Here is a 58922-nt window from a genome sequence, read left to right as displayed (position 1 = left end):
CCCTGTCCCCCTTGCTCTTTGCGTTGGCAATTGAGCCCCTGGCCATGGCATGGAGGGAGTCAGGGAACTCGAGGGGTCTGGTGCGGAGTGGGGAGGAGCATAGAGTGTCGCTTTATGCGGATGACCTGTTGCTGTATGTGGCGGACCTGGTGGGGGGGATGCCGGAGGTGATGAGGATTCTTAGTGAATTCGGGGGCTTCTCTGGGTATAAGCTGAACCTGGGCAAGAGCAAGTTGTTCGTGGTGCACCCGGGGGATCAGGAGGAGAGATTGGTAGGCTCCCACTGAAGCAGGCAGGGAAGAGCTTCAGGTACCTAGGAGTCCAGGTTGCTGGGAGCTGGGGGGCCCTGCACAAGCTCAACCTCACAAGGTTGGTGGAGCAGATGGAGGAGGAGTTTAAGAGGTGGGATATGTTACCGCTGTCACTGGCGGCGAGGGTGCAGTCCGTTAAGATGACGGTGCTCCCGAGGTTTTTGTTCCTGTTCCAGTGCCTCCCCATCCTTATCCCAAAGGCCTTTTTTAGGAGGGTCAACAGGAGTATTACGGGATTTGTGTGGGTGCATGGGACTCCGAGGGTGAGAAGAGTGTTCCTGGAACGGGGCAGGGATTGGTGGGGGGCTGGCGTTGCCCAACCTCTGTGGGTACTATTGGGCTGCCAACGCAGCGATGGTGCGTAAGTGGGTAATGGACAGGGAGGGGGCAGCATGGAAGAGGATGGAGGTGGTGTCCTGTGTGGGCATGAGCCTGGAGGCGCTGGTAACGGCGCCGTTGCCGCTCCCTCCAACGAGGTATACCATGAGCCCGGTGGTGGCGGCTACCCTCAAAATTTGGGGGCAATAGAGATGGCATAGGGGAGAAGGGGGGGGGGGCTTGATGGAGGCCCCGATACGGGGGAACCATCGGTTTGTCCCAGGGAGCATTGATGGCGGATTTCTGGGCTGGCACAGGGTAGGGGTTAGGAGGTTGAGGGACCTGTTTGTGGAGGGGAGGTTCGCGTGCTTGGGGGAGTTAGAGGGGAGGTTTGGGCTCCCCCGGGGAACATGTTTAGGTACATGCAGGTTAGGGGCGTTTGCCAGGTGGCAGGTGGAGAAGTTCCCCTTGCTGCCCCCACGTGGTGGTACGGGACAGGGTGCTCTCGGGGGTGTGGGTTGGAGGAGGGAGGATTTTGGACACATACCGGGTAATGCAGGAGGTAGACGAGGCCTCGGTGGAGGAACTGAAGGGGAAATGGGAAGATGAGCTGGGTGAGGAGATTGAGGAGGGGACATGGGCGGATGCCCTGGAGAGAGTGAATTCCTCCTCTTCCTGTGCGAGGCTTAGCCTTATACAGTTCAAGGTGCTGCATAGGGCCCACATGACTGGGACGAGGATCAGTAGGTTTTTCGGGGGCAAAGACAGGTGTGCTAGGTGCTCGGGGATCCCAGCGAATCACGCCCATATGTTTTGGGCGTGCCCAACCCTGGGGGAGTTTTGGATGGGGGTAGCAAGGACGGTGTCGAGGGTGGTGGGATCCAGGGTCAAGCCAGGCTGGGGACTCGCAATTTGTGGGGTTGCAGTGGAGCCGGGAGTGCAGGAGGCGAAAGAGGCTGGTGTTCTGGCCTTTGCGTCCCTAGTAGCCCGGCGGAGGATTCTTCTTCAGTGGAAGGATGCGAGGCCCCCAAGTGTGGAGGCCTGGATCAATGATATGGCGGGGTTCATTAAATTGGAGAAGGTGAAATTTGCCCCGAGGGGATCAGTACAAGGGTTCTTTAGGCGGTGGCAGCCTTTCCTGGACTTCCTGGCGGAACTGTAGGGAAATAGGCCGGCAGCAGCAGCAACCCGGGGGGGGCGGGGTTTGGTTCGGTGGGAGGGAGAACTGTGTACATGGGTCTGTGGGATGTGGCGGGTGTTATCTCTTTCCCTTTTGTTGTTTGGGTGTTTTGTTTTTTGTTTGCAGTTGCTTTTGAAGTTGGGTGGTTGTTCTTGGGTTTTTACCATGGTTGTTTTGTTAATATTGTTTAGTTGTTTATATTTTGTGAAAATTTTAATAAAAATTATTTAAACAAAAAAAAAGTACTGTGGCACCGTGTCGCCCCCAACCCACCTGTTAAAGTTTATTAGATATAAACCAGTCATTCTGATTCCTTCCCTGATTTTCTTTTTGGGGGATTGGGTGTTGCACAGAGTAATGAATATTCCGCATAGTTGACAGAAATGGATCAAACTCAAGTCTGCTGGTAGCAATGTTTCTGTGCACGGTGTTCAACCCTGCAAAATAGGAGGCCCCTGAATAGGATGGGTTGCACTGTGCAACAGTTATTGCAAAAGAGGAACTAAGAATAAATTGGTGTCTGTAATTGTCTGCCTTGAATTACACGTTTTCCTCTAGAACTTTTCTGACATGATATGCAGACACGCAACCAATGGGTCATCAGAACAGGACACAACCAATGGATAATCAGGACACCCAGAGGTGGCATTACCACAAGGCGGCACTACACGACCACTATAAAAAGGACAAGGCACACAGGCTCTGCCTCTTCCACCGGCAGAAACCTAGAGAGGAAGACAGGGTTGATTAACAGCAACATCACACCCTAGCACGTGGTCTAGAGCAACCTTGTATAGTTAGAGTAGACTGAGTTACTATAGTCAGATTAGCAGAGTGTTGAACTCATTTAGGAACATTGTTAATCACTCAAATACGTTGAACCTATCTCTGGAACATCCTTCAGCAAAGCCTACATCAAGTAGCAGCTTACGTTACTCGAAGTAACATAACACAACACTTTCCAAACAGGGGACCAGTGTATAGGTTGAAACAAAATGAATCAAGAGAAATCATAGAACATTACAGCGCAGAACGGGCCCTTCGGCCCTCGATGTTGCGCCGACTTGTGAAACCATCTGAAGCCTATCTGACCTACACTATTCCATTTTCATCCATATGTCTATCCAGTGACCACTTAAATGCCCTTAAAGTTGGCGAGTCTACTACTATTGCAGGCAGGGTGTTCCACACCCCTACTACTCTCTGAGTAAAGAAACTGCCTCTGACATCTGTCCTATATCTACCACCCCTCAATTTAAAGCTATGTCCCCTCGTGTTGGTCATCACCATCCGAGGAAAAAGACTCTCACTGTCCACCCTATCTAACCCTCTGACTATCTTATATGTCTCTATTAAGTCACCTCTCAGCCTTCTCCTCTCTAATGAAAACAACCTCAAGTCCCTGAGCCTTTCCTCGTAAGACCTTCCCTCCATACCAGGCAACATCCTAGTAAATCTCCTCTGAACCCTTTCCAAAGCTTCCACATCCTTCCTATAATTTGGTGACCAGAACTGCACGCAGTACTCCAGGAGCGGCCGCACCAGAGTTATGTACAGCTGCAGCATGACCTGTGGCTCCGAAACTCGATCCCCTACTGATAAAGGCTAGCACACCATATGCCTTCTTAACAGCCCTATTAACCTGGGTGGCAACTTTCAGGGATTTATGTACCTGGATGCCGAGATCTCTCTGTTCATCTACACTACCAAGAATCTTGCCATTAGCCCAGTACTCTGCATTCCTGTTACTCCTTCCAAAGTGAACCACCTCACACTTTTCCGCATTAAACTCCATCTGCCACCTCTCAGCCCAGCTCTGCAGCTTATCTATGTCCCTCTGTAACCTATAACATCCTTCAGCACTATCCGCAACTGCACCGACCTTCGTGTCATCTGCAAATTTACTAACCCATCCTTCTACACCCTCTTCCAGGTCATTATAAAAAATGACAAACAGCAGTGGCCCCAAAACAGATCCTTGCGGTACACCACTAGTAACTGAACTCCAGGATGAACATTTGCCATCAACCACCACCTTCTGTCTTCTTTCAGCTAGCCAATTACTGATCCAAACAGCTAAATCACCTTCAATCCCATACTTCCTTATTTTCTGCAATAGCCTACCGTGGGGAACCTTATCAAACGCCTTACTGAAATCCATATACACCACATCAACCGCTTTACCCTCATCCACCTGTTTGGTCACCTTCTCAAAAAACTCAATAAGGTTTGTGAGGCATGACCTACCCTTCACAAAACCGTGTTGACTATCGCTAATCAACTTGTTCTTTTCAAGATGATTATAAACCCTATCTCTTATAACCTTTTCCAACATTTACCCACAACCGAAGTAAGGCTCACAGGTCTATAATTACCAGGGTTGTCTCTACCCCCCTTCTTGAACAAGGGGACAACATTTGCTATCCTCCAGTCTTCCGGCACTATTCCTGTCGACAAAGATGACATAAAGATCAAGGACAAAGGCTCTGCAATCTCCTCCCTGGCTTCCCAGAGAATTCTAGGATAAATCCCATCTGGCCCAGGGGACTTATCTATTTTTACACTTTCCAAAATTGCTAACAAAATTCCTCCTTGTGAACCTCAATTCCATCTAGCCTGGTCGACTGAACCGGAGTATTCTCCTCGACAACATTGTCTTTCTCCAGTGTAAACACTGACGAAAAATATCCATTTAACGCTTCCCCTATCTCCTCTGATTCCACACACAACTTTCCACTACTATTCTTGATTGGCCCTAATCTTACTCTAGTCATTCTTTTGTTCCTGATATACCTATAGAAAGCCTTAGGGTTTTCCTTGATCCTATCCGCGCAACGGCTTTTCGTGTCCTCTCCTCGCTCTTCTTAACTCTCCCTTTAGGTCCTTCCTGGCTAACTTGTAACTCTCAAGTGCCCTAACTGAGCCTTCATGTCTCATCCTAACATAAGCCTTCTTCTTTCCTCTTGACAAGTGCTTCAACTTCCTTAGTAAACCACGGTTCCCTTGCTCGACAACTTCCTCCCTGCCTGACAGGTACATTACTTATCAAGGACACGCAGTAGCTGTTCCTTGAAAAAGCTCCACATTTCCATTGTACCCATCCCCTGCAGTTTCCCTTCCCCATCCTATACATCCTAAATCTTGGCTGAATAGCAGCATAATTGCCTTTCCCCCAGCTATATCCTTGCCTTGCGGTATATACCTATCCCTGCCCATTGCTAAAGTAAACATAACCGAATTTTGATCACTATCACCAAAGTGCTCACCTACATCTAAATCTAACACCTGGCCGGGTTCATTACCCAGTACCAAATCCAATGTGGCATCGCCCCTTGTTGGCCTGTCCTACATACTGTGTCAGAAACCCTCCTGCACACACTGCACAAAAACTGACCCATCTACAGTACTCAAACTATAGTATTTCAGTCAAATATTGGAAAGTTAAACGTCCCCCATAACACTACCCTGTTACTCTCGCCTCCTGTCGAGAATCATCTTTGCAATCCTTGCCTCTACATCTCTGGAACTATCGGAGGTCTATAGACAACTCCCACAGGGTGACCTCATCCTCTCCTGTTTCCAAACCTCAGCCCATACTAACCTCAGTAGAACGAGTCCTCAACGTCCTTGTCGACCACCATATACTTTCCTTGATTAACCAATGCCACATCCCCCCCCCCCCCCCCCCCCCACTCCCCCCCCCCCCCCCCTCTTTTAACCATCTTCTCTGTTCTTACAGAAACATCCAAATCCTGGAACCTGCAACAACCATTCCTGTCCCTGCTCTACCCATGTTCTCCGAAATCGCCACAACATCGAGATCCAGGTACCAACCCATGCTGCAAGCTCACCCACCTTATTCCGGATGCTCCTGGCGTTGAAGTAGACACACTTCAACCAGCGTCTTGCTTCAGGTGCCCTCTTTCGAACTTTTAACACCCTATCCCTGACCTCCACTACTCTCAACATCCTGTACACTGGGGACTACAATTTAGGTTTCCCATCCCCCTGCTGAATTAGTTTAAACCCCCCCGTAGAGCACTAGCAAATCTCCCCCCCCCCCCCCCCCCCCCCCCCCCCCCCCCCCCCCCAGCGATATTGGTACCCCCCCCCAGGACAGGTACCTCTGGTTCAGGTGAAGACCATCCTGTTTGTAGAGGTCCCACCTACCCCGGAATGAGCCCCAATTATCCTGGAAACCAAAACCCTCCCTCCTGCACCATCCCTGTAGCCACGTGTTCAACTCCTCTCTCTCCTTATTTCTCACTTCGCTAGCACGTGGCACGGGTACCAACCCAGAGATAACAACTCTGTTTGTTCTAGCTCTCAGCTTCCACCCTAGCTCCCTGAATTTCTGTCTCAAATCCCCATCTCTCTTCCTACCTATGTCATTGGTACCTATGTGGACCACGACTTGGGGCTGCTCCCCTCCCCCTTAAGGATCCCAAAAACACGATCAGAGACAGTCACGAACCCTGGCACCTGGGAGGCAACACACCAACCGTGAGTCTCTTTCGTTCCCACAGAACCTCCTGTCTGTTCACTCTAACTATGGAGGCCCCAATGACAAGTGCTCTGTTCCTCTTCTCCCTTCCCTTCTGAGCAACAGGGACAGACTCTGTGCCAGAGACCTGTGCCCCATTACTTACCCCTAGTAAGTCGTCCCCCGCAACAGTATCCAAAACAGTATACTTGTTATTGAGGGGAACGACCACAGGGGATCCCTGCACTGTCTGCCGGTTTCCCTCTCCCTCCCCTGACGGTAACCCATCTACCTTCTTCTTTACCTGAGGTGTGACTACCTCCCTATAACTCCTCTCAATACCCCCCTCCGCCTCCCGAATGATCCGAAGTTCATCCAGCTCCAGCTCCCTAACGCGGTTCTCGAGGAGCTGGAGTTGGGTGCACTTCCCGCAGATGTAGTCAGAAGGGACACTCGAGGTGACCCTTTCCTCCCACATTCTGCAGGAGGAACATTCAACTGCCCTAGCCTCCATTCCCAATGAACTAACTTCCAACTACTGAAAACTAAAAAAACTAAAACTTGTTAGTTTAGCAATCCGACGGACAGACCTTTTTTTTTGGTGAGAGGAGGAGGATGGGTGGGAGACACTACGTAAGTAATGTGAAAAAAATCCTTTTTTCAATAGTCCCCAAAAAGAGAAAGAAGAAAAGGACCCGGTTCACAACAGTGACTTAAAAAAAAGAGGGAAGTTATGAATTCCCCGAACGCAAAACAGATTTGAGTGAATTGACAGTCCAATTAGACCAGAAGCGTGTGGCGAATGTGCAGACAAATGGTCTGGTTGAGGCATGATTTAATTGAATGCTGTAACTGGCTGGAGGAACTGAGTGACCTCCTCCTGTTATGGAAGAGGGAGCTGCTAGTGAAAGCAGGGTATGTGAGTGAGTGTAATATGGGATTCCTTGGGGCAGTACTGGCCCTTCCAGGTTTGGGTATCACAAAAAGGCCATTTGGGGCCAATGTAACATCTGCACAATTCGTCTCATTTATGTTATCACAGATTAAAAAACTCCAAGGAGCTTGCTGATGCAGACGAGTACCAGGAGTGATTTCAGAAAGCTAGCTAGACACCAGCAAGAGAAGAAAACTTAAACCGGACATTCGACCAAGGAAGGCTTCGCAGCATTCGGGACCCTTCGAGACCAATCATCAAGACGGACTCACTTCAAACTCCACGCCTGCTCAAAAACCACTGGGAATAGCATTCCAATTGGAAACTTTTCATACAACGGTTTAATTCCCATCTAGAGCTAAGGATCTGACCTCTGCCTCTGATTCTAGAAGATAGCCTTGCTTTTATCCATGGCAGGGTTTGCAGGCCATAGAAATATATAATTCCTTCATTTACTCGGAAGGGGAGGACAAGGGGCAAGCTGGAAATAATAATCAAAAGATTTGAAAACCCTGTCAATCTGAAGTAAAGATATTTGAAAGATTCAAGTTTTACCAGACGTCTGCAAAACCGGGAGAATCTTTCAGCAGTTTTGTAACGCAAAGACCTGACCCTAGAAATGGCCATGCAAAAATGCTCTACACATGAGAAAAGTAAAGAAGAGTATGAAGAATTTACTTACCGGGAACAAGGCCTTCACCACGTGGTCCAACCAGTCAAAATGGTGGCCCAGGCATCCAGAAGGCGCTTCTCCAGCGGCAATCTTGTGTGCGCGAACCAGGATGTGGGCCACGCGCATGCGCAGGTTCCCCGAAGATTTGAGATGGACGAAAAGCCTACTGCGCGTGATGACATGCCCATTTAAAAGGGCAATGACCGGTTTCAGGCAAACAGTGAAATGAATTGAAATGAAAAATCGCGTATTGTCACAAGTAGGCTTCAAATGAAGTTACTCTGAAAAGCCCCTAGTCGCTACATTCTGGCGCCTGTTCGGGGAGGCTGGTACGGGAATTGAACCGGCTGCTGGCCTGCCTGGTCTGCTTTTAAAGCCAGCTATTTAGCCCAGTGTGCTAAACCAGCCCAAACAGTGTTTGAAGTGGAAAACACAACCACTTTGCCTCACAATGTAGAGCTGCGCTGCAAATGAAGACCACAAGACAAAATAGAGGCCCTTCAACGTAAGGAACGTAGAATCAACGGACCACATTCAGCAGGCACTACAGTACAGATGTAACAGCCACAGCATCACTAGAGGGCAGCATCAGAGGTGGGTATAAGGGGTCCGACCCAAGGGAGGATCTACCTCTTTTAGAAGCACAGGGCTAGTGAGCAGCAGCACACAGAGACAGCTCAGCTTAGGCAGCTTACCTTAGCTTCTCTTGTTTTAACTCTTGACTGTATTATGTCTGATTGAGCTCTGGAGACAGAACGAACCCACTGAATAAAGTATTTGTGTTAACTATAGGTCTCATAGATTCATAGAATTTACAGTGCAGAAGGAGGCCATTCAGCCCATCGAGTCTGCACCGGCTCTTGGAAAGAGTACCCTACCCAACCGCACACCTCCACCCAACACTAAGGGCAATTTTGGACTCAAGGGCAATTTAGCATGGCCAATCCACCTAACCTGTACATCTCTGGACTGTGGGAGGAAACTGGGAGCACCCGGAGGAAACCCACACACACACACGGGGAATGTGCAGACTCTGCACAGGCAGTGATCCAAGCCGGGAATCAAACCTGGGACCCTGGAGTTGTGAAGCAATTGTGCTAATCATTATGCTACCGTGCTGCCCCATGGTCTACAATCTTCTTCAGATTTAGAGAACAACAACGCTTGTTACATTTGTGCCTGCCCAGTAAAGGATGGGGCCCTCTGGGAGAGTTTTGTAAGATCACCCAGATCTGTTCAAGAACGAGTTCTTTTTCAGTCAGGCAGAGTTAGTCAGGAGCAGTCGAAAAAAGGTGGTTAGTTCCATCCAGCTGGAGTGCTGTTATTAGCTCTGGGGCACTGAGGTGGCAGACTCCAGTTAGAGAGGACTCAAGAAAAACCCTAGAGAGCTGAAATTTCACCGGTAATTATAGGCTAGAATGCAGACTCAGAAACCAGGGCGGGAGACAATTTGAAACCCTTGGACTTAAGCAGCCGTTGAGGCAGTCCGAGTCGAACTAGCTTTGAAGGAGTTCAAGGGCTGGCTTCTTCAAAGTGCAGAAGTGTTATTCCTTGTGGAGGCAGAGTTGTAAGGAGGAGATTTGGTGACTCAGAGTCCCTGACATTGGCTGGGTTGCTGAAAAATCCGTGGGATTTGTCAACCGCATCGGCTATTTGACGTACATTGTGGGGTATTCAAAGACAGTCTGTTAACTTATATGTACCTCATGTAATTCTGAATGTTCAAGCATAAGCTGCATAAAAAATATATTTATATTTAGATATTTTAACTGTTCTAAACTTTGTATCGTACAGTTTATTTTGTTTGTTCAACACCTATGGAATCTCGTGGCTTTATTCTCTTAGCAAGTGTCTTGGATCTCCATCTTTGACTAAAGAGAAGTTACCGGTTTCGACGTGGATCGTACCAAACATTTGGGGGTCTGGATCAGGATCATAACAGAAGACATAAATAATCCTGAAGTTCTAAATTTATCGACCGACTAATCCAATAAGAGTAGAAAACCACTTAAAAAAACAAATGATTTATATTGCAGAAGCATTGCAAACAAAATGTGGAGAGTAGGGGGTTGGTACTGTGGAAGTTCTCAAATCCAAACCAAAGCATGATCGTAACAGGAGGAACCACCGTTAATTACACAATGAATACAGGAAATCCCCTCTCGAGGATACAGTCAGCATCTTGTGATGTGAAGTCTATTTTACTCATCATCCTCAAAGTTTAAAAGACTGCAAAGATGTACACAGTGAGATCTGATCTCTAATTAAAAGGAATTGGTCATCTCTAGATACACAATTGTGGCCTTAAAACCACTGATAGGTGTTTTTTTTATTAAAGTTAGGATGAAGAAAAGGTGACTCTGAGAAGTTGTTATGCTGTCCATGGCATTGCAATCTGATAGAAGCAGGATGAAGCAGCTCTAATTCTTAAAAGAGGAGGTAATAATAAAAAGGCAAATGCACAAATCCATGCTGAGGGAATAAGAGGAGCTCATTCAGCTTGAACACTTCTACTCCAAGTTCTGCATCGAGAGCATAAAGCTCTAGGGTTTGCCTTGCTGTCTGCCTGGGCTTGAACTCAGACTCTTCCTCAAAGGACGTCAGTAGCAGATTTAGAGGCCACGACTGGGAAACATGGCAGCGTTCTGGGGAGTTTATTCTTCTTACTGTGCACTTTGTAACCTCATTGTAGGTTGGCGGGCTGCATCGGCCATTGTCCCTGGCCCTGTTGGGTCTGAAGTAACCGATGGAGTTCTTAAACTGAAACACCACGTTATCCTTAAGGTCCGGGTTTGAAATCTGCAGGCGGATACTTGTACTGTCGAACGACAACTCCCCCGAAAACATCTCGAACATCATGCGAGCCACAACCGGAATCACCTGAACCACCCCAGGGGCAAGGAACAAAAAACTGAATGTTAAAAATACCACACTGCACAGTCGAGACGGAGTTCATAACCAAAAGATAGATTCTGCATCAGGACCTCCTTTGCTGTAGGAATGTAACCATTGGGATACCCTAAAGCAGCCAATTCACTAACACACCAATTCACCTTCACCAACACACACCTTTATAAAAAGTAAACTGTTTTATAATCAGGGGGCTGGATTTTCCCAAAATGGGGCTATGTCCCCACTGCGGATACGGGCCCCCACACTTCTGGTTCCGGGGCCGCGCATGTGCACCCCGGCCATGCTTGCGCACTCCCAGCGGCCTCGCCGAGTGCTATGGCAGACTCGGACAGCGGAGGAAGCTCTAATATAGGTCCCCTCCCCATCGGCTGTGCGCCCCTGCATCGGACCGGCCCGACCTGTGCCCCGGCCACCCATAAGGCCCCCCCCCGGTGCCCGGTCCCCCCCGCCCCGCAGCCACCACGTGAGAGTCCCGACCAGCCAGACCACATTAGTTCCACGCTGTGGAACTCGGCTGGTCAGGAGCAGAGGATCGCTGGGAGGGCCTCTGGCAATGGCCCCCCAGCTGCGCGGCATAATTCGCGGACGCGCGGATATTCGGGGCCCGGAGAATCGCCGGAGCAGCGCCAGGCCCAATTCCGCCGGGAAAGTTGATTCTTCGTCCCTCCGCCAAATGCGATTTTGGCGCAGGGCTATGGAGAATCCAGCCCGAGATCTTCTCTCAAATGAGTCTTTAAAACAGTGGACCCTCTCTTGGGAAGGGTAATCCAATCACAGGATCCCTTATGGACAGAGAGTCCAGATCTCATAATCCTCCCTCGGTAGGGTGTTCACACAGTAGGAGTTTCTCATGGTTGTCCACACAATGGGGTCCTCCTCAGGGAGGTGTCCATTCTAATATGACAACAGCCTCCCGATACCACACCCAAGGTGCCATTCTTTGTGTACTAACGTAGAGATTTCAGAAAACTGCAATAGGATCCCGGGTCCCCAGCTCAGAGATACTGACCACCCACCCTTCCACACCCTGTCTAGCTCTGTTACCTGCACCATGATCAACTTCTTTCCTTGGGTTTACCGTCTGGCCATTCCTCTCCAAAGCAGAGCTGGATCTCGTAGAGCGGGGCAACACTAGTCCTGTCCTTTCTGTACATTATCAATTCTGCGTCAGGAAGAAACAACATTGAAAGGAGAAAAATAGTTTTAAAAAGGTGTTTCTTCTTCGCTTTAGAATTCTCATCTTGGCTTTCAAATCCCATTGTGGTCTGCCCCTCCTCATCTCTGTAAACTGCACTACCCTACAGTCTTCAGAGGTCTTGTGCTCCTCCGATTTGGTCTCCTTGCACGTACCCAGTTTTAATTGTTCCAACATTGGTGGCCGTGCCTTCAGTTGTCTGAGCCTTAAGCACTGGAATCCTCTCCCTAAACTCTCTTCCCTTCTTATGGCACACTGTAAATCCTGCCTCTTTGAACACGCTTACCATCATTTGTCATTTGCACGAGATCCAGGAATGTGTCACTATTTGCTGGGGGAGAAAAAGATGAGGAAGAAAAGATAGCTTGTATTCATATAGCACCTTTAACATAGGCAGTGGTTAGCACTGCTGCCTCACAGCGCTGAGGATCCGGGTTCAATCCTGGGCCTGGGTCACTGTCCGTGTGGAGTTCGCACATTCTCCCCGTGTCTGCGTGGGTCTCACCCCCACAACCTAAGATATGCAGGTTAGGTGGATTGGTCACACTAAATTGCCCTCATTGAAAAAAAAATAATAACTGGGTACTCTAAATTTAAAAAAACATGGGAAAATGTCCCACGCACCTGTTGGAAAGGAAAATCTGTTACAGAGCCATTTGAGACAATATTAAGCAGATGCCAAGGTTTTCTCAAGAGATAGGTTTAAAGGATTGCCTTACAGGAGGAAAGAGAGGCAGACAGGTTTTAGGGAGGGAATCCCTGGAGCTAGGACCTAGAAAGCTGAAGACACAGTTGGAAATGGTACAGCAACTAAAACCAGGGGGGCGTGGTGATGAAGTAACCAGAATTAGATTAGAGGAGTGCAGGTATCTTGGAGCTTTGTGGAACTGGAGGGGCAAGGTCATGTCGGAATTTGAAAACAAGGATGAAAGTGTTAAGATCATAAGACACAGGAGCAGAACTAGGCCACTCGGCCCATTGAGTCTGATATCATGTCTGATATTTTCTCATCCCCATTCTCCTGCCTTCTCCCCATAACCCCTGATCCCCTTGTTGATCAAAAACCTATCTATCTCTGTCTTAAAGACACTCAGGTGATTTGGCCTCCACAGCCTTCAGCGGCAAAGAGTTCCACAGATTCACCACCCTCTGGCTAAAGAAATTCCTCCTCATCTCTGTTTTAAAGGATAGTCTCTTTAGTCTGAGATTGTGTCCTCTGCTTCTAGTTTTTCCTACAAGTGGAAACATCCTCCCAATGTTCACTCTATCCAGGCCACAAAGTATCCTGTAAGTTTCAATAAGATCCCCCCTCATCCTTCTAATCTCCCAACGAGTACAACCCAGAGTTCTCAACCGTTCCTCATACGACAAGCTCTTCATTCCAGGGATCATTCTTGTGAACCTCCTCTGGACCCTTTCCAAGGCCAGCACATCCTTCCTTAGATACGGGGCCCAAACTGCTCACAATACTCCAAATGAGTCTGACCAGAGCCTTATACAGCCTCAGAAAGTACATCCCTGGTCTTGTATTCTAGCCCTCTCGACATGAATGCTAACATTGCATTTGCCTGCCTAACTTCCGACTGAACCTGCACCTTAACCTTAAGAGAATCGTGAACAAGGACGCCCAAGTCCCTTTGTGCTTCTGATTTCCTAAGCATCTTCCGTTTAGAAAATAGTCTATGCCTCCATTTCTCCATCCAAAGTGTATAACCTCACTTTTCCACATTGTATTCCATCTGCCACTTCATTGCCCACTCTCCTAGCCTGTCCAAGTCCTTCTGCAGCCCGCCTGCTCCCTCAATACTAACCTGTCCCTCTACAGATCTTTGTATCATCTGCAAACTTAGCACAGTGGCCTTCAGTTTCTTCCTCCAGATCATTAATGTATTTTGTGAAAAGTGTGGTCCCTGCACCACCCCTGAGGTACACCATTAATCACCGGCTGATGTTTAATTGGTAGTCAGTTTAGGTCAACAACGACAGGGGTGATAGGTTAACAAGACCTGTTGCCAGGTAGAACACAGGCAGCCGGGTGTTGGATGACTTCAAGCTTATGGGAGGCTGGCTAGGATTGTGTAGGAAAGTCAACAAAGACTTGGATGGGGCTTCAACAGCAGATGAGCTGAGGCAGGGGTGAGGTCCGGGTGACATTACAGAGGATGTGGTTGGAAGCTCGGGGATCAAATACGCAAATGAATGAGTTCGGTCTCCGATAGTCAGTCGCCAGAGAGAGTTTATGGCTGGGGACCCAAGTTTGCAGTGAAACCAAAGGCAATGGGCTCAATGTTTTTAAGTCTTCCTAATATTCATAGTGCAGAAGAAGGCCATTCGGCCCATCGAGTCTGCACTGGCACTTGGAAGAACGGAGATGGGTTTGGAGGAGGATGGGATGATCAACCGGATTAGAGGCTGCAGCCAGCTTGAGACGAGCATAAGAACATAAGAACTAAGAGCAGGAGTAGGCCATCTGGCCCCTCGAGCCTGCTCCGTCATTCAATGAGATCATGGCTGATCTTTTGTGGACTCAGCTCCACTTTCCGGCCCGAACACCATAACCCTTTATTCTTCAAAAAACTATCTTTATCTTGAAAACATTCAATGAAGGAGCCTCAACTGCTTCACTGGGCAAGGAATTCCATAGATTCACAATCCTTTGGGTGAAGAAGTTCCTCCTGAGCTCAGTCCTAAATCTACGTCCCCTTATTTTGAGGCTATGCCCCCTAGTTCTGCTTTCACCCGCCAGTGGAAACAATCTCCTCGGCATCTATCCTATCTATTCCCTTCATAATTTTATATGTTTCTAATAAGATGCCCCCTCATCCTTCTAAATTCCAACGAAGTACAGTCCCAGACTACTCAATTCTCCTCGTAATCCAATCCCTTCAGCTCTGGGATAAACTAGTGAATCTCCTCTGCACACCCTCCAGCACCAGTACGTCCTTTCTCAGGTAAGGAGACCAAAACTGAACACAGTATTCCAGGTGTGGCCTCACTAACACTGTATACAGTTGCAGTAAAACCTCCTTAGTCTTAAACTCCATCCCTCTAGCAATGAGGACAAAATTCCATTTTGCCTTCTTAATCACCTGTGCACCTGTGAACCAACTTTTTGCAACTCATGCACTAGCACACCCAGGTCTCTCTGCACAGCAGCATGTTTTAATATTTATCATTTAAATAATAATCCCTTTTGCTGTTATTCCTACCAAAATGGAGAACCTCACATTTGCCAACATTGTATTCCATCTGCCAAGCCTAGCTCATTCACTTAACCTATCCAACTCCCTCTGCAGACTTTCAGTATCTTCTGCACTTTTTGCTTGGCCACTCATCTTAGTGTCGTGCTGCAAACTTGGGATACATTGCAGCTTGGTCCCCCACTCTCAATCATCTATGTAAATTGTGAACAATTGTGGGCCCAACACTGATCCCTGAGGGGACACCACTAGCTACTGATTGCCAACCAGAGAAAACACCCATTAATACCCGCCTCCTTTGCTCTCTTTAATTAACCAATCCGCCATCCATGCTACTACTTGTACCCTTAACGCCATGTACCTTTATCTTATGCAGCAAACCTTTGGTGGTGGTACGTTGTCAAAGGCTTTCTGGAAATCCAGATATACCACATCCATTGGCTCCCCGTTATCTACCGCAACTGATAATGTCCTCAAAAAAGTTCCACTTAGTTAGCAGGCACGACCTGCCCTTTATGAACCCAGCTGCGTCTGGGACATTTCCATCCTGATGCCTTGCTATTTCTTCCTTGATGATAGGTTCCAGCATCTTCTCTACAACCGAAGTTAAGATAACTGGCCTATAATTACCCACTTTCTGCCTATCTCCTTTTTTAAACAGTGGTGTCACGTTTGCTAATTTCCAATCGACCGGGACCACCCCAGAGTCCAGTGAATTTTGGTAAATTATTACGAGTGCATTTCCAATTTCCCTTGCCGTCTCTTTTATTACTCTGGGTTGCATCCATCAGGGTCAGGAGACTTGTCTACCTTTAGCTGCATAGCTTGCCCATCACTACCTCTCAAGGTCCTCACCGTCATAGCCTTATTTCCATCAGCCACTGGCATGTTATTTGTGTCTTCCACTGCGAAGATCGACCCAAAAACCTGTTCAATCCTCAGCGATTTCCTCATCTCCCATTATTAAATCTCCCTTCTCATCCTCTAAAGCAGTGCTTCTCAAACTATCTGATGTTGCGTACCGGCAGTTTTTTTTTTCAATGTGCCAGGGACCGGTGAGCGAAACAAGCCAATCCAGCTGGGGGTTCGGGGGGTGGGGATGTGAACCCCCAGAAATGTTTTTGAGATATATCTTATTGCAGGGGCAATTATATTACATTATTGCAAATATAATGGATATATTTGCAATAATATAATGTAATATAATTGCCCCCCCCCCAAGCACGGCCCGAGGACGCAACCCCCCCCCCCCCCCCGCCACCCTCCCCGCTCAGCACGAGGACGGAACCTTGGAACGCCCCAGCCCCAGCTCAGCACTCACCTTTGCGCAAGTGTGAAAGTGTACTTTTCTAGGAGTACTCCACGTACCGGCAGACGACGGCTCGCGTACCGGCACCGGTACGCGTACCGGCACCGGTACGCGTACCACACTTTGAGAAGCACTGCTCTAAAGGACCAATATTTACCTTAGCCACTTTTTTTTGTTTTATATATTTGTAGAAACCTTTACTATCTGTTTTTGCTCCCAGTCTACCGTAGCCAGTTCTTCTCTCATTCCACTGTAATCTCTTTTGTTTAAGCACAAAACACTAGTGTTTGATTTTGCCTTCTCACCCTCCATCTGTATTTTTAATTCAACCATATTGTAATCGCTCCTTCCGAGAGGATCCCTAACTATGAGATCATTAATCAATCCTGTCTCATTACACAGGACCAGATCTAGGGTAACTTGTTCCTCCGTAAGTTCCATTACATACTGTTCTAGGAAACTATCACGGATACATTCTATAAACTCCTCTTCAAGGCTGCCTTGACCAACCTGGTTAAACCAATCGACATGTAGATTAAAATCCCCCATGATAACTGCTGTACCATTTCTACATGCAACAGTTATTTCTTTGTTTATTGCCCGCCCCACCATAAAAGAGGGGCGGGCAATAAATATCAGTCACATAAATATTCTATGAGTTTGATAAGTGTTGCTTTAGTACAATGGCAGGATCTCCGGGACTGAGTCAATAATTGCAGGGGATCCCGGGACTGAGTCAATAATTGCAGGGGCTCCCCGGGACTGAGTCAATAATTGCGGGGCTCCCCGGGAGTGAGCAATAATTGCAGGGATCCCGGGACTGCGTCGATAATTGCAGGGGCCTTCCCCGGGACTGAGTCAATAATTGCAGGGATCACCGGGACTGAGTCAATAATTGCAGGGGCTCCCCGGGACTGAGTCGATAATTGCAGGGGGCTCCCGGGACTGAGTCGATAATTGCAGGGGCTCCCGGGAGTGAGTCCATAATTGCAGGGGCTCCCCGGGACTGAGTCAATAATTGCAGGGCTCCCCGGGACTGAGTCAATAATTGCAGGGGCTCCCCGGGAGTGAGTCGATAATTGCAGGGGATCACCGGGACTGAGTCAATAATTGCAGGGGATCCCGGGAACTGAGTCAATAATTGCAGGGGATCCCGGGACTGAGTCAATAATTGCAGGGGATCCGGGACTGAGTCAATAATTGCAGGGGATCCGCGGGACTGAGTCAATAATTGCAGGGGATCCCCGGGACTGAGTCGATAATTGCAGGGGATCCCCGGGAGTGAGTCAATAATTGCAGGGCATCCCCGGGACTGAGTCGATAATTGCAGGGGATCCCCGGGACTGAGTCGATAATTGCAGGGGATCACCGGGAGTGAGTTGATAATTGCAGGGGATCCCCGGGACTGAATCGATAATTGCAGGGGCTCCCGGGACTGAGTCAATAATTGCAGGGGATCACCGGGACTGAATCGATAATTGCAGGGGCTCCCGGGACTGAGTCAATAATTGCAGGGGCTCCCGGGACTGAGTCAATAATTGCAGGGGATCCCGGGACTGAGTCGATAATTACAGGGGATCCCCGGGACTGAGTCCATAATTGCAGGGGATCCTGGGACTGAGTCGATAATTGCAGGGGCTCCCGGGACTGAGTCAATAATTGCAGGGGATCCCCGGGACTGAGTCAATAATTGCAGGGGCTCCCGGGACTGAGTCAATAATTGCAGGGGCTCCCGGGACTGAGTCAATAATTGCAGGGGCTCCCGGGACTGAGTCAATAATTGCAGGGGATCCCGGGACTGAGTCAATAATTGCAGGGGCTCCGGGAGTGAGTCATAATTGCAGGGGCTCCCGGGACTGAGTCAATAATTGCAGGGGATCCCGGGACTGAGTCAATAATTGCAGGGGCTCCCGGGACTGAGTCAATAATTGCAGGGGCTCCCGGGACTGAGTCAATAATTGCAGGGGATCCCGGGACTGAGTCGATAATTACAGGGGATCCCCGGGACTGAGTCCATAATTGCAGGGGCTCCCGGGAGTGAGTCATAATTGCAGGGACCCAGGACTGAGTCATAATTGCAGGGGATCCCGGGATGAGTCAATAATTGCAGGGGATCCCCGGGACTGAGTCAATAATTGCAGGGGATCCCCGGGACTGAGTCGAATAAGGGGATCCGGGAGTGAGTTGAAGTTGTAGGGGCTCCCGGGACTGAGTCAATAATTGCAGGGGCTCCCGGGACTGAGTCAATAATTGCAGGGGCTCCCGGGACTGAGTCAATAATTGCAGGGGATCCCCGGGAGTGAGTCCATAATTGCAGGGGCTCCCGGGACTGAGTCAATAATTGCAGGGGATCCCAGGACTGAGTCATAATTGCAGGGGATCCCCGGGACTGAGTCAATAATTGCAGGGGATCCCCGGGACTGAGTCAATAATTGCAGGGGCTCCCGGGAGTGAGTTGATAATTGCAGGGGATCCCCGGGACTGAGTCAATAATTGCAGGGGCTCCCGGGACTGAGTCAATAATTGCAGGGGATCCCGGGACTGAGTCGATAATTGCAGGGGATCCCCGGGACTGAGTCGATAATTGTAGGGGCTCCCGGGACTGAGTTGATAATTGCAGGGGATCCCCGGGACTGAGTCGATTATTGCAGGGGATCCCCGGGACTGAGTCAATAATTGCAGGGGATCCCGGGACTGAGTCGATAATTGCAGGGGATCCCTGGGACTGAGTCGATAATTGCAGGGGCTCCCGGGACTGAGTCAATAATTGCAGGGGCTCCCAGGACTGAGTCAATAATTGCAGGGGATCCCCGGGACTGAGTCATAATTGCAGGGGATCCCGGGACTGAGTCAATATTGCAGGGGCTCCCGGGAGTGAGTCATATTGCAGGGGCTCCCCGGGAGTGAGTCAATATTGCAGGGGATCCCCGGGACTGAGTGATAATTGCAGGGGATCCGGGACTGAGTGATAATTGCAGGGGCTCCCGGGACTGAGTCCATAATTGCAGGGGATCCCGGGAGTGAGTTGATAATTGCAGGGGATCCCGGGAGTGAGTCCATAATTGCAGGGGATCCCCGGGACTGAGTCCATAATTGCAGGGGATCCCCGGGAGTGAGTCCATAATTGCAGGGGATCCCCGGGACTGAGTCAATAATTGCAGGGGATCCCGGGAGTGAGTTGATAATTGCAGGGGATCCCGGGAGTGAGTTGATAATTGCAGGGGCTCCCCGGGAGTGAGGGGTCCCTTGGACCTGCCAATAGTGGAAGATAAGGTTTTCTGTAACCCATATTCTCTTCTATTTATAAAGATGAAATTTGTTGCCACCTAGAGATCCTTGATTGGAGCATCTTATTTGCTTGCCGCTGCAGTGTGAGATTGTAAGGTTACCTGGGAAAATGACCTTGTACTATATTAAAGGTGTAAGCCCATCATGCTGCAGCTCTCACACTTGAGACCTGCTTTCCTGCCCTAAATCAGAAGGTCATGGATTCAAGTTCTCCTCAGAAATTTGAACACAAATCTAGACAGGGACTCCATATGCAGTACTGAGGGAACAACTCAGTTTTAAAATTATTGCTTTCTAAGGATTCCCATGTTAAAACCTTGCTTTCTGTGTAACTCCTTTATTTTTTGGATACTCCTGGTGAGCTGTGCTACTTAGCATGGTCCAGTGATGCCACATTGTGATGGACTTGGCTGGCAGCCAATCGGCTACTTTCATTTCCCAGGACTTGGCAGATTGGTCCAGATTGTTTCGGAACGCTCCTTGTTGTGTGACTCTATCTGTTAGGGTTTCAGTTTGACATGAGCTCAGGAGCCGAGCAGAACTCTGTCAAATGTCCCTCCCAGAAAGGGTAGAACTCACTCTCTCTGACATCTCGGCTGGGGCTCACTCTAGGTATACAGTGTTTTCTCTTTAGCTAGCTAGTGAGTATTTAAAGCTTGAAGACAGAGTTGGGGGGGGGGGGGGGGGTTACTTTCTGGATTCCTCTCCCTGTAAGGTTACCAAGTTGCTCTAAGGCTTGTGAAAGCTGCTGCTTTGATACTCTATTTAACTTAGACAAGCTGTTGGTCAGTCTGCTAGGTTGACAACAGATAAGAAACTGAATGGGCCTGAAGTGCATCTTTCTTGGGGAGGCTTAGGTCAACACAAGTTAAAGTGTCACCCGAGAGGGGATTGTACAGCCTGGGAATCGTGCCTGTAGGTTACAGCCAGAAGATCCAAATAAACTGGTGGTTTCAATACTCCACGTCCCAAGGAGATAGCCGACCACAAAGACTACAACCTCAGCAGCAAAGATTTTAATCTTATGTCTTTTGAAACCCCATTATTTTGATCCTTTCCCTTCCCACTGGGTGTCTGTCTTGTGTTTGTGTGGGTAGATGGTGGGACGGTGAAGAGGAGTAATTAGTTTTGCAGGAGTAATTTAGTTTAGAACATAGAACAGAACAGGCCCTTCGGCCCTCGATATTGTGCCGAGCATTGTCCGAAACAGGATCAAGCTATCCCACTCCCTGTCATTCTGGTGTGCTCCATGTGCCTATATAATAACCGCTTGAACGTTCCTAAAGTGTTCGATTCCACTATCACAGCAGGCAGTCCATTCCACGCCCTAACCACTCTGAGTAAAGAACCTACCTCGGATATCCTTCCCATATCTCCCACTCTGAATCTTATAGTTATGCCCCCTTGTAACAGCTACATCCACCCATGGAAATAGTCTCTGTACGTCCACTCTATCTATCCCCCTCATCATCTTATAAACCTCTATTAAGTCGCCTCTCATCCTCCTCCGCTCCAAAGAGAAAAGCCCTAGCTCCCTCAACCTTTCCTCATAAGACCTAGCCTCCAATCCAGGCAGCAAGCTGGTAAATCTCCTTTGCACCCTTTCCAATGCTTCCACATCCTTCCTTAATAAGGTGACCAGAACTGCACACAATACTCCAAATGTGGACCCTGGTGAGACATGTATTGTTGCAGCATAACCCCGTGGCTCTTAAACTCAAGCCCCCTGTTAATAAACACCAACACCAAGATCTCTCTGTTCCTCCACATTCCTCAGAACCCTGCCGTTGACCCTGTAATCCGCATTCAATTTTTTTCTACCAAAATAAATCACCTCGCACTTATCAGGGTTAAACTCCATCTGCCATTTTTCGGCCCAGCTCTGCATCCTATCAATGTCTCTTTGCAGCCTACAACAGCCCTCCACCTCATCCACTACTCCACCAATCTTGGTGTCATCAGTAAATTTACTGACCCACCCTTCAGCCCCCTCCTCCGAGTCATTGATAAAAATCACAAATAGTTTATCACCATTATAGGTTTACCTCTTCTCTTGTTGTAAATAAACAGTTTTCTTTGTGTTTTACTCCCCTGTAAGTCACTGGAGCAGCCAAGGGCCAAAGATCTCAAACACCTTATAGAAATTATTGGTTAATTATGTTGGGACTCCGGGGCTTGTGGGGCTGCAGTTAACCACACACTCGCCCAGGGTGTTGCAGAAGCATTGCCATGTCCTGACTCTGCAGCTTCCTCCACCCTAATACCCTGAGACTTTTGTGCCCCCCCCCAGTTTTGGTCCCTAATGTATCTTCAATTTCCTTTGATCATTGGTGAGTATCTTCAGCTGTTTTGGCCCTAAGCTCTGGAATTCTCTCATTAAATCTCTCAACCTTTCTATCTCTCTCATCCTTTAAGATGCTCCTTAAAGCCCTATTTTGACAAGTTCTACCTTAATACTCCCTTATGTGCAGTGTCAAATGTTTGTAGTGATTGCTCCTGTCAAGTGCCTTGGGACGTTTTTACTCTGTTAAGGTGCTATAGGTATTAGATTGAGGCCCTGTCCAGGTGAAAAGTAAAAGATCCTATGGCACTATTCAGAGTAAAGAAGGTGAGTTCTCTCCAGTGGTCTGGCCAGTATCTATCCCTCAACCACCATAACTAAAAAGCAGATTACCATGTCATTGGCATATTGCTGTTTGCGCAACCTTGCTATGAGAAAATTGTTTGCCTTGTTTTCTACATATGCTGGACACACAAATCTGTTTGCGAATATTTTTCTGAGATTGGGATTGAATGACCGTGATCTTTATTGTTTATTCAATCACAGAATCCCTACAGTGCTGAAGGAGGCCATTCGGCCCATCGAGTCTGCATTGCCCCTATGAAAGAGCACTCTACCTAAGTCCAAGCCACCACCCTCTCCCCGTAACCCCATCTAGGGGCAATTTAGCATGGCCAATCCACCTAACCTGCACATCTTTGGATTGTGGGAGGAAACCGGAGCACCCGGAAGAAACCCACACAGACACTGGGAGAATGTGCAAACTCCACACACACAGCCAGTCACCCGAGGTCGGAATCGAACCTGGGTCCCAGGTGCTGTGAGGTAGCAGTGGTAACTGCTGTGCCCCCGTGCCGCCCTAAGATGGGAGTGCTTGATATAGATACGGTGCCATATATACGTATACGTATATAGATACGATATAAATGTGAAATAGTCCATTGTCAACACAACATCCCTGACCTTTTTTCAGACACAAATTAAAATTAATAATTTAACAAAATTGGCCAACTCACCACTGAGGAAGTTCTCCAAACTGAAGAGTTTGATCTTCTTCTCCCTCTCAAGGGGGTTAGGTCCTGGTGGTCCAATGGCGCAGGGCCCAGACCAGAACACTTTACACTGGCACAGGCGGATGGCATAAATATCCTGGCCATGGATCTCCAGGATCAGACCTCGGTCCATGACATCCAACAAGTGATTGGTGTAAAATCGCTGCTTCTCATGAGAGACCTGGTCCGTGCTGGGGAAACGGACCTGCTCCAGGGTGATGGGTCCGAAGAGCTCCACTTGGTCTGGGATAGGACCGAGGTCCCCATAGTACAGGCGGCAGCCATGAGGGTTGCTGACAGTGATCAACGATCCCATCTGTTTGCCCCGGTATTGGAACTTCACATCCAGGTCAGTCACTGCCACAGAAGGAGACAGAACCTCGGTTAGACTACACTTGAGAGTACCGTAAACAGTTCTGGTCTCCATATTATAGAAAGAATATAGAGGCACTGGAGAAAGTGCAGGAAACAGTAATGTTACCAGAAGTGAGAGGTTTATCTATCTGGAAAAATTGAACAGGCTTTTCACTAGAAAAGTGAAGGCGAGGGTTGACCTGATGGAGACCTTTAAGGTGGACAGGTTTAATAGAATTTACAATGCAGAAGGAGGCCATTCGGCCCATCGAGTTTGATAGGGTAGATGCAGAGATGTTTTCACTTTGGGGGGAGACCGGCCTAGGGGCCATAATATAAGCTTGTCACTAATAAATCTAAAAGCGAATTTAGGAAAAAACTTCCTTACCCAGCGATTAATGAGAATGTGGATTGTGCAATCAGATGAGGTAGTTCATGCACATTGCATAGCACTCAAGGGGAAACTAGTTAAACACACAAGGGGAAAGTTGTAGAAAATTAGGTCTGTTAGGGTTAAGAAGCCATGATGTGGCGATGCCGGCGTTGGACTGGGGTGGGCACAGTAAGAAGTCTTACAACACCAGGTTAAAGTCCAACAGGTTTGTTTCGAATCACTAGCTTTCACTCACCTGACGAAGGAGCTGTGCTCCGATAGCTAGTGACTCCAAACAAACCTGTTGGACCTTTAACTAGGTGCTTTAAGACTTCTACAAGGTTAAGAAGGTTAGGAGGAGGCTCGTGTGGAGTATAAAACACTGGTATGGGTCAGTTGAGCCAGATGATCTATTTCTGTGCTGTAAATACTATGCAAAAACAATGATAGCAGCGGAGCTGGTTAGGTTAATGCTGCAGGGGTTATAGCAACCAAACTTTTATGCAGTTTCAGCCATGGCTCAGTAGATAGCACGCTTGCTTCCGAATCAGAATTAGATTCAAGTCCCACTTCAGAGACAAGCGATAATCCAGTGCCAGTAATGAGGGAGTGCTGCCTTGTTGACTTTCAGGGAAGGTGGTAAAATTCCCACTGCACTATTATAAAGAGGAGCAAGGCATCTTTCCTGGTTTATATTAATTCTTCCGCCAACATCACTGGGAAAAAGATTATCTGGTCATTTATCTCATTGCAATTTGAGAGGGCTTGCTGTGTTGGATGCTGCATTTCCTACATGGCAATAGTGGCTACATTTTAAAAGTACTTCACTAAAGCAGGGTTTTGGGACATTGAAATGGCAAAAAGCACTCTGCACCGGTCTTTACTTTAGCTAGGGGAGAGGCTACAACTCCACAGGGCTTCACTCCTCATGGCAAGTTACTTGTACAGATATTCAGCAAAAGCGGGATGAAGCTCAACTGTGATACAACCAAACTCTGCACTCTTAACAGCTTAAGAGATAGAAACTCATCTCAGTCCCATTCAAAGAATTAGATAAAATGTACAGTACACAAACTAGCCATTTGTCCAAAGTGTCTATGTTGTTGTGCATTTTATCTTCCGAACTATCAGCATAATTTCTATTACTGTCTCCTCAATGGATGGGATTGAGTCAATTGTTGGTTCTATTGCCTCTGGATACTCAGACCCACTGTCTTTAATAAAACTGAATATCAGGTACAGTGTATAACGGTTCGCCAATGCAATAATGCTGTACAAGTAAAGTTTTCACCCCCAAAATGTTTTAAAGATCTGATGCTTGATTCTTTAGGAAGTAACATGCCACCTGAATTTAAAGCCAGCAATGTCCTCAGGTTTATACAGGGGAAAACAATGAGAAAAAAGCGGCAACACTACCTGGCAGAGAGTGATAAACATTTCAGATGTAGTCAGAGATGAGAACTGATCCACTGGCTGTGCTGGGAGAGGATTAAGAGTTCCTTGAGCGACTGGAGGAGCATTAGGTTGAATGAGGCCTGCATGGGCAAGGTTCGGCTGATGACAGTTCCACTGTGATCAAGGTTTGCATGGGCAAGGTCCCCTTGCGTTAGCGTCGGGTAGCAAGTCCTCCATTCATGCACGAATCAGGCACGTAACTTCCTGTTTTGGCCAGGTCTGCGTTGGGTATGGTGGTAGGCTGGCATTTTCTGGCACAAATCAAAAGAGAGGAAAAATAAAAGTGAAAATATTTGTAGTCACCACTGATGTATATACTGTGTTTTACGATAAGGCCCCTGTACTACAGGTACGGGGGTAGATCCCTGCCTGCTGGCTCCGCCCAGTATGCGGAGTATAAATGTGTGTGCTCCCCGTACAGCAGCCATTTCATCAGCTGCAGTAGGAGGCCACAAACCTCTGTGTAATAAAGCCTCAATTACATTCTACTTTGTCTCGTCGTAATTGATAGTGTATCAATATTGTTCTTAAAAAGTAAATGGAGGACTCAATAGAAGACTGGGTCAGGCACTGGCTTTAGTGTGTGATGGGGCAGTCTTTAGGTAGCTTTAATCTGCATCTTACTCATGGCTGTACGTGTCCTCGAAGTGTTTGTTGAAACAGTGCAGAGGCAGCCTTACTCTATCTAAACCGTACTGTTCCTGCCCTGGGGTTGGGGCTGATTTAGCACAGTGGGCTAAATAGCTGGCTTTGAAAGAAGACCAAGGCAGGCCAGCAGTGTGGGTTCAATTCCCGTACCAGCCTCCCCGAACAGGCACCGGAATGTGGCGACTAGGGGCTTTTCACAGTAACTTCATTTGAAGCCTACTTGTGACAATAAGCAATTTTCATTTCATTACATTGATGGAGCACAGTGGAGGGAGCTTTAATCCGTATTCTACGTGACCTGGGAGAGTTTGTTACTGACACTAATCATGCACATTCTGTTAAGTCCATTATTCAGAACAAGGAGGCAGTCAGTGCTCACTAGACAGAAGATTCTGAAGAACTCCTCAACTGACATTCTGTCTTCGATTTGAATGCCCTAAACTCCATTCTTCAATGCCTCATCTGGCTCAGTTTCAGCACCATTCCAGTCCAGAACAAAGCTGAAAAACGACGAAGCCCCTGGTGTAAATGCCAATGTTCTGAAACACAATGAAGGTACACTCCTAGCCTGGCTGCACAACCTCATATCCCTCATCAGGGAAAAGGAGAGCATGCAGAGTAATCTCAGGGACCCGGTCATTATAACAATATTCAAGAAGGAGACAAGTTCATTTGCACTAACTGCAGAGCAGTCTCCCAGCATTCTGCCACAGGGAAAATTATCACAAGGATCCTCCTAAATTGCCTCCTCTTAGTTGTCAAAGAGCTCCTTGAGGAGCTGCAGAGCATTTTTCACCCATCGTGAGGCACCACAGACATGATAGTCATTGATTAGAAAATCCAAGAAAAATGCTAGGAACAGTACCAACCACATGGCCTTTCTCAACCTCAGAAAACCTTTGACTCTGTCAACTGAAAGCTGATCCTCCTCAAATTTGTCTACCCTCAGAAATTGGTCACCATCCTCCACCTACTCCACAATGGCACACAAAGCATGAGCCTCAACAACAGAACCATCATAACCCAGCATATAACCCAAAGGCAAAACCACCATATCCCAGCATATAACCCAAAGGCAAAACCACCATATCCCAGTATAACCCAAAGGCAAAACCACCATATCCCAGCAAAAACCCAAAGGCAAACCACCATATCCCAGCATATAACCCAAAGGCAAAACCACCATACCCAGCATATAACCCAAAGGCAAAACCACCATATCCCAGTATATAACCCAAAGGCAAAACCACCATATCCCAGCATATAACCACCATAACCCAGCATATAACCCAAAGGCAAAACCACCATATCCCAGCATATAACCCAAAGGCAAAACCACCATAACCCAGCATATAACCACCATAACCCAGTATATAACCCAAAGGCAAAACCACCATAACCCAGCATATAACCCAAAAGCAAATCCACCATAACCCAGCTATAACCATCATAACCCAGTATATAACCCAAAGGCAAAACCACCATAACCCAGCATATAACCACCATAACCCAGCATATAACCCAAAGGCAAAACCACCATATCCCGCATATAACCACCATAACCCAGTATATAACCCAAAGGCAAAACCACCATATCCCAGCATATAACCACCATAACCCAGTATAACCCAAAGGCAAAACCACCATATCCCAGCATATAACCACCATAACCCAGCATATAACCCAAAGGCAAAACCACCATATCCCAGCATATAACCACCATAACCCAGCATATAACCACCATAACCCAGCATATAACCCAAAGGCAAAACCACCATATCCCAGCATATAACCACCATAACCCAGTATATAACCCAAAGGCAAAACCACCATAACCCAGCATATAACCCAAAGGCAAAACCACCATAACCCAGCATATAACCACCATAACCCAGCATATAACCCAAAGGCAAAACCACCATAACCCAGTATATAACCCAAAGGCAAAACCACCATAACCCAGCATATAACCACCATAACCCAGTATATAACCCAAAGGCAAAACCACCATAACCCAGCATATAACCCAAAGGCAAAACCACCATATCCCAGCATATAACCACCATAACCCAGCATATAACCACCATAACCCAGCATATAACCACCATAACCCAGCATATAACCACCATAACCCAGCATATAACCACCATAACCCAGTATAACCCAAAGGCAAAACCACCATATCCCAGCATATAACCACCATAACCCAGTATATAACCCAAAGGCAAAACCACCATATCCCAGCATATAACCACCATAACCCAGCATATAACCCAAAGGCAAAACCACCATATCCCAGCATATAACCACCATAACCCAGCATATAACCACCATAACCCAGTATATAACCCAAAGGCAAAACCACCATATCCCAGCATATAACCACCATAACCCAGCATATAACCCAAAGGCAAAACCACCATATCCCAGCAAATAACCCAAAGGCAAAACCACCATAACCCAGCATATAACCACCATAACCCAGTATATAACCCAAAGGCAAACCACCATAACCCAACATATAGCCCAAAGGCAAAACCACCATAACCAGCATATAACCCAAAGGCAAAACCACCATATCCCAGCATATAACCACCATAACCCAGCATATAACCCAAAGGCAAAACCACCATATCCCAGCATATAACCACCATAACCCAGCATATAACCCAAAGGCAAAACCACCATATCCCAGCAAATAACCCAAAGGCAAAACCACCATATCCCAGCATATAACCACCAACCCACATATAACCCAAAGGCAAAACCACCATAACCCAAATATAACCCAAAGGCAAAACCACCATATCCCAGCATATAACCCAAAGGCAAAACCATAACCCAGCATAACCACCATAACCCAGCATATAACCCAAAGGCAAAACCACCATATCCCAGCATATAACCACCATATCCCAGCATATAACCCAAAGGCAAAACCACCATATCCCAGCATATAACCCAAAGGCAAAACCACCATAACCCAGCATATAACCCAAAGGCAAAACCACCATATCCCAGCATATAACCACCATAACCCAGCATATAACCACCATAACCCAGCGTATAACCCAAAGCAAAACCACCATATCCCAGCATAACAAGGCAAACCATATCCAACAGCACCAACATAACCCACACCCATATAAACCACAGCATATAACCACCATAACCCAGCATATAACCCAAAGGCAAAACCACCATATCCCAGCATATAACCACCATAACCCAGTATAACCCAAAGGCAAAACCATCATAACCCAGCATATAACCACCATAACCCATATAACCCAAAGGCAAACCACCATCCCAGCATATAACCCAAAGGCAAAGGTAATTTACAAAACATACAAAAGCTGTTCAACCTATGCCGTTTTCAATCCAAATCACTGATCTTCAATGGCAGATGGCACTTGTGCACTCACTCAGAAACTCAGCTCCAGCTCATTTTCTACTCCCGCAGCACAGCATCCCCCCCCCCCCCCCCCCCCCATATCAATTAAGATCAATGGCGAGATAATGTGGCCCATTTACCATATCTTGGGATGAAGAAAGACAGGATGCATGTGACTGACTAAAATGGAGAAGGCTCATTTGGGAAGGCACTGAACGCATCAATAGACTTTGTTGGGAACTCACAGACATGAAGTCAAAGCATTGGAGAGTGTACAATACTCCCCAACAATTTATCTGCCCAACCTTCCAAGCACCACTTGTCCTGCATGTGGCAGAATCTGCAGAGCATGCATTAGACTTCATTCATCTCTGGACCCACCGAACTGGACTGAAAACAAACCATCCTCAATTATGAGGGATTGTCAAAGAAGAAGTAATCTCAATCCACACCAAGGAATTTACTTCCCTTGTCAAAAAACAAAAGCAAATGGTGAAGCCCATTCTCACCTTTTAAGGTCATTGATGGGAACAAATCTTGGAGTTGTTGCTGCAAAGAGAGAAATAAATCAGTTACAGAGTTGAGCTTTGTTAAGACATTGTCAAACATGACTTTGTAAAAAATCAGCAAGTCACACCAGGTTCAGTTAGCAACAGTGTTGGTTCATTGGGCAGGTGCAGCCCATGATGTGAACTGAGCTCTACCCATCAGTCAGGTCCAGTTCATATTCTTAAATGTGTGAGAGTGATCTCACGGGGGTTACTAGTCGGGGGTTACTAGTCGGGGGTTACTAGTCGGGGGTTACTAGTCGGGGGTTACTAGTAGGGCACAACAACTGACCTCAATGTCTCTGGGCTAGGAAAAGGATCAAGATGGCTTTGCAGGAAGAGGATGAGGCCATTCAACAAATTGAGCTTGTTCCGCTGTTCTATTAGATTATAGTAAGAAGTCTTACAACACCAGGTTAAAGTCCAACAGGTTTGTTTCAAAGAACAAAGAAAAATTACAGCACAGAAACAGGCCCTTCGGCCCTCCAAGCCTGCACCGATCCAGATCCTCTATCTAAAACTGTCGCCTATTTTGTAAGGATCTGTATCCCTCTGCTCCCTGCACATTCATATATCTGTCTAGATACATCTTAACTAACGCTATCGTCCCCGCCTCTAACATCGCCGCCGGCAACGCGTTCCAGGCACCCACCACCTCTGCTGGCAATGCGTTCCAGGCACCCACCCCCCTCTGCGTAAATAACTTTCCCCGCATATCTCTCAAACTTTTCCCCTCTCACCTTGAACTCGTGACGACTAGTAATTGAGTCCCCCACTCTGGGGAAAAAGCTTCTTGCTATCCACCTTGTCTATACCTCTCATGATTTTGTAGACCTCAATGAGGCCCCCTCAACCTCCGTCTTTCTAATGAAAATGATCCTAATCTACTCAACCTCTCTTCATAGCTAGCGCCCTCTTTCAAATCATTAGCTCCTTCCTCAGGTCCGAAGCATTGAGGAAGGTCCTGAGGAAGGAGCAGTGCTCCGAAAGCTAGTGATTCGAAACAAACCTGTTGGACTTTAACCTGGTGTTGTAAGAATTCTTACTGTGCTCACCCCAGTCCAACGCCGGCATCTCCACATCATGGCTATTAGATTATGGTTGACGTGTACCTCAACTCTATTTACCTGCCTTTGCTCCAGATTTCTTGATACCCTTATCCAACAATAACCTCTCAATCTCCATCAGGAAATCTCCAGTAGAGTCTCAGCATCTACAATCTTGCAGAGGAGAGAGTTCCAAATGTCCATACTGTGTGAAAGCATCTTTCCAGATTTCATCCCCGAATGGCCAGATCTCATTTTAAGTTGTGTCTCATTGTTTTGGCTTCTCCTTCTAGAGGGAAGCACTTGTCTGATCCATATGTCATTTTGAACATTGACCTTCTAACTCAAGGGAACAGGCGGCAGGTTTTGAAATCCTATCCTCGGAATTTAATCCTAAGAGCTCAAAGTTTGAGGCAGTTTCTGGAAAGGGTTAATTTTCAGCCCTACAGGTGCATCCTGCAGAGGTCAGAAATAATCTTCCTCCAGGGGGCTAGTGTACTAGAAATTCAGTGTTTTAAATTGCAGGGCTGGACTCAACAGAATGCTGGTTTATGTTGAGTGGGCACGCAAGCCACAGAACCATACAGCACTGAAGGAGATCGTTTGGCCCTACGTGCTTGAGCTGTTGCTTTGAGAGTGATTAAAACCATTGACATACTTACCTCTTCATCATCTTCCACTTCATACTCAACGGTCTCTGAGAGAAAGAGAAAGACACATTCAGTCACTCATTCGCAGAAGGAATTTGAATTCTAATGAGGGATCAATTCAAAATGGCTGGCCAGGCTTTTCTCTTTACCCCTGCTGTGTATTTCCAATACTTGCAGTTTGCCTTTCCTTTCCACTCCACCCAAAACATTTCCTTTTGTTTTTACAAAAATGTTTGCACGCAGGGAAGACAAAGATTGTACAACCTTCAGCTCTGGCCAGCATTGGAACACTTCCTCCATAAAACAATACAAGTGCTGAACCAGGGAAATTATTCAGGGCAGAGTTGTACAGGAGGTGACAGAGGACAATAAATGTACACAGCAAGTTGTTATGATCTGGAATGAACTGCCTGCAGACACGGTTAAACACATCCCAATTGTTATATATAATACCTATATATATTATATATGTAATGTAAACATACATACTTGAGATATTGTATGGTTTGCGGCACGGATATTATACATCAACAACAGGGATACAAATCAGACATGTAGCAGAGAAACATCTCATGAGATTGACACTGGTGATTTCTGGGAGTACAAAATGGGCCAGAGGGATTAATACCACCTTATGCATGGCCCAGTATCCCCACAACAAGTGCTCTTTGCTTTGAATTTCAACTTCAGTATGGAAGGGATAGGGACCTGGAGAATGAAATTACCTCGAATAGGACGTCACAGACAGGAGTTTGAGATTGTGGAGTCTCTCACACACCACTTGGAGGAGAGGGAGAGCGGGGAGGGGGCCAGAGCGTGGAGGGGGCCAGAGCGGGGGAGGGGGCCAGAGCGGGGGAGGGGGCCAGAGCGGGGGAGGGGGCCAGAGCGGGGGGGGGCCAGAGTGGGAGGGGGGCCAGAGAGGGGGAGGGGGCCAGACAATGAGAATGTAATGCATTTGGGGAGGGCAAACAAAGCAAGGGAATAGTTAAATGGGAAGGTATTGAGAGGGGTTGAGGAAGTGAGGGACATTTAGTGCAGATCGACAGGTCCTTGAAGGTGGCCGGAGAGCTGGACCAGGATGTCAAGAAAGCAGATGTAATTCTTTCCTTAATTGGGCGAGGTATTAAATACAAAAGCAGGGCTGTAATGATAGGACTGTTTAAAATGCTGGTTAGGGCCCAGCTGGAATTGTGTGTACTGTTCTGGTCACCTCATTAGGATGGGATAGAATTATTCTGGACAGGGCACAAAGAACATTTCCAAAAACGTTGCCAGTGTTTGGAAATTGCAGCTATGAGGAGAGATGAGGTCGACAAGGATTGTTTTCCTCAGAACAGAGGCGGCTAAGGAGTGACTAATTGAGGGGCCCAGATAGGGTCCCATCCCCACTCTCGCCCGCTCCCCTCCCCGCCCCTCCCCGCTCTCGCCCCATCCAGCCCCCTCCCCGCTCTCGCCCCATCCAGCCCCCTCCCCCCTCTCGTCCCCTCCGCTGATGGGTCAATTATTCGGGGGGCATGAATTTAAGGTGATTGGCAGAAGGATTAGAGGGGACACGAGGAAAATAATTTTCACTGAGAGGGTGGATGCATCTAGAATTCACTGTCTAAGTGGGTGTTAAGAGGCCGAAATGCTCAACTCCTTTAAAAAGGTGCCTGGATCAGTGCCCAAAATTCTGTAAATCGCTACAGACCAGGTGCTGGAAAATGGGACTAAAATGAGCGGCTCATTTCTTTTTTGGCAGGCACAGATACGATGGGCTGAATGGCTTCTTCCTGCACCATAACCTTTCTATGGTCCTATGGAGAGACACACAGAGAGGAGTGAAAAAGAGAGAGACACAGAGAGTGAGAGAGGAGAGAGAACGAGACAGAGAGGAGTCAAAGAGAGTGAATGAGAGAGAGGAGTGAAAGAAATTAACAGAGAGGAGTCAGAGAGAGAGAGTCAGAAGGCATGTGTAACAGACAGAGAGACAAAAGGAAAGAGAGCGAACGAGAGATAGAAGGAGTGAGAGAGAGAGAGAAAGAGGGGGGGGAAGGAGGGGGGGGGAAGAGCGAGGGGGGGAAGAGCGAGGGGGGAAGAGCGAGGGGGAAGAGCGAGGGGGGAAGAGCGAGGGGGGGAAGAGCGAGGGGGGGAAGAGCGAGGGGGAGGGGGGGAAGAGCGAGGGGGGGAAGAGCGAGGGGGGGAAGAGCGAGGGGGGAAGAGAGGGGGAGAGAGAGAGAGGGGAGAGAGAGGGGAGAGAGAGAGAGGAGAGAGAGAGGGAGAGAGAGAGGGAGAGAGAGAGGCGGGGGAGAGAGAGGGGGAGAGAGAGGGGGAGAGAGAGGGGAGGAGAGGGGGGAGAGAGAGGGGAGAGAGAGGGGGAGAGAGAGGGGGGAGAGAGAGGGGGGAGAGAGAGGGGGAGAGAGAGGGGGGAGAGAGAGGGGGGAGAGAGAGGGGGGGAGAGAGAGGGAGAGAGAGGGGGAGAGAGAGGGGGAGAGAGAGGGGGAGAGGAGGGGGAGAGAGGGGGGAGAGAGGGGGAGAGAGAGGGGGAGAGAGGGGGGGAGAGAGGAGGGGAGGAGAGAGGGGGGAGGGAGGGGAGAGAGAGGGGGGAGAGAGGGGGGAGAAGAGAGGAGGGGAGAGAGGAGAGAGGGGGACAGAGAGGGGGGAGAGAGAGGGGGTGGGAGAGGGGGAGAGAGAGGGGGAGAGAGAGGGGGGAGAGAGAGGGGAGAGAGAGGGGGAGAGAGAGGGGGAGAGAGAGGGGGGAGAGAGGGAGGAGAGAGAGGGAGGAGAGAGAGGGGGTGAGAGAGAGGGGGGGAGAGCGAGGGGAGAGAGAGGGGGGGGGGGAGAGAGAGGGAGAGAGAGGGGGGAGAGCGAGGGGGGGCAGAGCGAGGGGGGGGGAGAGCGAGGGGGAGGGGCAGAGAGAGGGGAGAGCGAGGGGGGGAGCGAGGGGGGGGGGGGATGAGCGAGAGGGGGAGAGAGAGGGGGAGAGAGAGGGGGAGAGAGAGGGGGAGAGAGAGGGGGAGAGAGAGGGGGAGAGAGAGGGGAGAGAGAGGGGGAGAGAGAGGGGGAAAGCGAGGGGGGAGAGCGAGGGGGGAGAGCGAGGGGGGGAGAGCGAGGGGGGAGAGCGAGGGGGGAGAGCGAGGGGGGAGAGCGAGGGGGGAGAGCGAGGGGGGAGAGCGAGGGGGGAGAGCGAGGGGGGAGAGCGAGGGGGGAGAGCGAGGGGGGAGAGCGAGGGGGGAGAGCAAGGGGGGGGGAGAGCGAGGGGGGGGAGAGCGAGGGGGGGGAGAGCGAGGGGGGGAGAGCGAGGGGGGGGGGGAGAGCGGGGGGGGGGAGAGCGAGGGGGGAGGAAGAGAAAGGGGAAAGAGAAAGGAGAAAGAGAAAAGGAGAAAGAGAGAGGGGAAGAGAAAGGGCCAGAAGTGGAGAAAGGGGGTAAGAGAAAGGGGGTAGAGAAAGCGGGGGGGGAAAGAGAAAGGGGGGGGAAGAGAAAGGGGGGGGGAAGAGAAAGGGGGGAAGAGAAAGGGGGGGAAGAGAAAGGGGGGGGGAAGAGAAGGGGGGGAGAGAAAGGGGGGGGAGAGAAAGGGGGGGAGAGAAAGGGGGGGAGAGAGAAAGGGGGGGGGAGAGAAAGGGGGGGAGAGAAAGGGGGGGGAGAGAAAGGGGGGGAGAGAAAGGGGGGAGAGAAAGCGGGGGAGAGAAAGGGGGAAAGAGAAAGGGGGGGAGAGAAAGGGGGAAAGAGAAAGGGGGAAAGAGAAAGGGGGGGAAAGAGAAAGGGGGGGAAAGAGAAAGGGGGAAAGAGAAAGGGGGAAAGAGAAGGGGGGAAAGAGAAGGGGGGAAGAGAAGGGGGGGAGAGAAAGGGGGGAAGAGAAAGGGGGAAGAGAAAGGGGGGAAGAGAAAGGGGGGAAAGAGAGAAAGGGGGAAAGAGAGAAAGAGGGGAAGAGAGAAAGAAAAAGAGAGAGAGAGAGAGACAGACAGACAGAAGGAAGGAGCCAGAAGGGAGAGAGGGGGCAGCACAGTGGCTAGCACTGCTGTCTCACGACGCCGAGGTCCCAGGTTCAATCGTGGCTCTGGGTCACTGTCTGTGTGGAGTTTGCACATTTCTCCTGTGTTTGTGTGGGTTAGCCCACACAACCAAAAAGATGTGCAGGGTAGGCGGATTGGCCATGCTAAATGTCCCTTCATTGGAAAAAAAATGAATTGGGTGGGGAGGCCGAGAGAGTGAGAGAGGGGGCCAGAAGGAGAGAGAGGGGGCCAGAAGGAGAGAGAGGGGGCCAGAAAGAGAGAGAGGGGGCCAGAAGGAGAGGGAGAGAGCGGGGGCAGAAGGAGAAGGAGAGGGAGAGAGGGGGGCCAGAAGGAGAAGGGAGGGAGAGGGGGCCAGAAGGAGAAGGAGAGAGCGGGGGCCAGAAGGAGAGGAAGAGAGCGGGGGCCAGAAGGAGAGGGAGAGAGCAGGGGCCAGAAGGAGAGGGAGAGAGCAGGGGCCAGAAGGAGAGGGAGGGAGAGGGGGCCAGAAGGGAGAGGGAGAGAGGGGACCAGAAGGAGGGGGAGGGAGGGGGCCAGAAGGAGAGAGAGGGAGGAGGGGGCCAGAATGAGTGGGAGGGAGAGGGGGCCAGAAGGAGAGGGAGGGAGGAGGGGGCCAGAAGGAGAGGAGAGAGCGGAGGCCCGAAGGAGTGGGAGAGAGGGGCCAGAAGGAGAGGGAGAGAGAGGGCCAGAAGGAGAGGGTAGAGAGAGGGGCCAGAAGGAGAGGGAGAGAGCGGGGGAGAGCAGGAGAGGGAGAGAGCGGGGGCCAGAAGGAGGGGAGAGAGAGGTGGCCAGTAGGAGGAGGGAGAGAGCGGGGGCCAGAAGGAGGGGGAGAGAGAGGGGGCCAGAAGGAGTGGGAGAGAGAGGGGGCCAGAAGGAGAGGGAGGGGGCCAGAAGGAGAGAGAGGGGGCCAGAAGGAGAGGGAGAGAGCGGGGGCGAGGGAGAGAGCGGGGGAGAGCAGGAGAGGGAGAGAGCGGGGGCGAGGGGGAGAGGGAGAGAGAGGACCAGAAGGAGTGGGGAGAGAGGGGGCCAGAAGGAGTGGGAGGGAGAGGGGGCCAGAAGGAGAGGGAGGGAGGAGGGGGCCAGAAGGAGAGGGAGAGAGCGGAGGCCAGAAGGAGAGGCAGGGAGAGATGGCCAGAAGGAGAGAGAGGGGGCCAGAAGGAGAGAGAGGGGGCCAGAAGGAGAGAGAGGGGGCCAGAAGGAGAGAGAGGGGGCCAGAAGGAGAGGGAGAGAGGGGCGGGGCCAGAAGGAGAGAGAGGGGGCCAGAAGGAGAGGGAGAGAGCGGGGGCGAGGAGGAGAGGGAGAGAGCGGGGACCAGAAGGAGTGGGGAGAGAGGGGGCCAGAAGGAGTGGGAGGGAGAGGGGGCCAGAAGGAGAGGGAGGGAGGAGGGGGCCAGAAGGAGAGGGAGAGAGAGAAGGCCAGAAGGAGAGGGAGGGAGAGGGGGCCAGAAGGAGAGAGCGGGGGCCAGGAGGAGAGGGAGAGAGCGGGGACCAGAAGGAGTGGGAGGAGAGGGGGCCAGAAGGAGTGGGAGGGAGAGGGGGCCAGAAGGAGAGGGAGGGGGAGGGGGGCCAGAAGGAGAGGGAGAGAGCGAAGGCCAGAAGGAGAGGGAGGGAGGGGGCCAGAAGGAGAGGGAGGAGGCCAGAAGGAGAGGGAGAGAGCGGCGGCCAGAAGGAGTGGGAGAGAGAGGGGGCCAGAAGGAGTGGGAGGTAGAGGGGGCCAGAAGGAGAGGGAGGGAGGAGGGGGCCAGAAGGAGAGGGAGAGAGCGGGGGCCAGAAGGAGTGGGAGGGAGGAGGGGCCAGAAGGAGAGGGAGAGAGCGGAGGCCAGAAGGAGAGGGAGGGAGAGGGGGCCAGAAGGAGAGGGAGGGAGAGGGGGCCAGAAGGAGAGGGAGGGAGAGGGGGCCAGAAGGAGAGGGAGAGAGCGGGGGCCAGAAGGAGAGGGAGAGAGCGGAGGCCAGAAGGAGAGGGAGGGAGAGGGGGCCAGAAGGAGAGGGAGGAGGCCAGAAGGAGAGGGAGGAGAGGCGGCCAGAAGGAGTGGGAGAGAGAGGGGCCAGAAGGAGTGGGAGGTAGAGGGGGCCAGAAGGAGAGGGAGGGAGGAGGGGGCCAGAAGGAGATGAGAGAGCGGGGGCCAGAAGGAGTGGGAGAGAGAGGGGGCCAGAAGGAGTGGGAGGGAGGAGGGGCCAGAAGGAGAGGGAGAGAGCGGAGGCCCAGAAGGAGAGGAGGGAGAGGGGCCAGAAGGAGAGGGAGGGAGAGGGGGGCAGAGGGAGGGAGAGGGGGCAAGAAGGAGAGGGAGAGAGGAGGGGGCCAGAAGGAGAGGGAGGGAGAGGGTGCCAGAAGGAGAGGGAGAGAGAGGGGGCCAGAGGAGAGGGAGAGAGCGGAGGCAGAAGGAGAGGGAAGGAAAGAGAGGGGCCAGAAGGAGGAGAGAGGGGGCCAGAAGGAGAGGGAGAGAGCGGGGGCCAGACAGGGAGGGAAGGAGAGAGAGGGGACCAGAAGGAGAGAGAGGGGGCAGAAGGAGAGGGAGAGAGAGGGGGGCCAGAAGGCGGTGGGAGAGAGGGGGCCAGAAGGCAGCAACAAGAGAAGTCTCCGAAACCGTTTCCCAGTTGCTGCTGCAAATGACATTGCGTGAAGTAAGGTGCGGGACAATCAGCTGAACCACAGGATGATCCTGTAAAATACAGAATGGTTGGTTACCCTGATTCTCGAGCTGCTGGTCCAGCACCAATAACCACTAGGTGAGCTGTTTTTCCACATCACTCTTTGTAAACCTTTGCATTAATGCTGTGAGAGGGGAGTGCGAAAAGGTCAACATGGGATGTAATGAATTTTACATTTGCCTCTTTTTGAGGGTGGAATAAAACAAAAAAGGGAAGAAGGTTGGGTGGGCCTGAGCAATATTCTGGAATTTCACGTAGCTCCTATACCTGGAGTGATGTTTCCCCCATGTGAATGTCACACACTTGGTAGATCTTGTATGGCTGCATGGGGGTCTCCTTGGTGCCATCATAAATCAGTTTGAACTCCCGCTCTTGTGAGGGCACAGCGGAGGTTGCTTTCCATTTTGCAGGATCTGGCCCATCAACTCCTTGGTGATATTTGCCCGTCCGCCACCGCCCAGGCCTGGTAGGGGAAGAACACAATCACTCAGGAAAATAAAGCAAATAAACTTTGCCCATCAGCTGTGGTTCTTGCATTACATTCTTGTCTCCAATCTTCTCCATTAAACCTTTCACTTTGATCAAACTTTTTGTTAGCCCCTCATGAGATCTCCCCTTTTTTAGCTTGGTCTCCATTTCAGTCTGTATTGTCAGAGGTGACGTTTTTTTCAAATGAGACCTTTAAACATCCCTCAGGAAGATGAATAAGCGCCACCAGCACTATCTGAGGATGTTCTTTCCTGGGGTTCCATTCTTCAAACCGCATCACAAAGAAAACTGATGGTATAGTCATTTCACATTGCTGTTTGTGGGAGCTTGCTGGTCCAATGCGGCTATCGCTCCCCCAACATTACAATAGTGACAACAATGCAAACCCCTTCCCCATTCCCCATAGTGACAATACAAACCCTCCCCCATTGTGACAACAATGCAACCCCTCCCCATTCCCCCATAGTGACAATGCAAACCCCTTCCCCATTGCCCCATAGTGACAACAATGCAACCCCTCCCCATTTGCCCCATAGTGACAACCAATGCAAACCCCTCCCCCATTCCCCCACAGTGACAATGCAAACCCCTTCCCCATTGCCCCAGTGACAACAATGCAAACCCCTCCCCCATTGCCCCAGTGACAACAATGCAAACCCCTCCCCCATTCCCCCATAGTGACAACAATGCAAACCCCTCCCCCCATTGCCCCAAAGTGACAACAATGCAAACCCCTTCCTTATTGCCCCATAGTGACAATGCAACCCCCTCCCCCATTCCCCCATAGTGACAACAATGCAAACCCCTCCCCCATTCCCCCATAGTGACAACAATGCAAACCGCTTCCCCATTGCCCCATAGTGACAACAATGCAAACCCCTCCCCATTGCCCCATAGTGACAACAATGCAAACCCCTTCCCATTGCCTCCCATAGTGACAACAATGCAAACCCCTCCCCCATAGTGACAACAATGCAAACCGCTTCCCCATTGCCCCATAGTGACAACAATGCAAACCCTCCCCATTGCCCCATAGTGACAACAATGCAAACCCCTTCCCCATTGTCCATAGTGACAACAATGCAAACCCCTCCCCATAGTGACAACAATGCAAACCCCTCCCCCATTGCCCCATAGTGACAACAATGCAAACCCTTCCCCATTGCCCCATAGTGACAATGCAAACCCCTTCCCCATTGCCCCATAGTGACAATGCAAACCCCCCCCATTGCCCCATAGTGACAACAATGCAAACCCCTCCCCATTGCCCCATAGTGACAACAATGCAAACCCCTCCCCATTGCCCCATAGTGACAACAATGCAAACCCCTCCCCCATTGCCCATAGTGACAACAATGCAAACCCCTCCCCCATTGCCCATAGTGACAACAATGCAAACCCCTTCCCCATTCCCCCATAGTGACAACAATGCAAACCCCTCCCCATTGCCCCATAGTGACAATGCAAACCCCTCCCCCAATGCCCCATAGTGACAATGCAAACCCCTTCCCCATTCCCCCATAGTGACAATGCAAACCCCTTCCCCATTGCCCCGTAGTGACAACAATGCAAACCCCTTCCCCATTCCTCCATAGTGACAACAATGCAAACCGCTTCCCCATTGCCCCATAGTGACAACAATGCAAACCCCTTCCCCATTGTCCCATAGTGACAACAATTCAAACCCCTCCCCCATAGTGACAACAATGCAAACCCCTCCCCATAGTGACAACAATGCAAACCCCTCCCCATTGCCCCATAGTGACAACAATGCAAACCCCTTCCCCATTGTCCCATAGTGACAACAATTCAAACCCCTCCCCCATAGTGACAACAATGCAAACCCCTCCCCCATTGCCCCATAGTGACAACAATGCAAACCCCTTCCCCATTGCCCCATAGTGACAATGCAATCCCCTTCCCCATTCCCACACAGTGACAATGCAAACCCCTCCCCCATTGCCCCATAGTGACAACAATGCAAACCCCTTCCCTATTGCCCCATAGTGACAACAATGCAAACCCCTCCCCCATTGCCCCATAGTGACAACAATGCAAACCCCTCCCCCATTGCCCCATAGTGACAACAATGCAAACCCCTCCCCCATTGCCCCATTGTGACAACAATGCAAATCCCTCCCCCATTGCCCCATAGTGACAACAATGCAAACCCCTCCCCCATTGCCCCATAGTGACAATGCAAACCCCTTCCCCATTCCCCCATAGTGACAATGCAAACCGCTTCCCCATTCCCACAGTGACAACAATGCAAACCCCTCCCCATTGCCCCATAGTGACAATGCAAACCCCTCCCCCATTGCCCCATAGTGACAATGCAAACCCCTTCCCCATTCCCCCACAGTGACAACAATACAAACCCCTCCCCCAATGCCCCATAGTGACAATGCAAACCCCTTCCCCATTCCCCCATAGTGATAATGCAAACCCCTTCCCCATTCCCCATAGTGACAATGCAAACCCCTTCCCCATTCCCCCATAGTGACAATGCAAACCCCTTCCCCATTTCCCCATAGTGACAACAATGCAAACCCCTCCCCATTCCCCCATAGTGACAACAATGCAAACCCCTTCCCCATTCCCCCATAGTGACAACAATGCAAACCCCTCACCCATTGCCCCAAAGTGACAACAATGCAAACCTCTAACTCATTGCCCCATAGTGACAATGCAAACCCCTCCCCCATTGCCCCATAGTGACAATGCAAACCCCTTCCCCATTCCCCCATAGTGACAACAATGCAAACCCCTTCCCCATTGCCCCATATAGTGACAATGCAAACCCCTCCCCCATTGCCCCTTAGTGACAACAATGCAAACCCCTCCCCATTGCCCCATATAGTGACAATGCAAACCCCCCCCCCAATGCCCCATAGTGACAATGCAAACCCCTTCCCCATTCCCCCATAGTGACAATGCAAACCCCCATTCCCCATGACAATGCAAACCCCTTCCCCGTTCCCCCATAGTGACAATGCAAACCCCTCCCCCCATTCCCCCATAGTGACAATGCAAACCCCTCCCCCAATGCCCCATAGTGACAATGCAAACCCCTTCCCCATTCCCCCATAGTGACAACAATGCAAACCCCTGCCTCATTCCCCATATAGTGACAACAATGCAAACCCCTTCCCCATTCCCCCAGTGACAATGCAAACCCCTACCCCAATGCCCCATAGTGACAATGCAAACCCCTCCCCCATTGCCCCAGTGACAACAATGCAAACCCCTCCCCCATTCCCCCATAGTGACAATGCAAACCCCTCCCCCATTCCCCCATAGTGACAATGCAAACCCCTCCCCCAATGCCCCATAGTGACAATGCAAACCCCTTCCCCATTCCCCCATATAGTGACAATGCAAACCCCTCCCCCAATGCCCCATAGTGACAATGCAAACCCTTCCCCATTCCCCCATATAGTGACAATGCAAACCCCTCCCCCAATGCCCCATAGTGACAATGCAAACCCCTTCCCCATTCCCCCATAGTGACAACAATGCAAACCCCTTCCCCATTGCTCCATAGTGACAATGCAAACCCCTCCCCCAATGCCCCATAGTGACAATGCAAACCTCTCCCCATTGCCCCTTAGTGACAACAATGCAAACCCCTCCCCCATTGCCCCAGTGACAACAATGCAAACCCCTCCCCCATTCCCCCATATAGTGACAATGCAAACCCCTCCCCATTGCCCCATAGTGACAATGCAAACCCCTTCCCCATTCCCCCATAGTGACAACAATGCAAACCCCTGCCCCATTCCCCCATATAGTGACAACAATACAAACCCTTCCCCGTTGCCCGAGTGACAATGCAAACCCCTTCCCCATGTGACAATGCAAACCCCTTCCCCAATGCCCCATAGTGACAATGCAAACTCCTCCCCCATTTCCCCAGTGACAACAATGCAAAACCCTCCCCCATTCCCCCATATAGTGACAATGCAAACCCCTCCCACAATGCCCCATAGTGACAATGCAAACCCCTGCCCCATTCCCCCATATCGTGACAACAATGCAAACCCCTTCCCCATTCCCCCAGTCACATTGCAAACCCCTCCCCCATTGCCCCATAGTGACAACAATGCAAACCCCTGCCCCATTCTCCCATAGTGACAACAATGCAAACGCCTCCACCATTGCCCCATAGTGACAACAATGCAAACCCCTCCACCATTGCCCCATAGTGACAACAATGCAAACCCCTTCCCCATTCCCCCATAGTGACAACAATGCAAACCCCTTCCCCATTCCCCCATAGTGACAACAATGCAAACCCCTCCCCATTCCCCCATAGTGACAACAATGCAAACCCCTCCCCCATTCCCCACCTTCCCTGGCTGTAAATGACTTTGAGGCATCAGGGGGTTGTAAAATGCTATTTCTTTACACGTTATAACATGCAGAACAAATTGCAGCACATATGCATTGTAACGCAGTGGTTAGCTCACAGCACCAGGGACCCGAGTTCAATTGCAGCCTAGGGTGACTGGGTGGATTTTCATGTTCTCCCCGTGTCTGCGTGGGTTCCTCTGGGTGCTCCGGTTTCCTCCCACAGTTCAAAGATGTGCAGGTTGAGTGGATTGGCCATGCTAAATTTCCCCTTAGTGTCCAAAGATGTGCAGGTTAACTGGGGTTATGGGGATAGGGTAGGGTGTGCGTGCTCTTTCGGAGGGTCGGTGCAGTCTCGATGTGCTAAATGGCCTCCTTCCGAACTGTAGGGATTCTATGATTCTATGAAAGCAAACAAGGAGCTACAGAGTTGTCCACTTCACCTTGAAGATAGTGTTGTCATCATCCTGGGTAGGAATGTGCCTGGTGGCATGCCGCCAAGGGATCTGAAAATGTTTGTGCTGATCATCCAGCCACTGAAGCCCAGGATAGTGGCCACTGTCCACCTGTGCCAAGAGCCACGGTTTCAAGCGAATCCTTCGTGGCTGCATGGCCATCATTCTAAATTCCTGGGAAAGTCCGAGCTGAAACCAATGAAGACAGTGACATTGAATATTACTCAAACATTAACAATGACAACATCTTGAATTTATAGTGCACCTTTAACCAATGTTCCCCCGAATTCCTCTTTGTTGTGTAGTCTGTTTAACACACTGCTCAGTACATTCCAGATTCTCGCATGGACAGCTGAGAAGAAACATTACTTTTAACACAGTAAAACAGCAACAAGCGCTGAGAGAAAATTTGAGGCATATAGGAAGTTATTAGGATAGGCGACCAGAAGTTTGGAAAAAGTGTTTTTCGGGAGGAGATTCCAGAGCTTAAGGCCCTGTTTGCTGAAGGCATAGATCGAAGGAAATCGGGTACATGCGACAAACCAGAAATGAAGGAATTGGGAGATCTCAAGACAGTAATCGGATTTGAGACCAGTGATCTGTCGTTTGAAAGCCTATTTATTTTCAAATATAGAACACATCTTTAAAAGGAAGTAACAACTTCCGATGCAATGATTCAGATACACCAAAAATGAAAATACTATTTACACAAAAGTGACTTTCTCATCGCGAAACAGCAAACTTTGGAAATCCCTTCAATTTCAAATCGATAATAGCAAAACCCGTCTGTAAACACTCAGCTTGAACAATCTTTTTATTGCAAACTTTCATTTTTGCTCCACACCAAGAGAATTAAATCATACTTCCTATTTTACAAAAATGAAACTGGCATTTTTTGTTCAACTATCTGGGTGAAGAGTCAAAGTCCACAGCACAGGATACCAATGAGAAAACAGGAGAAGGAAAAGCTGGGGATTACAAAATAATACGCAATTGTATAACATTTCCTCATTCTTCTCATAAACATCCCAAAAGTGTATCAAATGTAATTGGAATTCATACAAATTACATGTTTGTGGTGGTGCTTCGCCTGCACGTAAGCAATGTTCCCAATCTCTTGTGTCCCACCTCTTCCTCATTAATTCCACTTCTTTAAATACTTGCCTATCCTGTCCTTCAATATTGATACAATCTCCTGCTTCAAGCACTGGCCCTCATGCGTAAAATTAGATTTCTCCTATTTTGTGGGCTAAATCTCACACATTTAGTTTTAATGTCTATGTCTCCTCATTCAAGACCACTCAATTACTGGGAAGAATCTTTTTCTACCTACCCAGTCACAACCCTTCATTATCACCTTTATCAAATCACCCACCACACTCCTTTGGACGAGCAGAAACAGCCCCAGTTCTTTGAACGGTTCTTTGAATTTGTATCTCATCATGCTGAGCAGCATGCTCGTGAACACTGCCAGAAATATTCAGCAGATTTGGCAGTAATTGTGGGGAGAGAGAATGCTGAATATTTTCAGCATTTTCTGCTTTTATTTCTGAATCCCGGCATCCACAATATTTTATTTTATCAATCCCTCTTTATATACCTCAATTAGATCCCCTGTCATTCTTCTAAACTCCAGCGAGTATAAGCTGAAACTGAGCGAGTATAAGCTGAAACTGTTTTATCTCTCCTCATACATCAACCTTTTCATCCCAACTATTAACTGGGCCGCCAACATATTGATGGTTAGGAAGTGAGTAGTAGGGGAGGGGTCAGTGTGGGAGTGAGTGGAGGTGGAATTTTGCAAGGGTAAGAGTTTGGAGGCTTTACTAACTGCGTTCCTGCTGTTCTCGCCGGCTCGGTACTCCACAAGCCTGGTGGTGGTCGCAGCCCTGAGGGTATGGGGACAATGGAGACAGCTCATGAGATTGGAGGGGCATCAGTGTGGTCACCAATCTGTGATAAACACCTGGTTTGTTCCGGGGGTACTCGACAGGGGCTTGAGGAGGTGGCAGCGGGCAGGGATTGAGAGATTTGGGGATCTCTTCGTTGAGGTGGGCTTCCTGAGCCTGGAGGCATTGGAGGAGGAGTTTGAGTTGCCGGGTGGGAACGGGTTTTGGTACCTGCAGGTACGGGATTTTGTCCGGAGGCAGGTTCTAAGAATTCCGCGCCTCCCCCTAAGAGGACTACAGAATAAGATGATATCAAAAATGGGGGTTGGGGAGAGGAGCGTTTCAGAGATATACAAGGAGTTGATGGAGTGGGAAGGGGTCCCTATCGGGGAGTTGAAGAGGAAGTGGAGGAGGAGTTGGAAGTCAGACTATGGGAAAAGGCCTTGAAGAGTCAATTCATCCTCGTTGTGTGCCAGGCTTAGCTGATCCAGTTCAAGGTGGTTCATAGGGCTCATATGACAGTGGCCCGGATGAGTAGGTTTTTGGAGGAAGTGGAGGATACGTGCGGGCGGTGTGGGGGTAACCCAACGAACCACGTACACATGTTCTGGGCATGTCCGAAGTTGAGGGGATTCTGGCAGGGATTTGCGGACATCATGTCAGAGGTCCTGGAAGGGAGGGTGACTCCGAGGGCAGAAATGGCAATATTTGGGGTATCAGAGGATCTGGGGTCCCGGAGGTGTGGGGGGGGGGGGGGGGGGGGGGGGGAGCCCGGAGACGGATTTTGCTGGGGTGGAGGGACTTGGAGCCTCCAAAGTCAGGAGTGTGGGTTAGTGACATGGCGGGGTTTCTCAGGCTGGAAAAGTTCGCCTTGAGAGATTCAATTCAGGGGTTTGCTCGGAGGTGGCAGCCGTTCATCGACTTTTTAAAGGAAAACTGAACATCAGCAGAAAGGGGGGGGGGGGGAGAAAAATGAGAGACATGGCAGTAAAATAAGAGACAGGGAATCTAATATACGGGTAGTTAGGAGCTAGGGCGGGGTGATAGTTGGTTATGTTATTGTAATATTGTTACATGTGTCGGGCCGCTAGGCTGTTTACAATGCTAATTTGTTAAACTGTGAAAATTAAAAATACTTCACTAAAATGTTTTCTAAAAAAAACCCCTTTCATCCCCGGAATCAATCTGGTGAACCTCCTCTGAACTGCCTCCAAAGCCACCCTCCTCAAATAAAGAGACCAAAACTGGACACTATACTCCAGGTGTAGTATCACTGACACCCTATACAATTGTAACAACACTTCTCTGCATTTATACTCCAATCAATTCACATTAAACGCTAAATTTCATTTGCCTTTTTAATTACATGCTGTACCTGCTTACCGACTATCTGCGATTTATGGACACCCAGATCCCTCTGCCCAGATGCACTTTGAATCTTCCCGTTTAGGTAATAACTCGCCTTTCTAATTTTTTCAGGCAAAATGGATAACCTCAGACTTATCCACGTTAAAGTCTATCTGCCAAATTGTGGCCCATTCTCCTAGCCTATCTATATCTGTCTGTAAACTCTTTATCTCCTCTTCACTGCCTGCTTTCCCACCTATTTTAGTATCAAATGTTGCAATGTTACACGCTGTCCCTATTCCTATTTGCAGATCATTTAGAAGGGTGTGGGTTCAAGCCCCACTGCAGGATTTGAGCACAAAAGCCAAGATTGACATTGCAGTGCAGATCTGAGGGAGAGCTGCACCATGAGAAGTACTGTCTTTCACACGAGACATTAAACCAAAGTCCTGTCTGTTCCCTTATTTGGACATAAAGATTCCATGGTATATGAAGAACAGAATATATCACTGACGTCCTGGCCACCATTTATCCCTCAATAAACCTTAAATAAAATGGTCCTGTTACCATTGTGGGAGCCTGCTGTGTATTAATTGGCTGCCATGTTTGCTGCATTACAAGAGGGAGTACACTTCAAAAGTATTTCATTGGCTGGAAAGTACTTTGGGACTCCTCAGATCATGACAGGTGCTATATAAATGCAATATCCTAGGGGTACCATTGATCAGAAACTGATCAGGACTAGCCACATTACTACTGTGGCTTCCAGGGCAGGTCAAAGGCTAGGAATCCTACGGCGAGTAACTCACCTCCTGACCCCTGAAAGCCTGTCCACCATCTACAAGGCACCAGTCAGGAGTGTAATAGAATACTCTCCACTTGCCTGGATGACTGCAGCTCCAAACACTCAGGAAGCTCGACACCATCCAGGACAAAGCAGTCTGCTTGATTGCTCCCCCTTCCACAAACATTTAACCCTCCACCACCAACGAACAGTGGCAGCCGTGTGTACCATCTACAAGGTGCACTGCAGTAACTCACCAAGGTTCCTTCGACAGCACCTTCCAAACCCACGACCACTAAAGAGCAGCAGATACCTGGGAACCCCATCACCTGGAGGTTCCCCTCCAAGTCACTCACCACCCTGACTTGGAAATATATCGCTGTTCCTTCACTGTCGCTGGAACAAAATCCTGGAACTCCCTCCCTAACAGCACAGTGGGTGTACCTACACCTGAAGGATTGCAGTGGTTCAAGAAGGCAACTCATTACCACCTTCTGAAGGACAACTAGGGATGGGCAATATATTCTGGTCTGACCAGCGACGCGCACATCCCATAAATGAATTTAAAAGAAGATTGATTTTATTATTTTTCTTTAGCGTGAAGCACTAAAACTGCAGAGTGCTCAAATTATTGTACTGGGGTACAGTATTATCTGGGCTTTTATATTTAACACCTCATGCCACCCATAAACACCAGTATAATTTGCTTCTTTTATACATTTATCTATTTCGGTGTGCTTTAATTTTCCTGTGAACCTGAATCCCCAATTTCCTCCCCTCTTTCATCCCTCAGCCTTCGTCCATTCAGACTTTCATGTTGCTTTCACTTACAATGTACCATCTCTCATTTACTGATCCATCTGTCATTTTCTGCCCATTCTACAATCTTTTTAAAACTTATTTCTATTAAAAACTTTTTCATTATAACAAAATAACAATGTAATATAAAATGGATGCTTCAAGTTACAATGTAAAAAGAGCACTTCCAACAATCAGAAACACATCCAACCCTAACTCCCCAACATTAAACTAAAAGCCCCCTTAACATCTGACGGTGACCAACTCTTTAAAAAAGGAAATGAATGGCTGCCATCTTAGGTCGAACCCTTCTACCGACCCCTTAATGGTGCACTTGACCTTCTCCAAATGTAGGCACTCCATGAGGTCACCCAACCAGGCCGGGGCATCGGACAGAGTGGGAGACCTGCACCCAAGCAGAACTCGCCTCCAGGCTATTAATCAGGCAAAGACGAGGACATCCGCCTACACCCTCGTCTGCAGCACCGATGAGTCCAAAACCCCCAAAATGGCCACCAGCGGACAAGGCTCCAGTTCAACATTAAGAATCTCTGACATGGTATTGAAGAAGGAAATCCAAAAGATTAATAATTTGGGATACAACCATCCTGTTGGGATGGAGGTCAACTTCTCCACCCTGTGCCCTGGCATGGCGGGGGGGACCTGCTGGAATTCTTGACTCTTAAGAAGGTCAAATTTGAACTGAGAGGAAGGATGGAGTGGTTCTACAATTCATGGGCGTTATTCATTATGCACTTTCGAGAATTGGATTACATCGAACATTAGGAGAGGGGGGTTGGGGGACTGTATGTGTTAATGGTGACTAGGGGTGATTCCTGATTCCTTTCTGTTATTTGTTGTGTTAACATGTGGGCTGCTGTTTGGGGGTTTGGTGGGAGGATGGGATTACTGATATTGACATGGGGATTGACATTGCATTTGTTACTGATTATTGTTTATTGTTGGTGGGTGTAAATTTGAGAGAAAATGTGAAAAAGGAGAATAAAAATATTTAAGAACCAACAACTTGGGATACGAGCAGAACACCCCCCCACGAGAGCACCATTCGCAACTGTCGTCCACTCCCTTCTGATTCTCACCTGGGTCAGAGGAACCCTGTGCACCACCATCAAACTAAGTCGATGACGGGAGGATGTTGAACTGACCCTACGAAGAGCCTCGCTCCACAGCTCCTCATCCAGAATAGGGCCCAGTTCACACTCCCACTTCACCTTCACCTCATTCAGCTGAGCGGACTGCACTGATAGGATCTGGTTGTAAAAACCCGAAATACTCACCTGTCATCAGACCCGGCCAAAGATAAAATCCTCTTCAACAGGAGGGTTATGGTGGCAAAGGGAAAGAAGGAATAGTCTTCCGCTAAACAAAAAACACAAATCTGGAAATTCTTAAACGAATTGGTCGCAGGGAGTTGAAATTGTTCTGACAGCTCCTGAGAGCTGCAAACCTTGGTACTTCCGGTTGCAGCTATGCTGAGGTAGGCCGCATGTTCGGCAGCTCCCGCCAGGAATGGACTTTTGGGCTCTTTTGAGGGGCCCCAACGGCATTTGTTTGACGGTTCCCAGAGTGGGAAGGTGACAGTACGGTTCCCCCGGTACTGTATGGATTGGACCAGGAGTGGAGCGGTCAAGAAAGTGATTTTAGTGCAGCGTAAAGTGCGAGGGAGGAGAAGCAAGATGCGGTTTGTGGAGACCAAGTAGCGTGGGCGCAATGGTCACAGGACCAGCAGGAGTTCCTCAAACGCTGCTTTGCGGAGCTGAAGGCAGAAATTCTAGCGCCAATGAAGGCGTCGATTGAGAAGCTTGTGGAGGCCCAGAACGCCCAAGGGGCGGCGATCCGGGAGGTGTGGCAAACAGCCTCGGAGAACGAGGACGAGATCTTGGGCCTGGCGGTGAAGGTGGAGACGCACGAGGCGCTGCATAAGAAGTGGCAAGAAAAATTTGAGGACCTGGAGAATCGGTTTAGGAGGCAGAATCTTCGGATTCTGGGTCTCCCTGAGGGAGTGGAGGGGTCCGATGCCGGGGCATATGTGGTCATGATGCTCAATTCGTTGATGGGCGGTTGGAGCTTTCCCGAGGCCCCTCGAGCTGGACGGGGTTCATCGAGTCCTGGTAAGGAGACCCAAAGCCAACGATCTGCCAAGGGCTGTAGTGGTGAGGTTCCACCACTTCATGGACAGGGAGTGCGTCCTGAGGTGGGCCAAAAAAGAACGGAGCAGCAGGTGGGAGAATACGGAGATCCGAATCTACCAGGACTGGAGTGCGGAGGTGGCCAAGAAGAGAGCTGGCTTCAATCGGGCTAAGGCGGTTCTCCATCGGAAGGGGGATGAAGTTCGGGATGCTGCAGCCAGCATGACTGTGGGTCACATTTCAGGATCGACACCACTACATTGAGACGCCAGATGAGGCGTGGACCTTTATTCAGTCTGAAAAGTTGGACTCGAACTGAGGGTTTGTCGTGGGGGGTGCTTATGGGGGTTACTGTGTTTTGGGAATGTTCTGTTTTTGTTTGGTGCTGGGTGGGGTTGGGTGGGTGGATTTGATGTGAGGACTGTGAGAGAGTGTGGGCGTCGGAGTTGGAGGGGTAGGGCCCCGCGGAGGAAGAGGGGGGTTGGGGGCCCGGGGATGGGGAGTTGGGGGAAGGCCGCAAAAAGGGAGCTGCGCCAGAGGGGGCGGGGCCGGCTTGGGTGGAAAGCGTGGGCTTTTTCCCACGCTAGGGAAGGGGGCGGGGCCAGGGGGGGGGGGGAGAAAGGGCGGTGCTGGAGAGGAGCGCACACTGATTGCCGGGGGGAGATTCTTACACTGAGGGGGGTCGTTGGGATGGGAGAGGCCAGGGTCAGCAGGAGTTAGTGGACTTACGGGAGTGCCATGGGGGGGAGCAAAATGGCTAGATCAGGATCTAGCTCGGGGGGGGGGGGGGGGGGGCTGGGTTGCTGCTGCATTGGCAAAGGGGGAGCTGGAGGTAGGAGAGGGGGTCAGGGCGGGGGTCCGTCGCCTGGGGGACTGGAGGGTGCGGGAGGCGCGGGCACGTGGCTGGCCTAAAAAAGGAGATGGCTAGTCGGCGGGGGCGGGAGGCCCCCTGATCTGGCTGATAACTTGGAATGTGAGAGGACCTGAAAGGGCCGGTCAAGAGGGCCCGGGTGTTTGCGCACTTAAAGGGACTGAAGGCAGATGTGGTCATGCTTCAGGAACATAAGAACATAAGAACATAAGAACTAGGAGCAGGAGTAGGCCATCTGGCCCCTCGAGCCTGCTCCGCCATTCAATTAGATCATGGCTGATCTTTTGTGGACTCAGCTCCACTTTCCGGCCCGAACACCATAACCCTTAATCCCTTTATTCTTCAAAAAACTATCTATCTTTACCTTAAAAACATGTAATGAAGGAGCCTCAACTGCTTCACTGGGCAAGGAATTCCATAGATTCACAACCCTTTGGGTGAAGAAGTTCCTCCTAAACTCAGTCCTAAATCTACTTCCCCTTATTTTGAGGCTATGCCCCCTAGTTCTGCTGTCACCCGCCAGTGGAAACAACCTGCCAGCATCTATCCTATCTATTCCCTTCATAATTTTAAATGTTTCTATAAGATCCCCCCTCATCCTTCTAAATTCCAACGAGTACAGTCCCAGTCTACTCAACCTCTCCTCATAATCCAACCCCTTCAGCTCTGGGATTAACCTAGTGAATCTCCTCTGCACACCCTCCAGCGCCAGTACGTCCTTTCTCAAGTAAGGAGACCAAAACTGAACACAATCCTCCAGGTGTGGCCGCACTAACACCTTATACAATTGCAACATAACCTCCCTAGTCTTAAACTCCATCCCTCTAGCAATGAAGGACAAAATTCCATTTGCCTTCTTAATCACCTGTTGCACTTGTAAACCAACCTTCTGTGACTCATGCACTAGCACACCCAAGTCTCTCTGAACAGCGGCATGCTTTAATATTTTATCGTTTAAATAATAATCCCGTTTGCTGTTATTCCTACCAAAATGGATAACCTCACATTTGTCAACATTGTATTCCATCTGCCAGACCCGAGCCCATTCACTTAACCTATCCAAATCCCTCTGCAGACTTCCAGTATCCTCTGCACTTTTCGCTTTACCACTCATCTTAGTGTCATCTGCAAACTTGGACACATTGCCCTTGGTCCCCAACTCCAAATCATCAATGTAAATTGTGAACAATTGTGGGCCCAACACGGATCCCTGAGGGACACCACTAGCTACTGATTGCCAACCAGAGAAACACCCATTTATCCCAACTCTTTGCTTTCTATTAATTAACCAATCCTCTATCCATGCTACTACTTTACCCTTAATGCCATGCATCTTTATCTTATGCAGCAACCTTTTGTGTGGCACCTTGTCAAAGGCTTTCTGGAAATCCAGATATACCACATCCATCGGCTCCCCGTTATCTACTGCACTGGTAATGTCCTCAAAAAATTCCACTAAATTAGTTAGGCATGACCTGCCTTTTACGAACCCATGCTGCGTCTGCCCAATGGGACAATTTCTATCCAGATGCCTCGCAATTTCTTCCTTGATGATAGATTCCAGCATCTTCCCTATTACCGAAGTTAAGCTCACTGGCCTATAATTTCCTGCTTTCTGCCTACCTCCTTTTTTAAACAGTGGCGTCACGTTTGCTAATTTCCAATCCACCGGGACCACCCCAGAGTCTAGTGAATTTCGGTAAATTATCACTAGTGCATCTGCAATTTCCCTAGCCATCTCTTTTAGCACTCTGGGATGCATTCCATCAGGGCCAGGAGACTTGTCTACCTTTAGCCCCATTAGCTTGCCCATCACTCCCTCCTTAGTGATAACAATCCTCTCAAGGTCCTCACCTGTCATAGCCTCATTTCTATCAGTCGCTGGCATGTTATGTGTGTCTTCCACTGTGAAGACCGACCCAAAAAACCTGTTCAGTTCCTCAGCCATTTCCTCATTTCCCATTATTAAAACTCCCTTCTCATCCTCTAAAGGACCAATATTTACCTTAGCCGCTCTTTTTTGTCTTATATATTTGTAAAAACTTTTACTGTCTGTTTTTATATTCTGAGCAAGTTTACTCTCATACTCTATCTTACTCTTCTTTATAGCTTTTTTAGTAGCTTTCTGTTGCCCCCTAAAGATTTCCCAGTCCTCTAATCTCCCAGCAATCTTTGCCACTTTATATGCTTTTTCCTTCAATTTGATACTCTCCCTTATTTCCTTAGATATCCACGGTCGATTTTCCCTCTTTCTTCCGTCCTTCCTTTTTGTTGGTATAAACCTTTGCTGAGCACTGTGAAAAATCGCTTGGAAGGTTCTCCACTGTTCCTCAACTGTTCCACCATAAAGTCTTAGCTCCCAGTCTACCTTAGCTAGTTCTTCTCTCATCCCCTTGTAATCTCCTTTGTTTAAACACAAAACACTAGTATTTGATTTTACTTTCTCACCCTCCATCTGTATTTTAAATTCCACCATTTTGTGATCGCTCCTTCCGAGAGGATCCCTAACTATGAGATCATGAATCAATCCTGTCTCATTACACAGGACAAGATCTAGGACCGCTTGTTCCCTCGTAGGTTCCATTACATACTGTTCTAGGAAACTATCGCGGATACATTCTATAAACTCCTCCTCACGGTTGCCTTGACCGACCTGGTTAAACCAATCGACATGTAGATTAAAATCCCCCATGATAACTGCTGTACCATTTCTACATGCATCAGTTATTTCTTTGTTTATTGCCTGCCCCACCATTTCGTTACTATTTGGTGGCCGATAGACTACTCCTATCAGTGACTTTTTCGCCTTACTATTCCTGATTTCCACCCAAATGGATTCAACCTTATCCTCCATAGCACCGATGTCATCCCTTACTATTGCCCGGATGTCATCCTTAAATAACAGAGCAACACCACCTCCCTTACCATCCACTCTGTCCTTCCGAATAGTTTGATACCCTCGGATATTTAACTCCCAGTCGTGACCATCCTTTAACCATGTTTCAGTAATGGCCACTAAATCATAGTCATTTACGATGATTTGTGCCACCAACTCATTTACTTTATTCCGAATACTACGAGCATTCAGGTAAAGTACACTTATGTTGGTTTTTTTACCTCTGTTTTGAATCTTAACATCTCCAGTTTTATTCCTTTTGTTATTACTGGGCCTATTCACTGTGCTCCCCTCAGTCACTGTACCTTGTACTGTCGCCCTTATGGATTTCTGACTATGTCTTCTCTGCCTTGCTTCCTTTTGTTTCTGTCCCTGTTTTACTACCTTCCAACTTCCAGCATTGGTTCCCATCCCCCTGCCACATTAGTTTAAACCCTCCCCAACAGCTCTAGAAAACACCCCCCCAGGACATCGGTTCCAGTCCTGCCCAAGTGCAGACCGTCCGGTTTGTACTGGTCCCACCTCCCCCAGAACCGGTCCCAATGCCCCAGGAATTTGAATCCCTCCCTCTTGCACCATCTCTCAAGCCACGCATTCATCCTATCTATCCTGACATTCCTACTCTGACTAGCTCGTGGCACTGGTAGCAATCCTGAGATTGCTACCTTTGAGGTCCTACTTTTTAGTTTAACTCCTAACTCCCTGAATTCCGCTTGTAGGACCTCATCCCGTTTTTTACCTATATCGTTGGTGCCTATGTGCACCACGACAGCTGGCTGTTCACCCTCCCCCCCCAGAATGTCCTGCAGCCGCTCCGAGACATCCTTGACCCTTGCACCAGGGAGGCAACATACCATCCTGGAGTCTCGATTGCGTCCACAGAACCGCCTGTCTATTCCCCTTACGATCGAGTCCCCTATCACTATAGCCCTGCCATTTTTCTTCCTGCCCTGCTGTGCAGCAGAGCCAGCCATGGTGCCATGAACCTGGCTGCTGCTGCCTTCCCCTGGTGAGCCATCTTCCTCAACAGTATCCAAAGCGGTATATCTGTTTTGCAGGGAGATGATCGCAGGGGACACCTGCACTGCCTTCCTAGTCTTGCTCTTTCTTTTGGTCACCCATTTTCTATCTCCCTCAGTAACCTTCACCTGCGGTGTGACCAACTCGCTAAACGTGCTATCCACGACCTCCTCAGCATCGCGGATGCTCCAAAGTGAGTCCATCCGCAGCTCCAGAGCCGTCAAGCGGTCTAACAAGAGCTGCAACTGAACACACTTCTTGCACGTGAAGGAGCCAGGGACAGTGGACGTGTCCCTGAGCTCCCACATCGCACATGAGGAGCATGACACGGGTCTGGGATCTCCTGCCATGTCTTAAACCCTTGGTAAACTTAAACAACTAGAATCTCAAAATAAAAATAAATAAATTAGACAATGAAAAGAAAAAGAGAGACTACTTACCAGTCACTTACCAGGGTTAAAAAGCACCTCCTCACACTCTGCACCGAATTACCTCACTGCACCAAATTACCAAGTTTCAATCCCCACTCTGTATGAGTCTCACTCCGGATGAGTCTCCTGGAAAAGTGCTCGCTGTGGAGACACACTTGAAGGTGGCAGATCAGGTCAGGCTGAGAAAAAGGGGTGGGTTAGGCAGGTCTTTCACTCGGGGCTGGATGCGAAGAATAGAGGGGTGGCGATTCTGGTGGGAAGTGAGTGTCGTTTGAGGCGCTGAACATCGTGGCGGAAAATGGAGGTAGGTATGTGATGGTGAATGGTAAGTTGCAGGGGATGCGGGTGGTGCTGGTGAACGTATATAAAAAGAGTTGCAAACCTTCCCTTCACGAACAAGTTCCCAAATCCCTCTAAACCCTTCCCCCTCCCATGTCTGAAACGTCAAGTCTAAGCTCGCCAGTACAAAGAGATGATGACTGCAGATAAGGGCCAACAACGGCATGGAGGTAAATTTTAAATGCTGCCTGAACTGTTTCCAGATTCTCAGGGTGGACACCACTGCTGGATTCAAAGAAAATCTGGCAGGAGAGAATGAAAACGAGGCAGTTACTAAAACATCTAAACTAGAGCCCCTACGTGAACTCACCTCCATTTGCCCCCTCGGAATCCGGATCACTGAGACACTCCAGCACTTTCTCAATATTGGCAGCCCAATAATAAACTAACAAATTGGGTAAAGCTAAACCACCTGCTTGTCTATTCCTCTGGAGAAACACCCGATGAATCCTTAGGGTCTTGCCCACCCAAATAAAAGAGGGCACTAATTTGTTAACTCTGGCAAAGAAGGATTTGGGGAGAAAAGTGGGGAGACACTGAAAAAGAAATAAAAACCACAGGAGGACATTCATTTTTTGTGCTGTACTTTTCTTTGTTCTTTGTTCTTAATATTCTGAAATCTGTCCGCCAAGGACAGGGAGAGGTTATCCCACTTCTGTAAGTCAAATTTGACCCCATCATAATTTAATTTATGCAGCCACCACCCAGATAACGAAAGCTAGATCTGGCCAGGCGAAAAGGCAACATCTCCAGATAGGCTCCCCAGGGGATGAACCGGAAAGTATTCACTATGTCCAAATTCAAATTATACCCAGAGAAGGAGCCAAAATTCCTATGTAGCTTCATTATCTCATCTATAGTGGAGACTGGGTCCATAATATAAATAAAAGCAGATCATCTGTGTACAAGGACACCCTATATTCCCTAGCTCCCCGATTTACCCCCACCTACTTATTGGAACATCTTAACGCTATGGCCAACGGTTCAATTGCTAAAGCAAAATAGAAGTGGGGACAATGGACATCCCTGCTTCGTACCCCATTCGGCGCAAAATAACCTGAGTTCAAGACATTGGTGCGGACACTAGCAGTGGGGGCCTATACAATAACCAAATCCAGGATATGAGCTTTTTTGCCCAAAACCAAATCTCCTGAGAATCGCCTAGAGATATTCCCACTGCACCCGATCAAACACCTCTGATTTGGGCGCAAGAGAGGGGGGAAAAGGACGATATTTAACAGCCGACATATATTGGCCGACAATTGCCGGCCCTTGACGAAGCCAGTCTGGTCTTCTGAGATCACCTCTGGGAGGCAGGGCTCCAACCGCAGTGCCAGCACTTTTGCGAGTAATTTACCATCTGCATTTAAAAGCGAACCGACCCATATTCTGTAGGATCCTTGACATTCTTCAGGATCAGGGAAACAGAGGTGTGACAGGCAACAAATCCCGGGACAAGGAGTCATTAAATAAGAACATAAGAACTAGGAGCAGGAGTAGGCCATCTGGCCCCTCGGGCCTGCTCCGCCATTCAATTAGATCATGGCTGATCTTTTGTGGACTCAGCTCCACTTTCCGGCCCGAACACCATAACCTACAAAATTATGAGGGCATAGACAGGTCTACAAAATTATGAGGGGCATAGACAGAGTGGCTAGTCAGAGGCTTTTCCCCAGGGTAGAGAGGTCAATTACTAGGGGGCATAGGTTTAAGGTGCGAGGGGCAAGGTTTAGAGATGTATGAGGCAAGTTTTATTTTTTACACAGAGGGTAGTGGGTGCCTGGAACTTGCTGCCGGAGGAGGTGGTGGAAGCAGGGACGATAGTGACATTTAAGGGGCATCTTGACAAATACATGAATAGGATGGGAATAGATGAATACGGACCCAGGAAGTATAGAAGATTTTAGTTTAGATGGGCAGCATGGTCGGCACGGGCTTGGAGGGCCGAAGGGCCTGTTCTTGTGCTGTACTTTTCTTTGTTCTTTACCCTTAATCCCTTTATTCTTCAAAAAAACTATTTTTATCTTAAAAACATTTAATGAAGGAGCCTCAACTGCTTCACTGGGCAAGGAATTCCATAGATTCACAACCCTTTGGGTGAAGAAGTTCCTCCTAAACACAGTCCTAAATCTACTTCCCCTTATTTTGAGGCTATGCCCCCTAATTCTGCTTTCACCCGCCAGTGGAAAAAACCTGCCCGCATCTATCCTATCTATTCCCTTCATAATTTTATATGTTTCCATAAGATCCCCCCTCATCCTTCTAAATTCCAACGAGTACAGTCCCAGTCTACTCAACTTCTCCTCGCAATCCAACCCCTTCAGCTCTGGGATTAACCTAGTGAATCTCCTCTGTACACCCTCCAGTGCCAGTACATTCTTTCTCAGGTAAGGAGACTAAAACTGAACACAATACTCCAGGTGTGGCCTCACTAACCCCTTATACAATTGCAGCATAACCTCCCAAGCCTTAAACGCCATCCCTCGAGCAATGAAGAACAAAATTCCATTTGCCTTCTTAATCACCTGTAAACTAACTTTTTGCGACTCATGCACTAGCACACCCAGTCTCTCTGCACAGCAGCATGTTTTAATGTTTTATCATTTAAATAATAATCCCGTTTGCTGTTATTCCTACCAAAATGGAGAACCTCACATTTGTCAACATTGTATTCCATCTGCCAGACCTGAGCCCATTCCCTTAACCTATCCAAACCCCTCTGCAGACTTCCGGTATCCTCTGCACTTTTCGCTTTACCACTCATCTTAATGTCGTCTGCAAACTTGGACACATTGCCCTTGGTCCCCAACTCCAAATCATCTATGTAAATTGTGAACAATTGTGGGCCCAACACGGATCC

The 58922-nt window shown here is 49.0% G+C and overlaps 1 pseudogene; it reads right to left on the bottom strand.

Annotated features, from left to right (window-relative positions):
* Nucleotides 1–10365: 10365 nt before the first annotated feature.
* LOC119973486 lies at nucleotides 10366–43748 on the bottom strand (annotated as a pseudogene).
* Nucleotides 43749–58922: the final 15174 nt, after the last annotated feature.

Source organism: Scyliorhinus canicula, chromosome 11 (genome assembly GCF_902713615.1).
Source record: "Scyliorhinus canicula chromosome 11, sScyCan1.1, whole genome shotgun sequence".
NCBI classification, from domain to species: domain Eukaryota; kingdom Metazoa; phylum Chordata; class Chondrichthyes; order Carcharhiniformes; family Scyliorhinidae; genus Scyliorhinus; species Scyliorhinus canicula.
The sequence above is the reverse complement of the archived record's forward strand: the minus strand, read 5'-3'. Positions and strand labels throughout refer to the sequence as shown.